Below are 60,948 nucleotides of genomic sequence, written 5' to 3'. Positions count from 1 at the left end.
TAAGCTAGCGGGATCCCAGCCACATGTAACTCCAGCCAGGCTCAGTAAGCTAGCGGGATCCCAGCCACATGTAACTCCAGCCAGGCTCAGTAAGCTAGCGGGATCCCAGCCACATGTATCTCCAGCCAGGCTCAGTAAGCTAGCGGGATCCCAGCCACATGTATTTTCAGGGAGGCTCAGTGGACCCACTGGTGTTGGGACACACTTGGACTCCTTAGGAACAAATTCCTCCTGTTGTTTTACAGTACATACACATAATAAAACATATCATTTAGGAGGTAATCAATATTTTACTGTACATACACATAATTAAACATTTCATTTAGGAGGTATTCAATATTTTAAGTGTCAAGCCTTGAACTCAGACATATAAAGATAAACAAGTCTATAGGGAATAGGGCACTATGTTTTGGACATATAGGGAATAGGGCACTATGTTTTGGACATATAGGGAATAGGGCACTATGTATGGGACATATAGGGAATAGGGCACTATGTTTTGGACATATAGGGAATAGGGCACTATGTTTGGGACATATAGGGAATAGGGCACTATGTTTGGGACATATAGGGAATAGGGCACTATGTTTGGGACATATAGGGAATAGGGCACTATGTTTGGGAAATATAGGGAATAGGGCACTATGTTTGGGACATATAGGGAATAGGGCACTATGTTTGGGACATATAGGGAATCGGGCACTATGTTTGGGACATATAGGGAATCGGGCACTACCCCTTAGAGTAACCAAACTTTAAAACATTCTAGAACAAGTCCAGTCTCTTCTGGATCCCCTTAAACCAGTTTAGATCAGTCTCTCCTGGGTCCTTATCAAACTGGTTTTAACCAGTCTCTCCTGGGTCCCCCCAAACTGATTTATGCCAGCCTCTCCTGGGCCCCCCCCAAACTGGTTTAGAGCAGTCTCTATGGGTTCCTTCTCAAACCGGTTTTGACCAGTCTCTCTTACATTCCCCTGAACTGATTAAGACCAGTCGCTCCAGGGTCCTCCTTAAACCGCTTTACACCAGTCTCTCCTGGGTCATATTCAAACCAGTGTAGACCTGTCTCTCCTGGGTCCTTTTTAAACCAGTTAAGACCAGTCTCTGCTGAGTCCTTTAAAGACCAGTATTTCCAGGGTCCTTTTCAAACAGGCGTAGAGCAGGCCCTCCTGGGTCCTCCTCAAACTGGTTTAAACCAGCCTCTCCTGGGTCCTCCACAAACCTCTACAGACCAGTTTAGACTAGTTGGAGTTGGTTGGTTGTTGTAAACTATACAATGGACCAGGAACATCAGGTGTGTATCATTGAGCAGGTTCTGTATCAAACATATATTCTGTAGAGTTTGACCTATGAGATATATATTAATGTTAATATATATTAATGTGATCATGGTTGGTGTATTGGTGTGTGTAATGTTATGTGATCATGGTTAGTGTATTGGTGTGTGTAATGTTATGTGATCATAGTTGATGTATTGGTGTGTGTAATGTTATGTGATCATGGTTAGTGTATTGGTGTGTGTAATGTTATGTGATCATGGTTAGTGTATTGGTGTGTGTAATGTTATGTGATCATGGTTAGTGTATTGGTGTGTGTAATGTTATGTGATCATGGTTGGTGTATTGGTGTTTATAATGTTATGTGATCATAGTTGGTGTATTGGTGTGTGTAATGTTATGTGATCATGGTTGGTGTATTGGTGTGTGTAATGTTATGTGATCATGGTTGGTGTATTGGTGTGTGTAATGTTATGTGATCATGGTTGGTGTATTGGTGTGTGTAATGTTATGTGATCATGGTTGGTGTATTGGTGTGTGTAAGCCCTAGTTCAAATACTGCTGTATCGCCACAGAAAACCAAATCATTCTCCAGTTTGTCTTTGGTAGATATTGTCGTTGACAGTAGAGCAGGGATAATGTGTCACTGACAGTAGAGCAGGGATAATGTGTCACTGACAGTAGAGCAGGGATGGTGTGTCGTTGACAGTAGAGCAGGGATGGTGTCGTTGACAGTAGAGCAGGGATAATGTGTCACTGACAGTAGAGCAGGGATAATGTGTCACTGACAGTAGAGCAGGGATAATGTGTCGTTGACAGTAGAGCAGGGATGGTGTCGTTGACAGTAGAGCAGGGATGGTGTGTCACTGACAGTAGAGCAGGGATAATGTGTCGTTGACTATAGAGCAGGGATAATGTCATTGACAGTAGAGCAGAGATGGTGTCGTTGACAGTAGAGCAGGGATAATGACGTTGACAGTAGAGCAGGGAGAGTGTCACTGACAGTATGGTAATGTGGTAATAACATATTCATACTTGGTAATAACATGTTAATATATGTTAATTACATGCAAATTAAATGTACATCAGTGCCACAACCACAATGGAAGTCCAGTCCTGGGCAGGTTACAATACAGGAAATGGGAATTATGGTGCTGTCAAAAGCATTTTCCTCTGTTGGAGCAACTAATTTCTGGGGTTTCGGTTGATCAGAGTTGAACAATTTTCAAGTTGTTATGAATGTGGTATTAGTCTAGATGAGAAGTGTGTTTTGACAGTTTAGGCCACTTGCCACAGTTGTCTGAATGGTCCATCAACTGTCCGAATAAGGTAATACAAAAAGACACATTTCAAGACATCCTGATTCCATTAGAAACATCTGAAGAGTCGCTACGCCTTAACACAATAAACCGATCATATTAACTGTTTTAATTTCAAATATTAGTCTATAATTTACACAACCTACAGTTTTTTTTAATAATCTCTTTGTTTATAGATGCAATTAACTTAATGGTTTAACTTTGAACAGAAGTGATAGCTACTTTGAACATAAATGTTTGAACATGAGGCCACCTTCATAATACCTACATTTGACCCAAAACCAACGAGGAAGTCCGCAGTATGTTGAGAACAGGTCATATCAAACCAATGAGTACATCAAGCACACACTTCATCATGCTGGACTACTCATTTAAATTTGCTGTCTGAACTGTACAGATTAATATTTAATGAGGGCTGGTCTGTTTAGTAGGAATAATGTTTTGAAACGTAAACATTATGTAGTGTATGTTATTTACTCTATGCATTGGACATTGTTAGACTTGTAAGACATATTCAGGGTTAATATAGGAGAATCCCTGGAACTCATTCTGGTCCAGGTTCATTATGAACAGTCTGTCCGTGGGAGTGAGTTCCACCGCCATCTTGGTGAACTCCTTATCAAAGTTCCCCGTGTCCTGGCGGTTCTTCTGTCAGAGGAAACAGGAGAGAGGAGGGAGTTGACAAGGAGAAGACATGTTAGTTTAATGTTATTATAACATTGAGCTATGATAACATATGAGCCTTATTCATTGGAGACACGGGTAACGTTGAGCCTCAGGGAAGAAGTAGGAAAGAGACCTGGAGGGAGAGTGACAGAGCAGCGAAGCACAACGGTAGACAGTAAAAGCCAAGTGGCACATTGGTTCTGAGGATGAAATGAAGGAAGAGAGGTGTTGAAACAGAACACACCCCTCGAGGACGTGAGTTAGAACAACCCTGCATCTCAGACATAGAAGACAGACCGCACCAAGTGAAGACATGGGGTCCAGCCCAAGACCACAGCAACAGTAAGATTACATTTGAGACAAAGAGATAGACAAAGGGAGAGAGACACAGAAAGATAGAGAGAGGGAGGTTAGGGGGAGGGGCAGAAGAATTAGAGCGAAAGCCAAAGTAAGTGAGTGTGAATGAGTGAGAGAAAGACAACATGGATACTAACCACCCCACAACAAAGCCAATGGTAACACAGTACTACAAACCACCAAGACCACCAAGACCACACAACAAACAGCCATGGTAATGATTATAGAAAATACAACAAACATCCCTTGATGGGCAGGTCTACATATATACTGTTAGACAGACAGACTACCACTGGTCTACATATACACTGACAGACGGACTACGCCTTGTCTACATACTGACAGACAGACTACCACTAGTATAGACTACAACTGGTCTACATACAGACTACCACTGGTCTACATACAGACTGACAAACTACCACTGGTCTACATACTGACAGACAGACTACCACTGGTCTACATATACACAGACAGACTACTACTGGTCTACATACAGACTGACAGACTACCACTGGTCTAGAATACAACTATTCTACATACATACAGACTGTCAGACTACCACTGGCCAGTATTTACACTGACAGACAGACTACCACTGGTCTAGACTACAACTGGTCTACATACAGACTGACAGACTACCACTGGTCTACATATACACTGACAGACAGACTACCACTGGTCTACATACAGAATAACCTAATGTAACCTATGATCGCAAGATGCAGGCCTTCCAATTGTACCTAGAATTTCTAAACAAATAGCCGGAGGCAGGGCTTGTTCCCAAATAGCTCCACTAATGTGGAGTAACACTCCACACAGCGTTACTGGACCCCACTATCCCTGCCCCAAGGTTTTACACTGCTATGTTACTGTGTCGGGGGAGTGGGGTCAGTTCTCCTTCTCCATTGTAAATCTAAGGAATGCGCTCTTTACATTTTCTTTGTCTCCTGCTCTGTTTAAACTTAGGAGGACATTAGGTCTTTGCCCACACCTCTGCAGTACCAGGTTCTAGAGACTCATCCTGTCCCAAGTCCTCCTGGTTGTGTTGCTGATCAAGACGATACCTGGCGATTCCATCTGACACTCTGCTGACCATCACCCGGCACAGCCAGAAGAGGACTGGTAACCCCACCGAACCTGGTTCCTGACTAGGTTTCTTCCTAAATGTTTACTTGTTTCCTAGCAACTGTGCTTCAACATTGTTGTTGTTTGCTCCTTGGGGGTTCAGCACTTTGTGACAACTGCTGATATCAAACAGGATTTATAAATACATTTGATTGATTGACTACAACTGGTTTACATACAGACTACTACTGGTCTACATATACACTGACAATCAGACTACCACTGGTCTACATATAGACTCACAGACAACCACTGGTGTATAAATGGACAGACAGACATACTACTACTGGTCTACAAACAGACTGACAGACTACAAAGAGCTGCAGAGAAAGGCACACAGTACAGACAAGCCTCAGAAACAGACAAGCCTCAGAAACAGACAAGCCTCAGAAACAGACAAGCCTCAGAAAGATAAAGAAGCGAGAGGGGGATGGAGAAGAAAAGAAGAGGGATAGTTTCCAGGCACATTTATATATTTCCTACCTTCTGCTCTCCATCTCCATCCCTCCTCTGGGTCTCTGAGCCCCAGGGACACCTGCCCACCCAGCAGCCAAATGACTGGACCATTCTGGGCCCAGCCCAAACTCTAGCCCCTGGTCTCCTGGGGCCTAAGTCATTACACCGCTAGGGACCTGAATTAACTGCACACTGAGTGGGCTGCTACATGGTGGATATGATGTGGTTCTCATTTCACAGGGCGTCCAGTGGGACAGCCCCAGCATTTCTGCAGTTAAAGGGATAAAAGCACTTGTTTTGGAGTTTGTACAGTTTTAAGGTGTGCGTGTGTGTTCAGTGCCTGGTCCTTGTGTTTACGCAGTATTTGTGTGTTATGACGCATACAGCAGTAGGCCCCAGTGGGTTACCTTTAGTTATTTTAACCAGAAGACAATGTGAGCTTAGTTATCTAACCAATCAGACGACAAGGTGAGCTTAGTTATGTTATATTAACCAATCAGAAGACAGGTTGAATTTAGTTACATTATATTAACCAATCAGAAGACAGTTTTACAACAAGATCAACAATACATCTCCCTTTTCACAGTGACACAAACTTACTGTGAACATTCCCCCATAGTTACTCATCTCTATAGCTAGGCGTCCATCTTAACTCATTATTGTAGCTAAGCATCTATTTTTACTAATCTGTTTAATAATTTCTGCTAGTAATCTCTGTAGATAGGCATCCATCTTTACTAATCTCTGTAGCTAGGTATCCATCTTTAATCTCTGTAGCTAGGTGTCCATCTTTACTAATCCTTGTAGCTAGGCATCCATCTTTAAACCTTGGTATTTAGATATCCATTTTCGAGCGGCTCCTAGCCTCTTTGCTCCAGGAGATCTGTACCATAGTATCATTATGTATGATGGCTACATCCCCTATCCCTGAAAAATATATTTACTTCAATATTAATTTCAAGAACTAAATACCAGTCAGGAAGGGCTATACAATGTGAATTCCAATGAAAATAAAACACCTTGAATCCCAATTCCCCAATGGCAGTGCCCAGTAAGGAGATATGACAAGCATTCGGTAAAGTAAAAAAAAAGTTGGATGTACATTTGTGTTTACACATTACATTAGTACCCCCCCGCCCCAGAGGACAGAAGTATTTTTGGGGGAATAAAAGCCTTCATCGATGGGAGAATGTCCGGCCGCAAACCTCCCTGGGGAAGTGGCCGGTCGGAGGGGTAAAGCTTTAACAAGAAGACCTGGGTTTGGGGCTCCAGATCAGATAATGCCTGCCGCCGTCAGCTCTCTCACACAAGTACAATGTTCATCCAGTATCGTCATTGTTATATTTCTCAGTCTCTCTAGATACAAGATAAAGCACTTAACATTATTTGACACATTCAACTGCATGTTAACATAATCACATAGTCTCTCTTTTTTCAAACAGTTACAAAAAAAACTAAAGCAAAAAACTAAAATGTCTAAATGCCCTATAGTACTAGAAACCAGCCAACTAAACAGCCAGTATTTCTATAACCCATAGTTAATTAACCAGCAAACAGCTAACAAACCAGCTAGCATAACCAACCCCCTGTTCATACACTCACTACAATATCCCTGTTTGGCAGTGGTCAGACAGTCCTCGTCCAAGTCAAATGGCCCTACTCCCTGTGCAGTTCACTGCCCTCCAGGGTGGACAACCCAGGGAATAGGGTGGTCATTTGGGAAATGTGTGTCCGTAACCTTGATGGAGGTCATAAAGCGATGCGCCACTGGCACCAGTTCTTTACCCTTCTCCCTAAAGTGAGCAGTCATTCGCTAGAGGGAGTCCGTGTGGATCTTTAAGAGGACTGTAAGTGCGCAGACGTCAGGTAAAAGGTGTAGAATGAAGCCATTGAGATGAGCCCTGTCTGAATCCAGTTGCACGGAAGGCTGTGTATCTGAGGTGTAGCTGGTTGGGCTCTGTGGCACAAAATGGCTGCCGCTTGTCTCCATAACGTAGGAGAACCCTGAACTCCGACCCTGCTTTGGCACACAGTTTTATAGTAACATTTTGTGTGTGTGTGGGTGCGCGCGCGTGTGTGTGTGTGTGTGGGTGTGGGTGTGTCTGTGTGTGTCTTATCACCCCACCCCTTTCTTTGCAATAACATCACTGAAACATTCTCCTAACATTTGTTTCATAACATTTCCACAACAGTGATAACTAATGAAATGGTGATCCGTTTGATTGATTCATCAAAGCTAGTCCCAGATCAGTGGGAAGAGATTTGTTTGGTGGAATGTCATTGATTGATTGGTGGGTTATCAATTATTAATCGATTGATTCAGCATCATAGATTGGTACACATGGTTCAGTTCAGTAAATATTGTCCCTAGCCACTCCCCAAAAAGTCAGATCTTAATCTTAACCAGGTTAACACTGGTCCTAAATCTGTGGTTAAGTAAGGTTAGTAACTAATGGTGAATGTTAAAACATGTCTTAGATCTGTGGTTAGGACTGACCCAAGATCTGTGGTTGAGACTGATCCTGGATCTGTGATTAGTGCTGATCCTAGATCTGTGTGGTTAGGACTGATCCTATATCTCTGGTTAGGACTGATCCTAGATCTCTGGTTAGTGCTGATCCTAGATCTCTGGTTAGTGCTGATCCTAGATCTCTGGTTAGGACTGATCCTAGATCTGTGTGGTTAGTGCTGACCCTAGATCTATGGTTAGGAGTGATCCTAGATCTGTTGTTAGGTCAGCATGTAATGGTTCACATTAGTAGTTGGGGTTTTGTAATCTGATCCCAGATCTGTGTTTAAGAACAACTTTACCTCAAGTGGAGGGGTCTGAACAGTAGATATGGCAGAGAAGGGGTTTGTCATGGTCTGGAGGTCAGAAGGCCCAGCAGTGTCCAAACTACCTCTCCTTTCTCCTGAAGTGAGCACTTGTTAAAAGGGCATGTACGATGCTGTTGAATGTGTGGTGATGAGGAGTGAACAAGTGCACACTTCAAGAAGGAGAGACAGTTGGGAAACACCCTGACCCTCAGACAATCTGGATCCTAAACCAATATCTTGAATGACATAAAGGGGCAGGACCAATTCAGCGCTGTGATTGGTCAGTCCATGTTGGGGTACTCTGGGTTAACAAATGAGAAACCCTGGAACTCTTCCTGGTCCAGATTCATGATGACTTCCTGGTCTGGGGGGGTCAGGACAGGGGGGTGGCGTGTAAAGAAACGATCAAAGTTCTCCGCCTCGCGGCCACACTGTGAAGGAGGGGGAGACAAGAGAGAAAGAGGGATGGATGGATGGATGAGAAAAAAAAAGACAACATAAAGGAGAGGACAAACACTAGAAAACTAAAATGAAGTGAATGGAAGATTACCAGAACCCTCCATTTCTATTCATATATAACATATGTATGTATATATATATTAAAATGATAACATTTTGGTCTCCAACCCAGTTCTTGGAGAGCCAGGAGACCAGGATGAGGTAACCATTACAGAGCAAAAAAATATTTGGAAAAGAAAATGAATGGACATTGGTGAGTATGAGGCTATTAACCAATCAGATCTGACGTAGTTCAGATGTTGGATGTCTATTGGGTTGAAATGAAGTTTCAGCATCCCATCACTAGCAAGAACTCCAGTCATGAGACGATTGGTGGATGAGGTTTAGGGTTAGAGGTTGGGGTATGAATAAACCAATGGCTGTTTTTCTTACCTGACTTCACCAGTGAAACACAAGAAACTGATTCTAAATCAGGGTTGTGTTGATGTCGATTCTCCCATCACTAGACCAGTGTGTGTCTAGGAGGTATTACTAAGGGAACCCAGATATAGAGTAGCGACGGTGATAGAGTAGCGACCGTGATAGAGTAGCGACGGTGATAGAGTAGCGACCGTGATAGAGTAGCGACCGTGATAGAGTAGCGACCGTGATTGAGTAGCGACCGTGATTGAGTAGCGACCGTGATTGAGTAGCGACCGTGATTGAGTAGCGACCGTGATAGAGTAGCGACGGAGATAAAGTAGCGACCGTGATAGAGTAGCGACCGTGATAGAGTAGCGACCGTGATAGAGTAGCGACCGTGATAGAGTAGCGACCGTGACAGCATAGCGACGGTGATAGCGTAGCGACCGTGATAGAGTAGCGACCGTGATAGAGTAGCGACCGTGATAGAGTAGCGACGGTGATGGAGTAGCGACCGTGACAGCATAGTGACGGTGATAGCGTAGCGACGGTGATAGAGTAGCGACGGTGATAGAGTAGCGACCGTGATAGAGTAGCGACCGTGATAGAGTAGCGACCGTGACAGCATAGTGACGGTGATAGCGTAGCGACTGTGATAGCGCAGAGATCGTGATAGAGTAGCAACGGTGATAGAGTAGCAACGGTGATAGAGTAGCGACCGTGATAGAGTAGTGACCGTGATAGAGTAGTGACCGTGATAGAGTAGTGACTTGTGATAGAGTAGTGACTTGTGATAGAGTAGTGACTTGTGATAGAGTAGTGACTTGTGATAGAGTAGTGACTTGTGATAGTGTAGAGATAGTGGGACTCACAGCTTTGGGTTTGAATGGCGGCTGGACCTCCTTGTTCTCCAGTTTGTCCCAGTCCATGTAGCGGAAGAAGGCGTGTTCCTTTATGTCCCGCTCCCCCTCAGGACCGCAGCCCAGACGCTTTCCGGGGTGCTTCGTCATCAACTAAACACAGGGGTCAAAGGTCAGGCAGGCCTGAGCATAGGTCAGAGCCCAAAAGGGATGATAGTATAATCATACATGTAGCACGTGTGTGTGTGTGTGTGATGCATGTGCACGCTTATACACACCCCTTTGCAGATGGCGACCGCCTCTTTGGACATTGCTTTGGGGTAGGAGACATGATGCTCCATGATGGCCTGGAACAACTCATCCTCATCTTCACCATCAAAGGGAGGCTGGGAAGGGACACCGAGCACAGCAGCCAATATTAGAACTACAACCATCATCATACAAGAACTACAGAAGACATCATTACTGTAGAACTACAATGACCGTCATTATAACAGCATCTCATACAATAAAACATACACACCTGTCCAGCCAGCATCTCATACAATAAGACATACACACCTGTCCAGCCAGCATCTCATACAATAAAACATACACACCTGTCCAGCCAGCATCTCATACAATAAGACATACACACCTGTCCAGCCAGCATCTCATACAGGAGAACTCCGAAGGCCCACCAGTCGACAGACTTCCCATATGGCTGGTACGCTATGATCTGGAGGAGGAGAGAGGGAAGAAAGAGGAGGAAAGAAAAATAAGAGAAACCGAGACAGTGACATATAGAGAAGGAGCGAGGCAGACAGAGAAGAAGGAGCGAGGCAGACAGAGAAGAAGGAGCGAGGTAGACAGAGAAGAAGGAGCGAGGCAGACAGAGAAGAAGGAGCGAGGCAGATAGAGAAGAAGGAGCGAGGCAGATAGAGAAGAAGGAGCGAGGTAGACAGAGAATAAGGAGCGAGGCAGACAGAGAAGAAGGAGCGAGGCAGACAGAGAAGAAGGAGCGAGGCAGACAGAGAAGAAGGAGCGAGGCAGACAGAGAAGAAGGAGCGAGGCAGACAGAGAAGAAGGAGCGAGGCAGACCGAGAAGCAGAGAAGCAGACCGAGAAGCAGAGAGGCAGACCGAGAAGCAGAGAGGCAGGCCGAGAAGCAGAGAGGCAGACCGAGAAGCAGAGAGGCAGACAGAGGCCCTACCTCCGGGGCGATGTAGTCTGGGGTCCCACAGAACGTCTTTGTTGTGACTCCATCTAGCATGTTCTCTTTACACATCCCGAAGTCAGCTATCTTAATGTGGCCCTCAGCATCCAACATTACATTGTCCAGCTTCAGGTCCCTGTAGAATATAATACAGTCATGCATTCCACCAATCACCACTCACTGTGGGTATCTGATCCAACGCATTCCACCAATCACCACTCACTGTGGGTATCTGACCAGAGGCATTCCACCAATCACCACTCACTGTGGGTATCTGACCCAAAGCATTCTACCAATCACCACTCACTGTGGGTATCTGACCCAAAGCATTCTACCAATCACCACTCACTGTGGGTATCTGACCCAAAGCATTCCACCAATCACCACTCACTGTGGGTATCTGACCCAAAGCATTCCACCAATCACCACTCACTGTGGGTATCTGACCCAAAGCATTCCACCAATCACCACTCACTGTGGGTATCTGACCCAAAGCATTCCACCAATCACCACTCACTGTGGGTATCTGACCCAAAGCATTCCACCAATCACCACTCACCATTGGTAATTGATGCACGACAGACTCACCGGTAAACGATGCCTTTGGAATGTAGGAAAAACAGGCCGATGGAAATCTCAGCAGCATAGAACCTACACACACACACACACACACACACAGTTAGACAAAACACACACATAGTTCGACCAGACACTGGACTGTGTGTGTGTGTGTGGTGTTGGGTGGATTTCTTCAGAAAGCATAATTCCTTGGTGTGTGTCTGTGTTTGTGTGTCTGTGTTTGTGCGTCTGTGTTTGTGCCTGTGTGCCTGTACTTACACTGCATGGGGCTCCTTGAACTTTCCAACCTGTTGGATCTGATACATGAGGTCTCCTCCATTGATATACTCCATCACAAAATACAACCGGTCCTAGAATCAGACATACATATACACAGACAGTGAGACAGAGAGAAGATAGATAGATAGACTTTTTTGGAAAGGAAAGAAAATGTGCAGTGGTCTCTTAATTTTTTCCGGAGCTGTACATTCCCATGATATGTTAAATTATTCCCCTGATATGTTACAGTATTCCCCTGGTATGTTACAGTATTCCCCTGGTATGTTACAGTATTCCCCTGGTATGTTACAGTATTCACCCTCTGGAAAATCCTTCATGAGAGCCGGATGGCTGGCGGCAATGCATCTGCTCTTTAGAATGGGGAGTGACAGACTGTGTGCATGTGAGTGAGCGTGTGCGTCTGTGTGTATGTCTGTGTCTGTGTGTCTGTGTGTACCATGGTCTGGAAGCAGGAGTGTAGCTGCGTGAGGAAGGGGGGTTTCCCAGACAAGGCCAGGACCCTCTTCTCCACCATGGTGCACTCCACATCATCGTCCTGGATCACCACGTCCTTCTTCAGGATCTTGATGGCGTACAGCTCATCTGCTCCCTTACGTTCTGCTAACATCACCTGGACACAACAAGGTGTATTTATCAGGCTGGACACAACAAGGTGTATTTACCAGGCTGGACACAACAAGGTGTATTTACCAGGCTGGACACAACAAGGTGTATTTACCAGGCTGGACACAACAAGGTGTATTTACCAGGCTGGACACAACAAGGTGTATTTATCAGGCTGGACACAACAAGGTGTATTTACCAGGCTGGACACAATAAGGTGTATTTACCTTGTTGTGGTAAATACACCTAGTATCTCCATCTACACACACACACAGTATCTCCATCTATACACGCACACGCATGCACAGTATCCCCATCTACACACACACACACACACACACACAGTATCTGCGTCTACACACACACGCGCACGCACACACAGTATCCCCATCTACACACACACAGTATCTGTATCTACAAACACACACAGTATCCCCATCTACACACACACAGTATCTGTATCTACAAACACACACAGTATCTCCGTCTACACACACACGGTATCTCCGTCTAGACACACATGGTATCGCCGTCTACACACACATGGTATCACCGTCTACACACACACACACACACACGGTATCGCCGTCTACACACACACACACACAGTCAGCCTACCTTTCCAAAGCTTCCTTTGCCCAGCACCATGATGAAGTTGAAGTCTGTTAGTTTGACACGGTCCTGGTTACCGTTACTATCGTACTTAGAGATGGAGTTAGATGATGACCCATCGGTGTTCTTACCAGGACCAATCCGAGCCCTCTGATAGAGAGGACAGGAAGGGACACAGGACAAGAAGAGACACAGGACATCAATGTGGCAGCTGTACAAATGTATCAGATAACTGGGTCATTCACTGTGTGTAGTTAGGGGTCACTGTAGTTAGGGGGAAAGTTTCACCTCAAATTTCTGTCGTATCTCTTCATTTCCCTCTTCTCCATCTGGTTGGACAGGGACATTAAAGTACTCTCCTTCCTCCTGGGATAACAATTTAAACCTGTACAACATTGATTAACATCATCACTTAACACTGTGGATTTACACTATAGATTAACACTATTAACATAATTGATTAAGACTGTGGACTAACACTATAGATTAACACTATTAACATTATCGCTTAGGTCTGTGGACTAACACTATAGATTAACACTATTAACATTATCGCTTAACACTGTGGATTAACACTATAGATTAACAATATTAACATAATTGGTTAACACTGTGGACTAACACTATAGATGAACACTATTAACATCCCTCCACCTCCCTCCCACCATCTCACCATCCATCCACTCCTTGTTTCTGGAGTTCTGAGATGCCGAAGGACAGCGCTCCCATGAAGTCGTTCCGGCTGGTCAAATCCCAGTCCCAGATCTCCACAGACAGACGACGGTCCTTATCAGAGTCCTTCAGAGAACTACAGGAAGAGACAGTCATTACTATCAGGCTCTTTCAGAGAACTACAGGAAGAGACAGTCATTACTATCAGGCTCCTTTAGAGAACTACAGTAAGAGACAGTCATTACTATCAGGCTCTTTCAGAGAACTACAGGAAGAGACAGTCATTACTGTCAGGCTCCTTCAGAGAACTACAGGAAGAGACAGTCATTACTATCAGGCTCTTTCAGAGAACTACAGGAAGAGACAGTCATTACTGTCAGGCTCCTTCAGAGAACTACAGGAAGAGACAGTCATTATTATCAGGCTATTTCAGAGAACTACAGGAAGAGACAGGCATTACTATCAGGCTACTTCAGAGAACTACAGGAAGAGACAGGCATTATTATCAGGCTCTTTCAGAGAACTACAGGAAGAGACCGTCATTACTATCAGGCTCATTCAGAGAACTACAGGAAGAGACAGTCATTACTATCAGGCTCCTTTAGAGAACTACAGGAAGAGACAGTCATTACTATCAGGCTCCTTGAGAGAACTACAGGAAGAGACAGTCATTACTATCAGGCTCCTTGAGAGAACTACAGGAAGAGACAGTCATTACTATCAGGCTCCTTGAGAGAACTACAGGAAGAGACAGTCATTAGTATCAGGCTCTTTTAGAGAACTACAGGAAGAGACAGTCATTACGATCAGGCTCTTTTTTATCAGACTCTTTTCTTTTAAAATGTGGTATGTGGGAAAATAATTACCTAAAGGCACATTACTCAGCTTTTGACTGGTACTGTATATCCCCAAATAAAATTAAAGTGGTGATCTAAATATGCAACAACTAGCATGGTTTGGCAATACGATTTGATGTGTGTCTTTGTTTGAACAGAACATGGGAGGAAACTCTGATGAATGACCTATGAAGTGTTCATATGGATATATTGAACAGTGTTTAACGGTGCTTAACAGGCAATGGTCTTCCTTACTGTTTGATCTGAAATAACCGTGAATTGATTGTCTACAGGACTAAGCCAGTCGACAATGTTTATTATCTTACCTACACAGAATGTGTCAAACATGAATCTCACAACATGAAAGTGTCTATAGCCAAGATATTATAAAGAGTAGAGATATCTCATCACGTGAAGGTCTCTATAGCCAAGTTATTGTAAAGAGTAGAGATATCTCATAACGTGAAGGTCTCTATAGCCAAGTTATTATAAAGAGTAGAGATATCTCATAACGTGAAGGTCTCTATAGCCAAGTTATTATAAAGTGTAGAGATTATCTCACAATGTGAAGGTCTCTATAGTCAAGATACAGCTCTGGATAAAATTGAGACCACTGCACATTTTTCTTTCCTTTCCAAAAAGTTGAAAAGGAAAGTTTTGAGTTAGGAACTGAAGTGTAAAATTTGCAGTGGTCTTTTAATTTTAATCCTTCTGATCCTCACTCAAAATCTTTTTCGGAAAGGAAAGAAAAAGGTGCAGTGGTCTCAATTTTTTCAGGAGCTGTATTATAAAGGGTCGATTTTTTATAACATTAAGGTCTCTATAACCAAGATATTATAAAGAGAAGATATCTAACAACGTGAAGGTTTCTATAACCAAGATATTATAAAGAGAAGATATCTAACAGGGTGAAGGTCTCTATAATCGAGATATTATAAAGAGAAGATATCTAACAAGGTGAAGGTCTCTATAACCAAGATATTATAAAGAGAAGATATCTAACAAGGTGAAGGTCTCTATAACCGAGATATTACAAAGAGAAGATATCTCACAACGTGAAGGTCTCATTCCAGGTAGGGTTCAGGTTGCACTTAATGGTCCTGGTCTTCTGCTTGGTGTCACTTTTGGGGTCGGGGATGAGTTTGAGCTTCACATAGGGGTCAGAGAGACCATTAGGGTCCATGGGCACTAGGTTACAAGCCTCCTGGACTGGAAAGGAGGGGAAGAAGAGGGAAGGAGGACAAGGGAGGAAATGTGGAGGGAAGGGGGAGGGGGAGTAAGGAGATTTAAAAAACATTATCATCCATCATCAAAAATCTCATCCTCAGCTATCAACCTCAGTCATCATATTCAGCCAATATCAAACCTCATACTCAGCCATCATCAGCCATTATCCTGAGCCATTATCAAACTTCATCCTCAGCCATCATTATCCTCACCCTCAGCCATCATTATCCTCACCCTCAGCCATCATTATCCTCACCCTCAACCATCATTATCCTCACCCTCAGCCATCATTATCCTCACCCTCAGCCATCATTATCCTCACCCTCAGCCATCATTATCCTCACCCTCAGCCATCATTATTCTCACCCTCAGCCATCATTATCTTCACCCTCAGCCATCATTATCTTCACCCTCAGCCATCATTATCTTCACCCTCAGCCATCATTATCTTCACCCTCAGCCATCATTATCTTCACCCATCCCCCTGATCACATTCCTGTTCAGACAGGAACCGTCCCTGTACATCTCTGGAGGTATTTAATGAGAACCATTAGGAATGACATTCGGTATTGAACTGGAATTGACCCCGCCCCCTGTATCGGACTCCCTGAACTCTATTCATCCTTGTCGTCCCTTCCCTGTCATCCATTAAGCTTCCACTCATCGCCCGTTTAGTCTGTCAGTCGGGACAATCAATTCTCTTGTGTCTGGGTGAGTATGTTCCAGGGCTGCCAGTCAATCGTTGGCTCATTGATCAAATAATGGACTTTCCAGTTAAACCTCATCATGCACACAAACGCAGACACACACGCCAACCTCTTTCCAGCACATACTGTGCCAAATAAGACACAGACAAAGTCTCAATCGGACAAAGTCCAGTATTCCGGTAGCCTCTGTTGAAAAAACTTTTATTTGCAGTGTGATTGGGGGAGTAACCCCCCCCCCCCCCCCCCGCCCCCGTCACCTGACCTCAATTAGGTGAGTCCACCAAAATAAGTGGTTGTACTAACAGACTAACTGACCACTGTTAGGTGTTTTTTAATAGTTTTTATTGCTCTTTCCCACAGGAAAAGTTATTTCTAAGAAGTTGTTGTCTGTGTTCCCCTCTTTGTAAAATGCACATTCAGCACATTCATAGAAACACTGCGATGATCTGAAGGTCATTAATGAGATATTTTGCCTTTAGACATCTAGAATTCCTTTTAAGATACTTTGACAGGATTAGCTATAAATCCAAAATAATTTCAGCGCCACGTCTCTACTGTTCATTTGAAGGTTTGAAGTCCTTGAATTCTGTTGTGATGTGTGTTTTATACTCACTGTAAAAATTCAGTGTGTTGTCGTTAATGTCTGCTGTGATGTGTGTTTTATACTCACTGTAAACAGTCAGTGTGTTGTCCTTAATGTCTGTTGTGATGTGTGTTTTATACTCACTGTAAACAGTCAGTGTGTTGTCCTTAATGTCTGTTGTGATGTGTGTTTTATACTCACTGTAAACAGTCAGTGTGTTGTCCTTAATGTCTGCTGTGATGTGTGTTTTATACTCACTGTAAACAGTCAGTGTGTTGTCCTTAATGTCTGCTGTGATGTGTGTTTTATACTCACTGTAAACAGTCAGTGTGTTGTCCTTAATGTCTGCTGTGATGTGTGTTTTATACTCACTGTAAACAGTCAGTGTGTTGTCCTTAATGTCTGCTGTGATGTGGATTCGTCCTCGTCTCTCTGTGTGGTCTGTTCCACAAAGACTGGGGACGTTGGCGACACAACGTTTATGGATATTCATCATACAATCTACGGAGAAACACAGACATACATGTTTGTTTTACTATCGTGTGAGGACTTTGGGGACAAACATTTATTCTCAATCCTATTTTCTCTAACCCCCACAACTAACCCACCTTTAAACCTAAACTCAAAACAAATGAATCCCCTAAATCTAAACACTGAACTGCTTCGATCATTGCAGCTGCAGTCCCTGTTTCTGGCCACTAGGTGTCCCTGTGTTACAGGCTATTATCAGAGTAGGTGTTTATTGTGTTTGTTTTATTTGGACAAAGCACAACGGTGCTATTACAGCGAGTGTCCACCAGATGTAGCTGTGCCCCAGGGTGTGAACAGCGATACATACGATCACATTTCATGCCCTGGTGGATGAGGCCATAGAGCAGAGATCCGCAGTGGTCACAGAAGGTCGGGCTGGAGTACGTATGGACCCTGAACTTGTGTTTACTCCTCGGGTCCTGGGGAGGGAGAGGAGAGTCAGAATAAAATGAACAAACGGCAGAGAGAAAGGGGAGCAGCAAAGAGGGAGAGAGAAGGGGTATATAGAGAAAAGGGTGAGGCATAGAGGAAGGGGCATATAGATTTAGGGGACGGGCAGTATAAAAATGTATTAACTCAGACAGAGATGTAAAGTGTGTGTATGTGTTTCATCTCTGTCCGTGTGTGTGTGTGTGTGTGTATGTGTGTTATTATTTAACGTAGCAGTGCAGAGCTGCACATTCCATAATCTCCCATCATACATTATAAGGTCAGACAGGTGAAAGAGGGCAAAGGTCAACATTGCTTCACTGCCATCAGCAGAGTTTGTATTTGTTTGCAGCCTTTTTTCCGTTAGCGCTGTGGTACAACTACAGCAGAACACAGCAGAACAAGACACCCCCACACACTCTGCTGAGGTCGCAGTCTATATTAACATGCAGCTAATTTAATCATTGTTCCCAGGATCAATATTTAACTTAAACACACAGACACAAACACAGACAGATCCAGGCGCCAGTCTTATCCCATTGACTTGTCCTTGTATTCCATGTTGGAGAAAGGACGGAATTCTGTGGGAATGCTGTTAGGAATATTATCAGGCTTTCCTGCCAGGAATGATTAGAGATTGAAACAGAGGAGAGAAGGGAAGAGAGGACATCTGGTGTTGGAGAAGTGATAAGGTCCTGACAGAATGGAGGTGGGGAAGGATGGACAGAGATAGAGAGAGAGAGAGAGGGATGGACAGAGAGAGAGAGAGGAAAATACTTTGTCCTGTTTTAATGTCATATTTCGTATTACACTAATTAGACTAATTGTTTTACAGAAAAACCACCACCACACCCTAAAACCACCACCAACTTCCGCACATTACACTATATACAACCACACACAGAAACACTTGTACCAACAACACCTCCTCTACATGCCAACACCACCTTCCAGAACCCCCAAATCAACAACCCCTCCTCTACATGCCGACATCACCTTCCAGAACCCCCAAACCAACAACCCCTCCTCTACATCCAGACACCACCTTCCAGAACCCCCAAACCAACAACCCCTCCTCTACATCCAGACACCACCTAACAGAACCCCCAAAACATCCTGTATCAATTCTCCACGTATCAGACACCATCCCTTTAATTAATAACATACACACTGAGACACCATCCCTTTAATTAATAACACACACACTGAGACACCATCCCTTTACGTAATAACACCAAAACAATTTTCCCTACTTGAATACCTCATCCCCACCCTAGAAAAGAGAGAGAGACAATTGTATTATTATTATTATTATTATTATTATATATGTTCCGTCATCATCACAGCCTTATTGCCATTTGTCTGATCAATGTTATTATATTTACACTTTGACAATATAACTAACCTGGCACTCGATGTCAAGGTTTATTGATTAAAGATGAAAGATGGATTGATAGATTATAGCGAAACCGACAGAGACAGAGAGTTACAAGCATAGATGGAGAGACGGATACCGGAGAGACAGACAGAGAGATACAGGCATAGATGGAGAGACAGATACCGGAGAGACAGACAGAGAGATACAGGCATAGATGGAGAGACAGAGATACTGGAGAGACAGACAGAGAGATACACGCATAGATGGAGAGACAGATACTGGAGAGACAGATACTGGAGAGACAGATACTGGAGAGACAGAAAGAGAGATACACGCATAGATGGAGAGACAGACATACTGGAGAGACAGACAGAGAGATACAGGCATAGATGGAGAGACAGAGATACTGGAGAGACAGACAGAGAGATACAGGCATAGATGGAGAGACAGAGATACTGGAGAGACAGACAGAGAGATACAGGCATAGATGGAGAGACAGAGATACTGGAGAGACAGACAGATAAATGGAGATGGACGTAAAGATAGACAGAGAACATTTTAACCCAAACATCCCTATTGTAAATAGTGATTCGTTTTTTTCTACCATATCCCAATCACGAGGGCACAATTATGCAAATTAAAGAAATATTATAATTATAAACCAAAAAACAAATTGCAGAAATTTTAGCCTTGAAATACAAAACAACCAGATGCAGGTGTTTGACACACTTAAATATTAACTGAAACCCACATTTCTGAAAACCCATAGACTTTTGACCGCTGATGAAACCAGTCAAAAGGTTTCAGATAAGCTCCCATTAAAAAGGGCTGCTAGGCTAAAGTATCACAATGCATAAATATTTTTTATTGCCTTTAAATTTACTTTTTTAAGCTTCAAGAGTGGTTGATGATACTAGGCAGATAACATACATTATGATCTATTTTAAATGGGTCTATATATTCTGATCCAATCTAGCGCAAATGATCAATGCTAAAAAAGAACCCACATCTACATAGCCAGCTTCACATTACATCTCCAGAGAGCTAGCCATTCCAGCTTTAGTTAGCCAAGTTTATTGAGACGACGCTGAAATGTGAAACTCTTTGTTAATATAATAAGAAATGTAAATTTAGTAGAGTCAGTGACGCATTTTATTTGGGCCAAATTCAAAATGAAACATACGTTTCCTTGCAAGTTAAGCAGGCTGTGGTGAAAAAAAAGGCAGAGGAAAAAAATTATTGGCCAACCTCTCAATATGTCTCTGGGAAAGAGTTCCATCTGCCTTTTATGGAGGATAATGTGCTTTTGGAGGGCCATTCACAAGCCTCATATTTTCCTTATCCTGTTGATACAATAATGTGCGTGCACTTTTAAATGCATCCTGTCATTACAAAATGCGTAATGTGTTCACTGTAATAACATAAAAATACTTTTGTCATCCTCTAATGAAAGGGGATGATAATGCCACTGTAGTGAGAGGGAAGGGTTTTTCTGACATCAGGGGATTTAAACTGAACCGTTTAACAGAGAGATGGGCTTACAGTGGGAAGGCCCGGAACAGACAGACACACAGAGATAGAGACTGTAAAGCGAGAGAGAGACTGGAGAGAGAGAGAGAGAGAGAGAGAGAGAGAGAGAGAGACCGTAAAGAGAGAGAGACTGGAGAGAGAGAGAATGCTACTGGAAAGAGAGAGAGAGAGAGAGAGACTGGAGAGAGACTGGAGAGACAGAGAGACTGGAAAGAGAGAGAGACTGGAAAGAGAGAGAGACTGGAGAAAGAGAGAGAGACTGGAGAAAGAGAGAGAGACTGGAGAAAGAGAGAGAGACTGGAGAAAGAGAGAGAGACTGGAGAGAGAGAGAGAGACTGGAAAGAGAGCGTATAGAAAGCTTGAAGATGATAAAGAGAAGGGCTGCTGGTAGAGAATAGGCAGGATCTCCAAGGAAGACAGTTTGCCCGCAAAACCAGTTAGAAACTGAACTACACTTCCTGACAAATGTATTGGGAGGATTTCCAGGAAGAGAGAGGAGAACCAGTAGGGAGACACCAGAATAAGAGACCAAGAGAAGAGAGAAAGACCAGACCCTGCAGAGCCCAAGGATGGCGACACTGAGAAAACATGCTAGGTGCACACCGCCACAAAACCAGGTGGAAACCGAGCTGCACTTCTTAACTTTGTGAAAAACGTATCAACACATTCTAGACAAATACAGTTCTCCCTCAGATCACACAAACCCAAAAACAAATAAAATCAATAAAACTAGTGTTAGTTATAATTTGGTGTTTTTTTTCTTCCACTTTCATTTCTTATTGATGTTTCTTATTGATGTTTGATTTTTTATTGTTTTGTCTTTGCAAATGTAAACAAAATGTCCTTTACATTAGGATCAAGAGGAGAGAGATACCAGGAGAAGACAGTGACCAGAAGGGAACAGGAGAAAGTAACCACGAGAGACCTGGAGGAAAGACAGACCAGGAGAGAGACCAGAAGACAGTGACTAGGAGAGAGGGACCAGGAGAGACCAGAAAGAGAAAGACCAGGAGAGATTGATCAGGAGACCAGGAAAGACCAGGGGGAGAGACCAGGGGGAGAGAGACCAGGAGGAGATAGAGAGACCAGGAGGAGAAAGAAACCAGGAGAGACAAGGAGGTGATAGGGAGATGACCAGGAGAGAGTAGGAGATTAGGATTAGTACTTACGTCTGAGGAGTTCTTGTCAGCCCCAGGGCAGGAGAAGGTGACAAACTCATGACAGCGTTTGTGTACGACGAAACAACACACTGTTGAGCAGAGAGAGAGAGAGACACTGTCAGCATACAATTCATATATTTAATCTACCGTAAAATAAAACACTGGGAAAAGGGCGGGCATACACTTCCTTTAATATTACAAAACACGGTACACAATAAATCACTTCCCATAGACTTACATACAAAATGCAACAACGTGTGTGTGTGTGTGTGTGTGTGTGTGTGTGTGTGAGGTCAGACCGGTTGACATGATGAATTATTTAGGTTAATTAACTTGGCAGGAAGCTCATGGCAACTGGGGAGACCTACCCAGGGTTCCTAGCGGCACAGAGAGAAAAAGCAACATGTCCTACAGGGTGTGTGTCTGTCTGGTTATTCTATTGCACTGAAAACTGGTTGACCTTCAGTTTCTCCATGAACTTGAACCTGGTTGATGTCTCTTTCTGGGAGAGAGAAGGAGAGGGAGGGGAGAGAGGGGGAGTGAGGGGGAGTGAGGGGGGAGTGAGGAAGAGAGCTAAACTGGACTGAATGAATTAGCAGGGGAAAGATGCAGGGCATTCTACACCACAGGAGCAGTGGAAGAGTTCAGTTTGTTTTTCAACTGAATTGTTCACATTATAGGTCACATTAAAGGTGGAACAAGTTCTGACATGATTTTTCTTGGTCTCATTCTTTTACATCACAAGAACCTGGGATTTTAACAGTGGTGTGTAGACTTTTACATCCACTGCACATGTAACCTAAAATACCTATTCAAAGTTGGTTAAAATGTAATTAATTAATAATTGAATCAATTGCACTTCATCACAGCAAGGTGTGGGTTGGTCTGCAAAACAAGACTAACACTCCATTGAAACTCTGACTGCAGAGCTCCTGAAGGTTTTCCCACACACCTTGAGGAAAACTAAAACAAATCCATGCAGGGCAGAATTAGGCCAATATCCACTAATAATAAACATTGAAAAAATAACAATGAAATTCTGGAAACATATCAAATATGTGACCGCTCCCATTCATCACCAAGATCCAGGGATGAGTCCCAGATCCAACCTGAGGCGGAGTTCCCAAACCTGTTCAACCGACTCACTGAAGTGCCAGAACCAGGACGGCCAGTTAGAAGGAACCCAATTACAAAACAAACAGAATTAAAGCGGCAGTACGCCATGCAAACGGACTGGGGCTACTGACTGAAACCTCGACAACATATAGACTCAGCGAGCACAGCCTGGACGCCTGAAAAGGGCAGACACAGGAAAGCCTGTCACCTGGTAGAGAAAATACTGCCTGGTCTCTGGAACACAGCGGAACCAGGACAGCGGCATTTCCAAACAAGAACCGTAAAAAGGTGTCATTTCCCACAAAATGTGAAAACATGCGTCTCTGATGAGAACAGGTCTCATCCCTCGGGGGAACCCAGGGCTGGTCACCTGGAGGTCTACATGACCACCAGGTGAAACACACTGTTTGACAGACAAACACACCTGTGCCTGTCACCATGGTGATGTGCAGTCGATAAGACCTGATCATTATTTTATCATATTGCACTGTGTCGTGCCCCATACTGGCCATATATCACACCCTCACACGCTTCATTGGTTAATTAACACAGTGCATATTGTTACATCATGTCAACAAAGCATATTTCATTGAAATGAGCCAGAAACATGCCGACCGCATCTCTTCCTAACTGTGTCTTCTGCTCTGCCTCTCCATGTGTGTTTGCGTGGGCGGGAGGCACAGCTGGGAGGTGAGTGGGTGGAGGAATCGTCTGTTAGTGTTTTCATGTCTTCCACAAAATCACTGCAGACTAACTCAACACACACAGACACCATACAGACGCACACACCATTCAGACACACACAGACACACATACACACCTCAGTAGTGAAAGACAAGCCTAGTGAGTGTGGCCAAGGGGTTCTCTGGCCTGTTGCTTAGCAACCAGCAGAACCGGGCCAACCCCTGAGGGGTTAAAGGGGAGGTACCACTGGAGAGACCTAGCCCCGCCCATGACCCTGATGTACAACTACAAAAGCCAATCACCTTAGAGTCAACGCTCAAACAGGAACTTAAGGAAAGAGAAACTACAGTAGAAAAAGAAAACAGAAAGGAACAGACAGAGAAGGAGAAAGCGAAGGGAGAAAGAACATTTCTTTTATTTCTCACCAAAATGCACTTGGTAAGAAATTTAAATATGTAAATTTACAAACATTGTAAAAAACACCCTCGTCGGGAATTTGAACAACTAGTCGCAGGTGTAATTTGTAGATTTGATAACCTATAATTCGTAGAACCTACATTCAGTTCAGTATTTAAAAAAATTAAATAATCTACAGGTCAACTTTGATCCAACCAAGTCATCCCTCCACTGTTCCTTCTGGATGAGGTAAACTGCAACCACAGGTTAGCCTGCAGAAAGGGTCATGCACTCTGACCTCTATACGGGTTCTAAATTATTCCAGAATAAGGAACTGCACATTGCCAGCAGGTGGCCCTAAAATCTGGTAATTTTGGCCAATGCCGTTTATTTATTTATTTTTCAAATTCCGTGATATCAGTTTAATTTCTTTCGGATTCCATTTTTAATATCATGCTTGCATATAAATCCCTTAGGCAGTAGAGGTGCGTAGGACGGCTGTGTTTTACCAGCACAGGCCAGACACGCCATCCACAGACTGTATGGTTCAAGTTTAATTCTAACGATCGCAACTGAACCATAAACCCGCAAACACATAAAATGCTGCAGTAACATACAGTTCGCTTAGTGCTGTTCAGATCACTTCATTCTGTTTGAGCGTGGGATGGCAGCTGAAATCTGTCTTTGAGAGGCATACTTTGGCCTAGTTCTCATAGGTTGCTGGGGGGGGGGGAGTATGTTTTAGGCCTAGCAATGTCATACAACCCACCCAGCCTTCATCCGAATAAAATTGTTGAGACCGGGGGTTATGGCGAGTCACCAAGCTCACCGCTAGGCAGGTAGAACTGTTGAAACGTGCCCTCGGTTTTTTTGGCAGCGCGTTCCTGTGCCTGCAGAACGTTAGCATTTTCTGGACAAACCGAAAATAAATAATGAATCAAAAAATAAAGTGTGCCATCGATCTGGAGTCCATGTGAAGGATGCATCGACATCTTTCAGAACTGTAACTACCGAGTGACAACAAGGTCCATGTGAAGGATGCATCGACATCTTTCAGAACTGTAACTACCGAGTGACAACAAGGTCCATGTGAAGGATGCATCGACATCTTTCAGAACTGTAACTACCGAGTGACAACAAGGTCCATGTGAAGGATGCATCGACATCTTTCAGAACTGTAACTACCGAGTGACAACAAGGTCCACGTGAAGGATGCATCGACATCTTTCAGAACTGTAACTACCGAGTGACAACAAGGTCCACGTGAAGGATGCATCGACATCTTTCAGAACTGTAACTACCGAGTGACAACAAGGTCCATGTGAAGGATGCATCGACATCTTTCAGAACTGTAACTACCGAGTGACAACAAGGTCCATGTGAAGGATGCATCGACATCTTTCAGAACTGTAACTACCGAGTGACAACAAGGTCCATGTGAAGGATGCATCGACATCTTTCAGAACTGTAACTACCGAGTGACAACAAGGTCCATGTGAAGGATGCATCGACATCTTTCAGAACTGTAACTACCGAGTGACAACAAGGTCCATGTGAAGGATGCATCGACATCTTTCAGAACTGTAACTACCGAGTGACAACAAGGTCCATGTGAAGGATGCATCGACATCTTTCAGAACTGTAACTACCGAGTGACAACAAGGTCCATGTGAACTAGTCCCAACCACTAAGCAAAGGAACGACACAGCCTGCCGTGCCCGTCCTTCCAGATTCACGGCAATTTTGGAGTAGGCAAAACGAGATGGTTATTAATAATATTAAGAGAATATATTCAAATTGTATTTTCATATAAAGATACATTTTTATTTCGTGATTCCGTCCGTGATTTCCGACAAAATGATATGGCCCATAGAAGCCTATATAACCCCTCTCAAACAGTCAAACACTGTTCCAAAACTTGGAGGTCAATACAGGTTCATCATCACACCAACAATCCAGCCACCTGAACTGTCTCTTTCCACGTCCTGTGGCACTTAGCTGGTCTGGTTAGTTAGCTGGTTTAGTTAGTGGTCCAGACTAGTTAGTTAGCTTACTGGCAACTGATCGGTCAGGTCATAGCAATGACTTACATTTACTTGAGAAATCTGAAACAAGAACTGCAGCTCGTCAATGAAAGTGTTGCTCAAAGTGTTGTGCAAAGTCAGTAGAACATTATTAGAAATGATTCACTTGCTGACTGTTCTCAACAGCCAGATCTGCCTTGGTGGCATTTCTCCATAGCAAGGTTATATGCTTACTGTACAATAAAGTTGGGCAATTGCATGTTTTGTATTAGCTTGATTATGTACATTTAAAACATTGATATGCAATTATAAAATTGCCACCTATTTGCCATCAGACATCCAAAGAAGAATGCTTCTTCTGAAATGCTCATCGTACCGATAGCAAACAACTCTACAGTTAGATAAACAATGTCGAGAGGTACATTTTGAAAAACCTGTGCAAAGGCTTAATGCCTGTAGGTCTTTTCTAAGTGAAGGCATTCTACAATTCTATCAGCTCAGCCCTCTGATCCAGGGCAACCTAGAAAGCACATGGCCATCATTATCTCCAGGGAAACAGATGTTATATACACATCTAAAATCCTCTTTAACACGACAGCATGGAAAGAAATGCCTGGGAAAACCAGCAGCCTCCGAAGATAACAGGAAACACAGGCTGTTGTCTACTCCTGTCCCAGTCCACATGAACCCAACTGGGAGACAAAGACGCAGCCAATATTAAGCTACTGTGGTATAACTTTTTGTAAAGCTTTGGGACAACAAGATTATTTGGACTTAAGCTACAGCTATTGTTCATAACTTGTACTTGTTTAAAGGGAGGCCCAAAATGAGGATGTATTATTTGAGTATTTATTGTTCGGATTTGACTTTCACAGGAATAAGCCCAAACTTGATTAAACTGGTTGGCCGTGTTACTCATTTGAGCATTTGTCAACAAGAAGTTTGGATCAGAAGGCAGTGTAGCTTGTTCAGCCTGGCAGAATGAATGACAAATGTAATGGTACAACTGGGATAAAAAATTGTAACAAGATAAAACAAGAAGTGAGGTGTGAACCGGCATTCCATTGTTATGTATATTGCTATATATTTTTTTGCTTTATATATTTCTTAATTCTTACTACGTAGATGTCGTGTGCCGTGTCACAATCATTTAATTGTGAAGGATGTGTTATTTGGTGCATTTGACAAACAAACTACTTGAACTCTGCTGACCAGCTATTCAGTTAAAATCTTCAAACATTGCTTTCAAATGGGGAAACAAAGGGAAGCCAGGCTTTAAAATTATAAGCCAGAGAACTGAGTTAATGCCAACTCAAGGCTGATGTTCATCTACCATTGCAGAGTTTAACCAGTCCTGTGGGTCAGTTGGTGGGAACCAGGCATGTGGGTCAGTTGGTGGGAACCAGGCCTATGGGTCAGTTGGTGGGAACCAGGCCTGTGGGTCAGTTGGTGGGAACCAGGCCTGTGAGTCAGTTGGTGGAAACCTGGCCTGTGGGTCAGTTGGTGGAAACTAGGCCTGTGGGTCAGATGGTGGGAACTAGGCCTGTGGGTCAGTTGGGGGGAACTAGGCCTATGGGTCAGTTGGTGGGAACCAGGCCTGTGGGTCAGTTGGGGGGAACTAGGCCTGTGGGTCAGTTGGGGGGAACTAGGCCTGTGGGTCAGTTAGGGGGAACTAGGCCTGTGGGTCAGTTGGTGGGAACCAGGCCTGTGGGTCAGTTGGGGGGAATTAGGCCTGTGGGTCAGTTGGTGGGAACCAGGCCTGTGGGTCAGTTGGTGGGAACCAGGCCTGTGGGTCAGTTGGGGGGGGAACCAGGCCTGTGGGTCAGTTGGTGGGAACTAGGCCTGTGGGTCAGTTGGTGGAAACTAGGCCTGTGGGTCAGTTGGTGGGAACTAGGCCTGTGGGTCAGTTGGTGGGAACTAGGCCTGTGGGTCAGTTGGTGGGAACTAGGCCTGTGGGTCAGTTGGTGGAGGGCTTGACTGGTACCCGGCTTCCTGTCATGTTCAAACATCCTTGACCTCCCCTGACATCAACATGCTGTCAACACTGACAATGTCAGTAATAATAATAAACTTTTCATCATTTGTGTCAGTCCCAGTGGTTAGGAATATGGCCACTGTGAACAGCTCGTTCGAATGGCACCCCAGTTTTCTTAGTTATTTTGGTAAATTCTTCTGTAGGTGATTTGTGTTGTTTTCCGGGGGCTCTGTGGGGTTTGTTTGTGCTGGTTGGCTCAGAGGAGGATGTTTAAGTTCATCTATCTGAAGATGAGGGCTTTTTTATTGAAGGATGGGGAGTCACTGTCCTTTAGGTATTTATAGAATATAAACGCTCTTTTCTAGATGTTTCTAATCGGTAGGTCCTTCTGTGCTCTCTCTCCCCCCTTTCTCCTCACCTCTCTCCCCCCTCCCTTTCATCCTCTACTGTATATTTCCCCTGCTCTTCTCCTCCTCCCCCTCTTTCTCCTCACCTCTCTCCCCCCTCCCTTTCATCCTCTACTGTATATTTCCCCTGCTCTTCTCCTCCTCCCCCTCTTTCTCCTCACCTCTCTCCCCCCTCCCTTTCTCCCTTCCATCCTTTACTGTATATTTCCCCTGCTCTTCTCCTCCTCCCCCTCTTTCTCCTCACCTCTCTCCCCCCTCCCTTTCTCCCTTCCATCCTCTACTGTATATTTCCCCTGCTCCTCTCCTCCTCCCCCTCATTCCTCTGTATGTTCTCTATCCTCCCCCTCTTTCTCCTCCCCCTCTCTCCTCATCTCTCTCCTCCCCCTCTTTCTCCTAACAGCAAGTGATAACATGGGTCCTTCCTGTACAGAAGACAGACCATCACCACAAACACACACACACACACGCCAACACACTTAGCTACACACACACAGACAATTCCTCCACCCACACACACACTCACCACCCACCACAATGTCCCGCCCCCGTGACAACGGTGGCAAGTCTCTCAAACACACAGTCTGACAATGACATCCCATAATACTTCGTCCAACAGGCACCATGTTGTCATGGAGACAGCCCTCCCACGACTACACTGGCAGAGGAGAGAGAGCCAGAGAAAGAGAAGAGAGAGACAGAGAGACAAAGAGTGAGGGTGAGAGAGCCAGAGAAAGAGAAGAGAGAGACAAAGAGGGTGAGAGAGTAATAGAAAGATAGTGAGTGAGAGACAATGATAGCAATAAAGAGCGTGAGAGAAAGAGAGTGAGAAAGAGAGAGCGAGAAGAAGAAAGACAGGGAAAAACACAGGAAGCGAGACAGAGAGAGACCATGAAACTGATCAAATAATCAGGACTACTGGCAGACAAAACAGAGGATAACCAAACCCACACACAGGACAGAGACGGAAAGAGAAAGAGAGAGAGAGAGAGAAGAAAGAAAGAAACTTCCCCTCAACTCTTCAACCTGAGATTTACCTCTGTGTTGTACCCAAAAGGTTTCTCATCTGGGGTCAAGCAAGGCCACTGGTACCTTTTAGTTATACATTTTGACACAATAGCGGTCTCATTAACATAACCCTATTACAGTAGATCACTAATTAGCATAACCCAATTACAGTGGGGCTCTCATTAAAATAACCCAATTACAGTAGATCTTTCACTAGAATAACCCAAGTAAAGTAAAGCTCTCATTAGCATAACCCAATTAAAGTAGAGCTCTCATTAACATAACACAGTTATAGCACAACTCATTAACATAAACCAATTACAGTAGATCTCTCATTAGCATAACCCAATTACAGTAGAACTCTCATTAGCATAACCCAATTACAGCACAACTCTCATTAACATAACCAGATTACAGCAGAGCTCTCAACATAACCAGCTTACAGTAGAGCTCTTATTAACATAACCAGAGTCATGGGGTTCAACACCTGGACACAACGATGTAGCTGTCCTACGAGTCATGGGGTTCAACACCTGGACACAACGATGTAGCTGTCCTACGAGTCATGGGGTTAAACACCTGGACACAACAACGTAGCTATCCTACGAGTCATGCGGTTCCACACCTGGACACAACGATGTAGCTGTCCTACGAGTCAGAGGGTTCAACACCTTGACACAACGACGTAGCTGTCCTATGAGTCAGAGGGTTCAACACCTTGACACAACGACGTAGCTGTCCTACGAGTCATGGGGTTCAACACCTGGACACAATGACGTAGCTGTCCTACGAGTCATGGGGTTCAACACCTGGACACAACGATGTAGCTGTCCTACGAGTCATGGGGTTCAACACCTGGACACAACGATGTAGCTGTCCTACGAGTCATGGGGTTCAACACCTAAACACAACGAAGTAGCTGTCCTACGAGTCATGGGGTTCAACACCTGGACACAACAATGTAGCTGTCCTACGAGTCATGGGGTTCAACACCTGGACACAACGATGTAGCTGTCCTACGAGTCATGGGGTTCAACACCTAGACACAACGACGTAGCTGTCCTACGAGTCATGGGGTTCAACACCTGGACACAATGACGTAGCTGTCCTACGAGTCATGGGGTTCAACACCTGGACACAACGATGTAGCTGTCCTACGAGTCATGCGGTTCCACACCTGGACACAATGACGTAGCTGTCCTACGAGTCATGGGGTTCAACAACTGGACACAACGACGTAGCTGTCCTACGAGTCAGAGGGTTCAACACAACGATGTAGCTGTCCTACGAGTCATGCAGTTCCACACCTGGACACAACGATGTAGCTGTCCTACGAGTCAGAGGGTTCAACACCTTGACACAACGATGTAGCTGTCCTACGAGTCATGGGGTTCAACACCTGGACACAACGATGTAGCTGTCCTACGATTCATGGGGTTCAACACCTAGACACAACGATGTAGCTGTCCTACGAGTCATGGGGTTCAACACCTGGACACAACGACGTAGCTGTCCTACGAGTCATGGGGTTCAACACCTGGACACAACAATGTAGCTGTCCTACGAGTCATGGGGTTCAACACCTAGACACAACGACGTAGCTGTCCTACGAGTCATGGGGTTCAACACCTAGACACAACAATGTGGCTGTCCTACGAGTCATGGGGTTCAACACCTGGACACAACAATGTAGCTGTCCTACGAGTCAAAGGGTTCAACACCTGGACACAACAATGTAGCTGTCCTACGAGTCATGTGGTTCAACACCTTGACACAACGATGTAGCTGTCCTACGAGTCATGGGGTTCAACACCTGGACACAACGATGTAGCTGTCCTACGAGTCATGGGGTTCAACACCTAAACACAACGAAGTAGCTGTCCTACGAGTCATGGGGTTCAACACCTGGACACAACAATGTAGCTGTCTTACGAGTCATGGGGTTCAACACCTGGACACAACGATGTAGCTGTCCTACGAGTCATGGGGTTCAACACCTAGACACAACGATGTAGCTGTCCTACGAGTCATGGGGTTCAACACCTAGACACAACAATGTAGCTGTCCTACGAGTCATGGGGTTCAACACCTGGACACAACGAAGTAGCTGTCCTACGAGTCATGGGGTTCAACACCTGGACACAACAATGTAGCTGTCCTACGAGTCATGGGGTTCAACACCTGGACACAACGAAGTAGCTGTCCTACGAGTCATGGGGTTCAACACCTGGCCACAACGATGTAGCTGTCCTACGAGTCAGAGGGTTCAACACCTGGCCACAACGATGTAGCTGTCCTACGAGTCATGGGGTTCAACACCTGGACACAACAAAGTAGCTGTCCTACGAGTCATGGGGTTCAACACCTGGTCACAACGATGTAGCTGTCCTAGAGGTAGATCACTTCCACCCCTCTCTTCCCGGTCTCTCTCTCCTGTCTCTCCTGCCTTCACAATATCCTCTACACACGTCCCTGGTAGCTGTAGCTGATTTCATGGATCAACTCTCAGCATAACTCTGGGGACTCATTTAAACCACCACCTGGATGAGTTGGTCCATCTGAAGACACAGTAAAGGTGTTTCTGTTTACCACACTGTTTCAGCAGAAGAGATTAATTAAACATCTCTTCTGTAGTTGCAGACAGACGCATTTTTGTGTTTTAGAAATGTGTTTTTTGCAGACTCGTAGTACTGTAAAAATACTTGGATTTGTCTGGCAAATTTAATTTGAATGGACAATTGAGTTACTTGTCTGTTAGTAAACAAATGAGTATTGACCATATGCACAAGCAGAAACACTAGCGAGGGAAGTCCTGATAAGTCATTCAGGACACAGCTGTAACTATCACACTGATACTGGCCCCAGAGGGGAGCACTATCCTCAGTGATAGCTAGCGAAGTGTGACCTTTCTGATGATTTGTTATGGTGCTGGCTCATATAACAAAAGAGGAACTCAGGCTGCCTACTATTTCCTCATGTCTTGGCAGAAATTTCATAAAAGGTACGACTGTGAACCAGCGACTCGAATGTATCACGTAGAAGGTGCACGCCTTATCTTACGATCAACTCTGAAAGAACACCCTCCCCCGCAAGCCCCCCCTGGAGATTTTGGTTATTGCTCAAACTTCTATTCAGCTCTTCTAAGAGCAGGAGGTGTATGGCCTGGTGATTGAAGCCTGTCTGTAGTTATGATTCGCCCTTCTTGAGAGTGAGAATCAGAGAAAGTCAGAGAGAGGGAAAGAGAAACAGAGGGAGGGAGTTATTTTTTTGGGTTTTCCATATTTGTAGTAATTCCCCTCAAATAGCCTGAGGCTCAGCCCCTCCCTCTATGCGTTGATGTCCTCAGCCCCTCCCTCTCTGTGTTGATGTCTTCAGCCCCTCCCTCTCTGTGTTGATGTCTTCAGCCCCTCCCTCTCTGTGTTGATGTCTTCAGCCCCTCCCTCTCTGTGTTGATGTCCTTGTTGTGTAAGTGTCCCTGGGTTTGCTGTCGACCATTCAGCCAGTGCGCACACACGCACACGCACACACACACACACCCACCACACACCCACCACACACCCACCACACACCCAACACACACCCAACACACACCCAACACACACCCACCACACACCCACCACACACTCTCACACACTCTCACACACTCTCACACACACACACAACACACTTTCATGTGCACCATACACTTTCACGCGCACCACACACTTTCACGCGCACCACACTTTCACGCGCACCACACACTTTCACGCGCACCACACACTTTCACATGCACCACACACTCTTGCCTGCACTCGTGCGCGCACCCACCCACACACACACACACACACACACACACCCTCATTGTCCGAGGAGGAATGCCAAACTTCTTGTCTGGACTTGAATCTTCTAGTCTCTCAGTGTGCTACTGTGCGTGTGTGTGTGTATGGGGGCGGGGGGCTGTGTGTGTGTCAACTCTGCTGTTTCTGCCTTTTTTGACCTGATAAAGAGACACGGCTTCCCTAAATCACTCTCACTTCTCTCTCTCTCCCAGCACCTCTCTCTGAAATTTGCCAGTGAAATTGGACAGTAAAAATAGCCAGTAAACAGACACAAGTTGAAGGAAATGGAGAAAGATTGAGAAAGACAGAGTGACAGACCCAGAGAGAGAGGAACAGAGAGACAGAGCGACTGACACATAGACAGAGAGGAACAGAGAGGAACAGAGAGACAGAGCGACTGACATAGAGACAGACAGGAACAGAGAGACAGAGCGATGACACAGAGACAGACAGGAACAGAGAGACAGAGCGACTGACATAGAGACAGACAGGAACAGAGAGACAGAGCGACTGACACAGAGACAGAAAAGAAAAAAACAGACAGAATAACATTTCTGAGCCCAGAGGTTCGGTTGTGCCAGCTGATAACCAGTCCGTTGTGACGGTAACCAGTCCGTCGTGACGGTAACCAGTCCGTCGTGACGGTAACCAGTCCGTCGTGACGGTAACCAGTCCGTTGTGACGGTAACCAATCCGTTGTGACGGTGACAGAGGGTTACTGTGCTACAGCCCGTTCACATTTCCTGTTTCCACTCCACCAAACACTTGGTTGCTTATATTAGAAACACTCACAGTTACAGTTGATCCGTGATCCTGTCATCTAGACTCCAATAAAGAGTTACACCTCATAAAATTCAAGCAGCCCCTAGAAATTATTCAACAAGCCTGGTTTTGGAGATATCACCCTTCATTCAACAGAGAGTGTAACTCTAAACCCAGGCTAGGTGAATAATCTCTGGCAACTGTCTTCAGTACATAAAGTGAAACTATTGATTGAAATGACACAAACACACAGAGACTGATGACCACATCTCAAAAAAATCCAAAGGACCTACTGGGATCAATCCCAGAGACACACAAGCACTGTTCCCCAGTGACAACAGAACAAAACGTCTGAAACCAGAGGAACGTATATTCCACAGATGGAACCAAGCAGAACACAGAGACACTGGGTCTAACTGTTAACTGTTGACAGAAATAACTACCAGGGGAATATCCCTGTATGTTTGTGTGTGAGTACTATTGCTTACCTTGACACTGGAACCCCTGCTTGCCAAAGCCCCTGTCAAGAGAAACAGGGCAGATAATATTACACACAACACATCTTTTCAACACTGTAGCTGTTAACCCTCAGGCACCTAGAAAAGCCATGCCTGCAACACACACACACACACACACACACACACACACACACACACACACACACACACACAGCACTGTAACATGAAAGTATTCTACATTCCTCTGACCAGTGTAAATGGTCCGTATGTGTGTGTGTCAGTGGTGGTCTGTCACATTCATTACACAACTAAGCCAGTACAGTGTGTCCTGTGTATAAAGGCTAATATAGTTGCATATATATACATTTATAACATTACGTCTGTCTACTATCATTCAGCTGCACGTGCATCACCTGTACGCTACAGCGCGCTCGGGCGCACGCACGCACACGAGCACACACACACGCACACGCACACGCTTACCAGATAAAGTCGGTGCAGTGGCTGCAGAACGTGGGCTGCTTGAAGAAGCGTGCGATGAACTTGTGGTCCTTGACCTCGTGCACGTTCTTCTGCCGCAAGGCTCCTTGGCGGGCGAACCCCCTCGCGGCCCCGCTATCCCGACGCTCCGAACCTGCGGTGTTCAAGCTCTCTCCGTCACTGCTGCTCTGCTCGCGGTCAGCCATCTTAACGCGGAAGTGTGCAGAAAGGGAACGGGAGAGATATAGTGAGTTCGGTGCCTTTTCACGGCGTCGGTATGTGCCTCCCCTCCTCCTCCTCTCCCGATATCAGGTCGGTTTCCCCCGCTGCTGTATCCTGACTCCTGCCTGGGCTTGCGCTGCTGGGTCCCCGACTCCCCGCGCGCTTCGCTTCCCTGTTCGCACGGAACACTCCCTAGCGACGTGCTGTTGCGTCTGAGCTGCTGTGAGCAGCCTGCTTCATGCCGTGTGTTGTGTGTGTGTGTGCAGGAAGTAAAAATATTTGGTGTGTCAGAACCGTGCAGGGGCAATGAAAACGCGCCCCTTGTCGGTACTCAGAATGCCACGACACACAGTGTGGAGAGTAAAGAGGCTGTTATGTCGTAAATACTAGATTGGGTGTAGCCTGAGTCAGAGACAGAGAGAAGACAGGGTGAGGGGTGGGGGGGGAGATAAGGTATGAGGTCTAAATCAGAGATACAGAAACAAGTAAACACTTGTTGTGGATTTCGAGAGAACAGGCAGATAAGTGCAACTAGAATAAGTTAGAATGTACATAGAACTGTAGAAATAACCAGTCGGTTGCATTTATCTGAATATAGAAGCATGGCTTAATCACACTGTTAAAGTGTAATCTTCTGTTCACTTCCATATAATGTTATTGGCTTGTTCTGTATTGTTCCCAAAGCTCAAATTGGAGAAAAACCCACACAACAGGTTCACTCGATACTGGAATAAATTAGTATATAGGCAATATTTTATAGTTCTTTTTGTCTCTCTGTGTGCATGCGCGTTTGTGTGTAGCTGTTGGTCAGAAGCCAGGCTGATGCGGTTTTCCTGCCAGCTGCAGACTGACATTACTCTTATCACCTCTAGGGGGAGACAGACACACACACACAGGAATTGGGAAATTCTTGTGTCGTTCACCTACCAAAATACCACCATATTAAAACAGGCACCATCACCATATTGTCCTTAGACAGATAGACAGACATCACTCTATTCCCCTTAGACAGATAGACAGACATCACTCTATTCCCCTTAGACAGATAGACAGACATCACTCTATTCCCCTTAGACAGAGAAACAGACAAGGAACTAACAAATTAGTGACCTAATTAATCAATCCACGGAACCGGTTTGACAGACAGACAGCCACCATCCTATTCTCTTTAGACAGACAGACAGCCACCATCCTATTCTCTTTAGACAGACAGACAGCCACCATCCTATTCTCTTTAGACAGACAGACAGCCACCATCCTATTCTCTTTAGACAGACAGACAGCCACCATCCTATTCTCTTTAGACAGACAGACAGCCACCATCATATTCTCTTTAGACAGACAGACAGATACCATCCTATTCCCTTTAGACTGACAAACAGACAGACACCATCCTATTCCCGTTAGACAAACAGACAGACATCACCCTATTCCCTTTAGACAGACAGACATCACTCTATTCACATTAAACAGACAGACAGACATCACTCTATTCCCTTTAGACAGACAGACATCACTCTATTCCCTTTAAACAGACAGACAGACAGACATCCCTCTATTCCCGTTAAACAGACAGACAGACATCACTCTATTCCCTTTAGACAGACTGCATCCAATTTCCTTTAGGCAGTCAGTCAGACATAGAGGCAGACAGAGATATTTTACGCTCATACAGTTTATTAGCTCACATAATTTACTCAGCTTTCATTTGGAAAATAGACAAGCTTTTCTCAATATGACCTCTTCCTGATTAAAGAATAATTAAATAAACAAACCGCCACAATACTACAATACAGGATGATACATTAAAATAAATATAACAGAATAAATTAAATAAACAGAATAATGCATTGTTAAATTATAATAAATCTCACAGGTATATTTTAAGCTCACTGTAATATGCTACATTACTAATAATAAATAAAATATAATCTTGAATGTCCTTTGATCCATTAATAATAATGAAATATGATGTCATGAAACAATCTTGTATATGGCCTTTGAATACTATATAAACAGTATTAAAATATACAATTAAAGTATTTCCACATAAAAATGTAAATAATGGAACAGGTCAGACATGCCTGAGGCCGACCAACATGTAAAACATTTCTAGTCCCTTTAAACGTATGAATAATAAAACACGGGTAGACCTTGTTCAGTCAAGTCAAAGCTGCCCTTTAATATCACCAGACACATCCAATGCAACCTACAGTGATACATGCATGTCTTCTCATATATATAAAAAAAGATTTACAGTGGACACTTACAGTCCCTAATCGTTTCTGTTGTAGTTTTTCAAGACATTAATTAACAGTGGTTAATCACAGGGAGACAGGTGAAGGAGATACACTGGTAAATGCCTCGGACGGGACCTGAACCCGGGCATTTTGGCGTTTAGCCAGGAGTGTTTCCATGGTATCCCGGGAATCCAACCCACTACCCCAGACGGACGCTATGCTCTGTCAACCATGCTACAGACTCAGAGGATCACGTGACCGATATTTTAATATCCGTTATATCTTTTGTGTAACGTTGTTTGTTCATTCCTGATATTTAATCTGCTTCAACTATGTAAACAACGGTTGGTCATGCCAATCAAGTGCCGCTTTGACTTGACTCAACAAGGTCTACCCGCTGTCTACTGTTCAGCTGCATGTTACTGACGCCCCCTGCCGTATGTTAACGAGAAGGCACTCTGGCTTCAAACGACACTTTGAATGGACGCTATTTTAACTATCTATAACCACCCAACGACATACCTCATTGGATGGCATTTTGAATACCGATGTGTGATTCGTCAATTATAATTTCCATCAAATTAAACCAAAAAAACGTTTTACCTAGCAAAGAATTGCGTAAAAAACGCCGTGGGTCAGTATGATGTTGCTTTAATCTTATTAAGCATATTGTAGCATAACTCTCCAGTGTTTCCATTTATCAAATAATTACATGGTTTGGAATTACCGCTTGTTGTTTGCATGTGGTGTAGTGAACATTACATGAACCTGCAGTTGGTTAACGGATGTTTACCAAATACGCTACATCCATTTCGTTACGCTGGAAGTCATCCATTGTGAATTGAACAGTCCGCCAGCAGTCCGCGTGTGCGTTCAATATTTTGAATATTGAAGCATGATATTGAAACGCAGTTTCCCAATGTAGCCAGAAATATTAAATATTTCAAGTAGCCTAATAACTATAGAAATTGCCAGCAACAATATTTAACTTTTCAGCTAATATTTTTTATTTAACCTAATTGGCCTGTTAGAAACTGCTACACTACTTTCTAGGTATCAATCGGCACACTGGTAGGCAGGATGGACATGGTGGACGGACCTCGTGCAGAATGCATCAAGCTAGATGTGATGCAATGGAAGTCCGTCCTGTTGATAACAGACCAACACACCATTTAACTATAACAGACCAACATACCATTACGCTATAACAGACCAACACACCATTTTACTATAACAGACTAACACACCATTTAACTATAACAGACCAACACACCATTTAACTATAACAGACTAACACACCATTTAACTATAACAGACCAACACACCATTTAACTATAACAGACTAACACACCATTTTACTATAACAGACTAACACACCATTTAACTATAACAGACCAACACACAACATTTAGTCCGACAGTGGATTTGACATTGAGACCTCCTTGGGTGCTTTTGCCTCCAGTGGTGGATCTGGGAATATTGGAGATGGTGAGAGAGGATGGGTTGGGCCTCTGCTTTACCGAGGTGGTAAAGAGGCGTCTGGAGGGTGGGTACCTGGAGAGTGTAGTGGTGTTCACGGATGGTTCAAAGGACCCAGGGATGGGTCGGACGGAGGCAGCTTTTGTAATTAGGGGAACGGGTGTGAGTGTCACTAAAAGGGTTACGGATCACTTAGTGGTTTACACGGCTGAGCTTCTGGCGGTGCAGTTTGCATTGAGGTTGGTGGAGGACACAAAGCCGGATAGGGTGGTTATTTGCTCTGATTCATGTGAGGTGTTGGTTAGGTTGCAGTCTTTCAAGTCCACTAGGAGACGGGACATTTTAAACAGGGTGGTGGAAGCACAGGATAGAGTTAGAAGAGATGGGATGCAGGTCTCATTCATGTGGGTCCCGGCTCATGCTGGGGTGGCGGGAAACAAAGCAGCCAATAAACTAGTGAAACAGGCCCTGATGAGGGGGGTGGTGGTGCCCTTGAGCAGGGCAGAGGCTAAGGTGGTGGTGTGGAATGAGGTGAGGAAGATGTGGCCGGACCAGAGGAATGTGGACACCAAAGGACGGCACTTGTTCCAGATACAGGGTGAGATTGGGAATGGAAGGAGGGCAGTTAGGAGTAGAACGGAGGAAAGGATTTTGACTAGATTGAGGGTGGGGAACTGTGGTTCCCCACCCGCTACACATGATAGGGAAGCACCTGACTGGGTTGTGTGACTGTGGGGGAGTGGAGACGGTGGATCACGTCCTGAGGCAGTGCAGACTCTATGAGAGGGAGAGGGAGAGGTTGCAACAGGGTCTAAGGGCAGAGGGGGTGAACGTGTTGAGTCTAGGATCTGTGTTGGGGTGGGGGTGTTCAGGTGCAGTGGTTAGGTGTCCGTTTGTGTTCCTGAGAGAAACTGGGTTGGCAGGGAGAATTTAGGTCCTCCCTGGACGTGACACACACTCCTTTACAGTAGGTGGCGGTAATGCACCAATAATGGTGGATGCCAACCGCAGTTAAACCCCACAAAGAGTCATTTTGAAACACCTGTCTTACATTGTTCTTGGATGAGCTGATTGTTACAATGACTAAACGGAGTGAATTATACCGTTATGTTTTAATGACTAAACAAAGTTAATTATTCTGTTATGTTTTAATGACTTGTGACGGACAGCTACGTCATTTCCTGCTTTTACCAGTTTCCCATGGTTCATGAACTCACCCTGGACTCCTTCATTGTCTTGTCTCCCATTGTCACTCACACCAGGTCCCAGTTAAGTCATCAGTATGTGTATAAATGTTTCTCCTCTGCTCCACTCATTTGTTGGTCATTGTTCCCTGTCTCCGCATGTTTTCACATTTAGTGGTGAGTGTTTTGTTTCAGACTTTGCTTTTCATTCAGTTTGTTTTTGTGTGCTGTGTTTATTTTCTATTAAATTGCAACATTGACTGCCAAACTGAGAGAATTACTCTATTATGTTTTAATGACTAAACTGAGTGAAATACTCCATGTTTTAAGGTGTCATGTCCTGGCTATGCTCCTAGCCATCTCTGTGCTTGGCTGGGGCCATAGTCAGGACCTGACAGAAGGTGGTGCCTCCCCAATTAGAGGCAGGTGTAGATCGTTGCCCCAATTGGGGAACTTATTCATGTACAATATTTGGCCACACCCAGTGTGGATCCTTTTGGTTTTGTTTGTACTTGCTGCCCAAAGTCACTGGTTGCTGCTTTGTTTCTTTTTATTATAAGTAGGGATTACTAGACTTTTGTCTCTGCGCCTGTGTCCTGCCATCACAACTGTGACATGATGACTAAACAGAGAATTACTGTTTTAATGACTAACCAGTGTATTCAAACATAATGGTTGAATCAATGATTTTGAGGTGAACGATGGTAACAAACCAAATGAAAGCAAAATCAGGTTGCTTTGAATGCAAGTTCTAATGGGTTACAAGTGGGATCAGTTTGGTGTTTTGTTTGGAGTTTTGAAAAACCACAACCTGCTGTTGATACTAAAAGTACCAAAGCAACAAAAATATGTAGTGAAAACCACACAGTGGTATTTTAACTTCTGGTTTGTGGGCTTCTTGTTGCTGGTTTAACACTTGCCTCTGCTTTTTTCATCCAAGTCTTACATATGCTTTCAAATTATATTTCTTTGTGTGTACCTTTTCCCCACAGTTGTCTTTAGACATCAGCGTGTTGCCAGTTTGTTAAACTCATATGTTGCCAAACCAGTGTTTTCTTCGCTGTAACTACATTTGATGTGCTGAAAGTGGGTCAGCGTGTTACTGATTTATTTTCTCTGTAATCCTGTCTCATACAGAGTCACTGGTCTGTTTCCATTCCTAACAGGGAGGAATACTATATTTTGGATTTGTGCATTTCATTAAATGGTGACTGATGACCTCTTCCTTTAACCCCTGTTCTCTCTATAGGGGACTGATGACCTCTTCCTTTAACCCCTGTTCTCTCTATAGGGGACTGATGACCTCTTCCTTTAACCCCTGTTCTCTCTATAGGGGACTGATGACCTCTTCCTTTAACCCCTGTTCTCTCTATAGGGGACTGATGACCTCTTCCTTTAACCCCTGTTCTCTCTATAGGGGACTGATGACCTCTTCCTTTAACCCCTGTTCTCTCTATAGGGGACTGATGACCTCTTCCTTTAACCCCTGTTCTCTCTATAGGGGACTGATGACCTCTTCCTTTAACCCCTGTTCTCTCTATAGGGGACTGATGACCTCTTCCTTTAACCCCTGTTCTCTCTATAGGGGACTGATGACCTCTTCCTTTAACCCCTGTTCTCTCTATAGGGGACTGGTGACCTCTTCCTTTAACCCCTGTTCTCCCTGTCATCCATGACCTCTACACCATCTGTCCATGCAGGTTAATACTGATGAACGCAAGGCCACTGAGGTGTTTCTGTGACCTGGTGAATCTCCGGTAAGATTTGATGATCTTCAGCTACAGTCACTGGAAGAGTAAGACATTCTGAGAGCAGTCCACAAATGTGGATACATCTCTGAGAGGTCCCTTTTGTGTGTGAACATCAGCAGCTCAAGCAGTGTCATGGTCTTTGATGGCAAGTTCTTCAGTTCCTGTGCAAGTTCTCTGCCATCCAAGAAAATCTAATCTGAAGGGCTGTGGTTGCAGCATCAACAAAGCCATTGACAATTGTCCCCTCCAGCTTCTTCGGTGCATCACTCAAAGGCTCAGCAAATGATTTGTATGAAAAGTGCCACTTTCTGGACCTCAGCCTTTATTGTTGTAGAAGGGCCTTTTCATTCATACTGTCACAGATATCCTTGGCTGATGTTTGTGCAGTTTTAAAGCCTGTTGCCCTGTAGTTGCTAAGACATCTGACTTCCTTAGAAGACTGACTGTAACATCCACATGCATACTGGGAGAAGGCATCAGCTTACATGTTGGATCTGGCTCAGGACTGGGCTTAAATCCTTATCACAGGGTCTTTGGTTTGATCCCTCACCTCAATCAGTGCTGGAGCCTGATACCTCAGTGGCTGGACACTTTACTTTAATCTCCCACCTTGTCTCAGTCCACATCTTCAAAGTGATGTCCATGTGTATTTTCAGGATGGCCCATTGTTGCGTGGAGGCTGAGATCAAGGTGTACAGTTTGTGTAGGATGCCAAAGTAACATGTGGCACTGACAGAACTTTCAGCAGCATCAGCCACAACCAGGTTCAATGTGTGAGCCCTGCAGGGCACAAATAGAGCTCTTGGATTCATAGTTTGGACATCTTTGTTTTTTACCCTCATGTTGGCCCCGTTATCATAAGATGGTCCTCTGCTGTCCTTAAAGGGAATTTTTAGCCCCTCTAATCTTTTGAGAATCAGGGATGCCAAATGTTGGCCCTTGGACTCCTCTGCCTCCAAAACCCCCTTAACATGTTCCCTTATGTGGGGCCCCTCCTTCAGTCACACACCTCTAATCAGACCTGACAACTGGTTGACATTTGACCTGCAATCTAGAATGATGGAAAGGAATTTTGCCAACTTGATGTCACTCACCATTGTTGAAATGACCTTGCTGATCAACAAATCAAGTTAATTCTGTATTTGGTGGCCAAGGTAACTGTTGGTGTGACTCAATGTCCCAGTTAAGGAGCTCGTGACTGGTTCAGACTGTGCCATCAGTTCAACCTCTTTGAGAAAAATTTTACTCTCCAAATAGACATTTTCATGCACTAATCAAGTCTCCAGAGTGGAGCCGTGGTCTAAGCACTTACCTCACTGCATCTCTATGGTTGTGGGTTTGAGTCCCGGTCATGCCACTACTGATTGTGGGGGTCTGGTAAAGCGGTGCATATTGGGTTAACTTTACCCCCATTTTTTATAGTGGTGGAACATCCCACATACATACCCAGTGATAATAAAATCATCATTGTTACCTACAATATGGAAACTCAAAACTTAATTCATATTACGCAGGGATTCACACAAACGTGTTCCTACACACACGCGCGCACACACACAAACACACCCCCAAAGAATCCTGCTGGGGAGGAAGCAAATGGGTCTTCATCCTCTAATGAATGAGGAAGGTTTATAATACAAAGCCATGTTTCATTTCAGCAACATACAGCATGAAGATGATTGGCAATTATAATTTGCACATGTAAGCATAAGGATTTATAACACTGATCCAAGCAATCAATATTTTTGTATTATATATACTTTTTCTTTAGTACTACATATTCTTTATAGACACGAGAGTATGAGGGAGAAACTAAGAAGAAGTGTATGTGGAGGGAGACCGACACAGACAGTCAGCCAAACCAGGACTCGAAACTCGAAAAAGGATACTAAATCAAACACTGGCACAACTTGTGCTGTTAAATCAATCACCTCCTTGAACAATGGAGAAGGTACTGTCCTCTATCCTGACAGTTCTGGTGACATCATTAATCAGACTACCTGCAGTTGGATAAGTACAGAAAGGTTGGTTTAGGAACTGGTACATCAGGGATATGTAGATGAGGGACAGTTAGATGAGGGACATCAGCGACCAGTGCCAGCTCTAGCCTTTTGGGGGCCCTATGCAAAATTTCAGTTGGGGGCCCCTCTCCCCTATAGTAGTCAGAGGCCCTAAGCGACCGCTTTTGTTATCCCTGGAGCCGGCCCTGTTAGGGTCAAGTAGATCAGGTAGATCTGGGGACAAGTAGGTCAGGGACTGGTAGATCATGGAGAAGTAGACAAGGTACATCAGGATCAAGTAGGTCAGGGAATAGCTCCACATCAGCGGTGCTGTTGTCCATAATAATGTCCCTGCATTCCTTCCTGATGTGAATTGGGTGGTTTTAGTTTGTAATGTTGAAATTATATTTTGTTGTCTTTTTGTCAAGGCTATCACCTGATATTGAATAAATAAAGCTGAATACAAAAGACTGAATGCAGAACTGTTTTGTATTACCTCATTGACTGCAAATGCCCTCGAGTTACTCTTCAGCCAACTTCTTCAGCTCCTCCAGTTTCTTAACCTTCTCCACGTCTCCTGTCTCGTTCATCCTCACAATAAGGAAAATCAGATGTTTAGCAGAGGACAGTGAGATTTTCTCCAGTTTGATGAGACACCGGTAAGATTCTTTCAAAAGTGAGGCCTTCTTGTTTGTGAGCTCCACCAGTTCCTTCTGAAGTCTGAGCACATTCTCTTTCTCCCCAACACCTTTCTCACTGATGTCATACTTGTGTTTCAACTCTTCTAATGTCCTGGTTACCACCCTGGTCTTGAGAACATACCTTACATTTCCCTTGACATGCTTGGTGTAGTGGCATTTATTAGTACACACAGTACAGTGGTTGTCCTCCATCACACTGCACCAGAATAGATTAATAACCCACCAGCAGTCTGGATAGTGACAGTTCTCCTCACAGACTGGACAGATGGTCGCTCCTTCATTGAAAAGAAACCAATTCCCTGATGTATTTATTGAGTTTTTATCTTTGTAAGTTTCTTTAACTTCATAAGAGAAGTTCTTGTTTTCCTCCATGTCCTCCTTATATTTCTCCAGGGCATTTTGAGTGTCCTCAAGTTCCTTTTGCTTTCCTTCAATCTCTTTGACCCGCTCCTGTAAGTTGACAACTACAGCTTCCAACCGTTTGCGTTCTCTCAGAACTTCTTTAGTCATCTTCACACTCTTTGTTTCAATCGTATTCAAAAAAGTGAAAAACCTTTCCATGGATTTTAATCCTTGATTCCAGGCCTGCTCCTGAAGGTGGTCATAATCTGGACGTTCCTGATATTCCGCATCAAAGGATTCACATTGACAGTTATTAAACACAAAATGTACAGGATGATTCTTCTCATTTTTGGCACAGGGAACCTTTGCTGCAGTAATGGCTTTTAGCGCATTCTTTGGGGGATTCCAGTCACAATGTGTCAGAAGAGCCACAATGTTATTTTCAATATCTTTCCCAAATAAAGATAGAACTGCATCAAAGCTGTATTTCTGTCTTTCACTGAGACGATTTGTAGTTGATTTCACCACTAAACCCACAGCATCAATTTGATGAATTCCTTTTTCAGACCTGAACAACTCAAGCAATTTTTCGGCAACCATGTTGTCTTTTTTTATTCCTCTGGTGTCTCCATATCCTGGAGTGTCGATAATGGTGAGAGAGTAGGGGACTCTCCTGCCTTCATATCCAAATACCTCATATACAGTGACTCCTGTAGTTTGACTTTCAGTCTGCTCTCCATTCTCCTGTTCAACAATCTCAAACCAGACGTTGTCCTTCCACTCCACCCCCATGACATAATTGACCATGGCATTAATCAGAGTGGACTTCCCTGTTTCTCCAACTATCAGAATGGTTTTGTTCACCTTCATGTAATCTCTCTTTCCAAAGGTCCAAATCTTCTGAGTTTAACTTCTTGGTCCAGACTCTCTTTCTTTGTTATTAGTTGGTATCGTGTACGGGGGTGATCTTCCTGTTTCACACTTTCCTTCTCTGTTATTAGTTGACAACGTGCAGGACGTCCTTCAGGGAGAAGTTCACTTAGAATTGTGCCTTTGGTGCCTTTCATTTCTGATGATGGGACCCTAGTCATGGGAAATCAAAGATCACATGTTATTGACCTTTTAGTTTGAATATATCAGAGGAATACAATACAATCCACGATGTATAAATTGGTGTAACTGTTACTTGTTTGTATCAAGTGTGATGTACACATCGTTTACCTCTGCTCTACAATAAAGCATCTTTTAAATAGAAATGTTTTGGTTTCGCATGTAATTTGTGTATGTTTTGAAATGTACATTCTCCACTTTAAATACTGTATACATTCATGTTACATTCATAACTTTTTCATGTATTTGTACACATATCTGTGCTAAATTGCCACCACATTGATTGATGAAGGTAACACAATTTAACAAATCACACATACCAATTTTACTTTGAAATTCAATTTGTTTGTGCAAATAAAATGAACATGAATGCAATTTCCTTATGCGGACATAGTTAGTACCACCATACAGAATGTCTAAAGTTAGAATAAGGTGCACAGAAACAGGTGCAAATGAATAGAAAGTCATTAAAGAGTAAACTGGAAGGATCTAGCCTTCCACATAGATTAGATAATTGGTCGGCTCTTGACCATATGGATATGTGATAACACATCATGACTCAAAGCAGTCACACATATAAGTGTTGATGTGATCACAGTACATGTCTATATAAATATGTAATTTAAAAGACAACTTTCTAGGGGGTATACTTTGTAACATGGTTATATACGCAGGAGAACAACATCATACAACCGACCATACTGACCTTTTAGCATCTTTTATGTCATATAAAATAGTTGTGTTGGGTGAATTTAACTTGGATCTTATGAAAGAGTTCTTTGTTGGTCTAAATTCCACCAAGCTAATTTCTAAGCCAACTCACACTGGTTTAAAAGATGATGCTAAATCTTCAATTATTCACTACATTTTAACAAATGCAGCAGATAGATTTTTATCAAGTGGTGTGTTAACCTTAGATATTAGTGACCACTGCCCTATTGTTTTAGAGATACCAGAGATCTAAACCGCACATTGTCACCAAAAGAAATTTTAGGGAACAAAGCTTTTTGCAAGACCTGGCACTAAATAGGCATAACTAAATTTTTGCAATTCCAAATGCTGAAGAGGCATTAAAGTATTTAATCTGTATTTTTAACAAAATTGTTCCAAGTATTAGGTTCAAAAATAGATCTAACATGTGATTTATTCATTTTATTTCTGAAGCTTTACAGAAACTAAATGTGGCATGACTAAAAGCTAGACAAACCGTGTCTATATATCGGACTGGCAACATTTTACATATGAGAATCCTTTGTATTATGTTCATATGAAAGGCAAAACCATCTCACTGTCCTCTGCTAAACATCTGGACTTCCTGATTGATAGGATGAAGGAGACAGGAGACGTGGAGAAGGTTAAGAAACTGGAGGAGATGAAGAAGTTGGCTGAAGAGTAACACCAGGATGGGTATTTCCAGAGAATGATGAATTACATTGAGACCATTTTAATACAAAATACTTCTGAACTCAGTCTTTTGCATTCAGCTTTATTTATTCAGGGCTGTAACACCTTGATATATTTATTGATTCATCATGGTCTCATTTGCAAGAGTGCCTCGAACACAGTAATGTAAAAATTCAACCAATATCAGGTGATAGTCTTGACAAAAAGAAAACAAAATATAATTTCAACATTACAATTTTAAACCACACAATTCACAACACAACATTGAGGAATGCAGCGACATTAAGATGGACATCATCAACATGGATGTGGAGCTGTTCTCTCTGTCATTTCCTGGATTCTGAGTCTCCTGTTTGACTTTCAACCTACTTGAAGTCATGAGCTTCTGCTCCCTGATCTACTTGTCCCTAACAGGGCCGGCTCCAGACATAAGCGGTTGCTTAGGGCCTCTGACTGCTAGGCGGCCCCCAACAGTTAGGGGAGAGGGGCCCCCAACTGAAATTTTGCATAGGGCCCCCAAAAGGTTAGTCGGCACTGGTCGCTGATGTCCCTCATCTACATGTCCCTCATCTACATATCCCTGATGTACCAGTTCCTAAACCAACCTTTCTGTACTTATCCAACTGCAGGTAGCCTGATTAATGATGTCACCAGAACTGTCAGTATAGAGGACAGTACCTTCTCTATTGTTTAGGAGATGAATGATTGATTTAACAGCACACGCGGTGCCAGTGTTTGATTTAGCATCCTAAGCTCCTGACCCCACATGACCCCTAGTGACAGGGTTCGAATCCCGGCTTGGCTGACTGTCTGTCTCCCTCCACATACAGTTCTAATGAGTTTCTCCCTCCTACTCTCATGTCCTTAAAAATATGTAGTGCTAAAGTAAAAGTATATATAATACAAAAATATACAAAACATGCCCTGAAGTTATAAATCCCATGCTGTATGTTGCTGAAATAAAACATGGCTTTTTATTATATACCTTCCTCACACATTAGAGGATGAAGACCCATTTGCTGAAACAAATGAATAAAGTAAATAAAGAATGAAACATGGCTTTGTATTATATACCTTCATCATACATTAGAGGATTTGCTTCCACTTCTCTCCAGCAGGATTCTTCAAGTGTGTGTGTGTGTGTGGGAACGTGTTTATGTGTGAATCCCTGCGTAATATGAACTAAGTTTTGAGTTTCCATATTGTAGGTAACAAGGATGATTTTATTATTACTGGGTATGTATGTGGGATGTTCCACCACTATAAATAATGTGTGTAAAGTAAACCCATTATGCACCGCTTTACCAGACCCCCACAATCAGTAGTGGCATGACCGGGACTCGAACCCACAACCATAGAGATGCAGTGAGGTAAGTGCTTAGACCACGGCACCACTTTGGAGACTTGATTAGTGCATGAAAACACCAAAACCACATGGAAACATGGAAAGAGCTGGCAATAAGGATCAGAAGTCAGGAAACAATTGATAAGCCTGAGATGGGACTTATGGGGGCTGAGAGGATGAGATCCAGAAAGGTGTCGACACGTCTGACTGCTATTGTGCATCGTCTCTCTGGCAGTTAGAAATCTGCCATTAAGGGACACACAGAAACACTGTACTCTCCATCAAATGGACATTTTCTCAAAGAGGTTGAACTGATGACAATCTGATCCACTCATTAACAAGCTCCTAAACTGTCCAAAAAGGGACATGGAGTCACATCACCAGTTACCTCGGCCACCCAATACAGAATTAACTTGTTGATTTGATGAGCAGGAAGGTCCTTTCAAAAATGGTGAGTGACATCAAGTTGGCAAAATACCTCTTTATCATTCTAGATTGCAGGTCAAATGTCAACCAGTTGTCAGGTCTGATTAGAAGTGTGTGACTGAAGGAGGGGCCACACATAAAGGAACATTTTATGGGGGTTTTGGAGGCAGAGGAGTCCAAGGGCCAACATTTGGCATCCCTGATTCTCAAAAGATTAGAGGGGCTAAAAATTCCTTTTAAGGACTGCAGAGGACCATCTTATGATAACGGGGCCAAAATTAGGCTAAAAAATAAAGTTGTCCAAACTATGAATCCAAGAGTTTTATTCGTGCCCTGCAGAGTTCACACATTGAACCTGGTTGTGGCTGATGCTGCTGAAAGTTCTGTCAGTGCCACATGTTACTTTGGCATCCTACACAAACTGTACACCTTGATCTCAGCCTCCACGCAACAATGGGCCATCCTGAAAAACCACATGGACATCACTTTGAAGATGTGGACTGAAACGAGGTGGGAGAATTGACAGAGTAAAGAGTCTAGCCACTGAGGTATCAGGCAGCAGTGGTGAGAGAAGCACTGATTGAGGTGTGGGATCAAACCAAAGACCCTGTGACAAAGACTGAAGCCCATTCCTTGATTGAGTTGGGGGATCAAACCAAAGACCCTGTGATAAAGACTGAAACCCAGTCCTTGTCAGAGGAGGTTGGATCATACTGCTTCAACATCTGTACAGTGGTCTGACATCTTGAGCCAGATCCAACATGTGACCTGATGAGCAAGCTGATGCATTCTCCCAGTATGCATTTGGATGTTACAGTCAGTCATCTCAGAAAGTCAGAGAGATGTCTAAGCAACTACAGGGAAACAGGCTAGTAGTCGGTGGGTATTTCGGACGGATTTCACTACTTGGACATTTTGGGTCCTAGATTCATTTCTGTAACAGATACAACCTATAATGATGTATCCTGATAATCACAACCCACTTGGCTACAATAAAAACACATAAAAACAGACTTCTGGATCACCATTTAGAAAACTCATCTATTGGAAAGGACAATTATTTTTTTTCGGAAAACATTTCGGGAATTTTTTTAAAGCATCATAAAGTATTGTGTCAATGGTATTCCCTCATATTTTCATGCCTTTACTGTCAAATAACACTGTATTGGGTTGAAACTAATGAAAATAATTAATAATAGAAGGTAAAAAATATAGGCACCCTAAAAAAAATGTGTTCTTCTACCTAGAAATGAAACAATATGAAATAAATAAGATTGAATGTATAACACTTCTTTTTGCCTGTAATGACGCAGAACGGCCACCAGATGGCAGCACTAGATCGCTAGTTACGTTTGTACTTATATAATTTATAAACTCAGAAAAATTACCAACTTCTTCCCAAAATCTCAAGAACACCCCCATACTAATTTGACAAAATATTATTTTTTATATCACATTTATAATACAAAAGATGTATTATGGTTCAAAACATCATGTATAGTGATGTATACCCTTGTAATCCCTATTCTCTTCTACACATTAGCCTTTCTAAGATGCATGGTCAATGTCGTTGCCTGGTGAAAAGTTCTCTTGTGGTTCCCATAGCACAACCCTAACCCTAACCCATAGCAACTCAAACTATACACAGACAACCCAGATTATAAACGGAACGCTTCAAGAAAGTGGCTACAAATAATATACCTTTGGAATCGGACGACTATGGCGATTCTATTTTTATGACTATTTAGGCAAATGAGCACTGTCCGCGGATCCGCGGATGCCGACTTAAGACTTCACTAACGTCAGCCAAGGATATTTGCGACAGTATAAATGAACCGGCCGTTCTACAACAACAAAGGCTGAGGTCCAGAAAGTGGCACTTTTCATACAAATCATTTGCTGAGCCTTTGAGTGATGCCACGCAGAAGCTGGAGGGGACAATTGTCAATGTCGTTGTTGATGCTGCAACCACAGCCCTTCAGATTGGATTTTCCACATTGGAAAATGTGGGAGAGAAGTTTAGAGTGCTGTCAACCTTCCAAAGCCACAAATGAGGAGCTAACAGAACAATGTGAGTCCCTTAGTGTGACTCCACACTATAAAGAACACTCAGACTTGGATGGCGCAGAGTTTGCACAGGAACTGAAGAACTTGCCTGACTTGCCATCGAAGACCATGACGCTGCTTGAGCGGCTGATGTTCATACACAAAAGGGACCTCTCTGAAATGTATCCACATTTGTGGAGTGCTTTCAGAATGTCTCACTCTTTCAGTGACTGTAGCTGAAGCTCATCAAATCCTACCTGAAATTCACCAGGTCACAGGAACGCCTCAGTGGCCTTGCGTTCATCAGTATTAACCTGCATGGACAGATGGTGTAGAGGTCATGGATGACAGGGATTCTCCCTCTGACACTGTCCGGTGTAGAGGTCATGGATGACAGGGAGTCTCCCTCTGACACTGTCCGGTGTAGAGGTCATGGATGACAGGGAGTCTTCCTCTGACACTGTCCGGTGTAGAGGTCATGGATGACAGGGAGTCTTCCTCTGACACTGTCCGGTGTAGAGGTCATGGATGACAGGGAGTCTTCCTCTGACACTGTCCGGTGTAGAGGTCATGGATGACAGGGAGTCTTCCTCTGACACTGTCCGGTGTAGAAGTCATGGATGACAGGGAGGCTTTGTAAATGTAAAGAGTAGCTACAAAAGAAATAATCAAGAGAAAATCAAAATTGAGATTCAATACAATAAAGAAATATTTTCTTCTAGAATTTTGGTAAACCCAGAACTGAAGTCTGGGGAAGTGTAAGAGAGATTTCCACAGCCTCAGAAAACAATAAGAAGTCTCTTCACACACCAAAATGCACAAAATGACCTGACAAAAACACTGTCTCACCAAAACTGTCCTCTAACATATACTGGCTCTGAGACATTTTTGTTTTTGTCTTCCTTCATGAGAGCACAGTCAACAATTTGTGAACAAGAAACAGGTCTGGTATCTCAAAATATCAAGGGAGTTAGATTCTGGAGACAGATTATAATGCCTCATAATGGAAGAGCTCTGCCTGAGCACAGTCGCCTACAGAGAGAACAGGGGTTAAAGGAAGAGGTCATCAGTCCCCTACAGAGAGAACAGGGGTTAAAGGAAGAGGTCATCAGTCCCCTACAGAGAGAACAGGGGTTAAAGGAAGAGGTCATCAGTCCCTTATAGAGAGAACAGGGGTTAAAGGAAGAGGTCATCAGTCCCTTATAGAGAGAACAGGGGTTAAAGGAAGAGGTCATCAGTCCCCTACAGAGAGAACAGGGGTTAAAGGAAGAGGTCATCAGTCCCCTACAGAGAGAACAGGGGTTAAAGGAAGAGGTCATCAGTCCCTTATAGAGAGAACAGGGGTTAAAGGAAGAGGTCATCAGTCCCTTATAGAGAGAACAGGGGTTAAAGGAAGAGGTCATCAGTCCCCTACAGAGAGAACAGGGGTTAAAGGAAGAGGTCATCAGTCCCTTATAGAGAGAACAGGGGTTAAAGGAAGAGGTCATCAGTTCCCTATAGAGAGAACAGGGGTTAAAGGAAGAGGTCATCAGTCCCCTACAGAGAGAACAGGGGTTAAAGGAAGAGGTCATCAGTCCCTTATAGAGAGAACAGGGGTTAAAGGAAGAGGTCATCAGTCCCTTATAGAGAGAACAGGGGTTAAAGGAAGAGGTCATCAGTCCCTTATAGAGAGAACAGGGGTTAAAGGAAGAGGTCATCAGTCCCCTACAGAGAGAACAGGGGTTAAAGGAAGAGGTCATCAGTCCCCTACAGAGAGAACAGGGGTTAAAGGAAGAGGTCATCAGTCCCTTATAGAGAGAACAGGGGTTAAAGGAAGAGGTCATCAGTCCCTTATAGAGAGAACAGGGGTTAAAGGAAGAGGTCATCAGTCCCTTATAGAGAGAACAGGGGTTAAAGGAAGAGGTCATCAGTCCCCTATAGAGAGAACAGGGGTTAAAGGAAGAGGTCATCAGTCCCCTACAGAGAGAACAGGGGTTAAAGGAAGAGGTCATCAGTCACCATTTAATGATATTCATGTTGTATCCCTACCTGTTAGGAATGGAAACAGACCAGTGACTCTGTATGAGACAGGATTACAGAGAAAATAAATCAGTAACACGCTGACCCACTTTCAGCACATCAAATGTAGTTACAGCAAAGAAAACATTGGTTTGGCAACATATGAGTTTAACAAACTGTCAACAAGCTGATGTCTAAAAACAACTGTGGGGAAAAGGTACACACATAGAAATAGAATTTGAAAGCATATGTAAGACTTGGATAAAAAAAACAGAGGCAAGTGTTAAACAGAAACAGGAAGCCCACAAACCAGAAGTTAAAATAACACTATGTGGTTTTCACTACATTATATCTTTTTTTGTTGCTTTGGTACTTTTAGTATCAACAGCAGGTTGTGGTTTTTCAAAACTCCAAACAAAACACCAAACTGATCCCACTTGTAACTCATTAAAACTTGCATTCAAAGCAACCAATTTTGCTTTCATTTGGTTTGTTACCATCGTTCACCACAAAATCATTGATTCAACAATTATGTCTGAATACACTGGTTAGTCATTAAAACATTGAGTAATTCTCTCAGTTTACTCTTTGTAACATGGAGTCATTCACTCAGTTTAGTCATTAGTATTATTTATTAAAAGCATGTGGCTTGGCACATCCTGTGACAACTGCGCCCTCTGCTGCTTCACCTCCCCCTGCAGCAGACGGGCTCCAGCGTTTGACGTCACCGGCCTTCTGACACCATCGTCCATCTCATCATGCATTTCACCTGTTTCCTGTTTAGCGCACCTGTTCCTCATCCTCATCATTCCCCACAGTATATATGTTCCCTCTGCTCCCCCTGTCTTTGTGTGTTGTTGTCTCTGACTGTAAAAAGAGCTGTGCGACGCTTCGTGTCTCGATATATATTCACTCAATAGTATTAAATAATCCTTCTACCACGCCTGCTCCTCCTTGTTCCACCCCCCGAAGCCGTGACACATCCTGTCAATACAAATTCTATTAAATATGGCAGGGGGAAGGGGCTGCTGCAGCTGATGAGGAGATTGTGTCAACATCCCACATACATACCCAGTAATAATAAAATCATCATTGTTACTTACAATATGGAAACTTAAAACTTAGTTCATATTACGCAGGGATTCACACATAAACACGTTCCCACACACACACACACACACACACCTGAAGAATCCTGCTGGGACACATACACACACCTGAAGAATCCTGCTGGGACACTCACAGACACACACACCTGAAGAATCCTGCTGGGACACACACAGACACACGCCTGAAGAATCCTGCTGGGACACACACACACACACACACACCTGAAGAATCCTGCTGGGACACTCACAGACACACACACCTGAAGAATCCTGCTGGGACACACACACACACACACACCTGAAGAATCCTGCTGGGACACTCACAGACACACACACCTGAAGAATCCTGCTGGGACACACACACACAGACACACACCTGAAGAATCCTGCTGGGACACACACAGACACACACCTGAAGAATCCTGCTGGGACACTCACAGACACACACACCTGAAGTATCCTGCTGGGACACACACACACAGACACACACCTGAAGAATCCTGCTGGGACACACACAGACACACACCTGAAGAATCCTGCTGGGGAGAAGTGGAAACCAATGGGTTTCATTGTCTAATGTAAGATGAAGGTATATAATACAAAGCCATGTTTCATTCTTTATTTACTTTATTCATTTGTTTCAGCAAATGGATTTTCATCCTCTAATGTATAAGGAAGGTATATAATATGATGCATAAAGATAATGACATTATAATTTGCACATGTAATTGTAATATTGTTTTCATTACAAACATAAGGATTTATAACACAGACCCAGGCACTTAATATTTTTGTATTATATATATATATATATATATATATATATATATATATATATATACCCTTTTACTTTAGTACTACATATTTTTTTAAAGACACAAGAATATGAGGGAGAAACTAAGAAGAAGTGTATGTGGAGGGAGACAGACACAGACAGTCAGCCAAGCCGGGACTCAAAACCCGTCACTAGGGGCCAGGAGCTGAAGATGCTAAATCAAACACTGGCACAACTTGTTGTTAAATCAATCATTTCCTTGAACAATACAGGAGAAGGTACTGTCCTCTTTCCAAACAATCAGACTACCTGCAGTTGGATAAGTACAGACAGGTTGGTTTAGGAACTGGTAGATCAGGGTAAGGTACATCAGGGGATAAATAGATCAGGGACAGGTAGATCAGGTCCATCAGGGACAGGTAGATCAGGTCCATCAGGGACAGGTAGATCAGGTCCATCAGGGACAGGTAGATCAGGTCCATCAGGGACAGGTAGATCAGGTCCATCAGGGACAGGTAGATCAGGTCCATCAGGGACAGGTAGATCAGGTCCATCAGGGACAGGTAGATCAGGTCCATCAGGGACAAGTAGATCAGGTCCATCAGGGACAAGTAGATCAGGTCCATCAGGGACAGGTAGATCAGGTCCATCAGGGACAAGTAGATCAGGTCCATCAGGGACAGGTAAATCAGGTCCATCAGGGACAGGTAGATCAGGTCCATCAGGGACAGGTAGATCAGGTCCATCAGGGACAAGTAGATCAGGGAACAGCTCCACATCAACGTTGCTGTTGTCCATATTAATGTACCTGCATTCCTCACTGTTGTGTTGTGAATTGTGTGGTTTAAAACTGTAATGTTGAAATTATATTTTGTCTTCTTTTTGTCAAGGCTATCACCTGATATTGGTTGAATTCTTTGCATTACTGTGTTCAGGGCACTCTTGCAAATGAGACCACGATGAATCAATAAATATCTCAATGTGCTACAGCCCTGAATAAATAAAGCTGAATGCAAAAGACTGAATGCAGAAGTATTTTGTATTAATATGGTCTCTTAATGTAATTCATCATTCTCTGGAATTAACCATCCTGTTCTTCCTCTTCAGCCAACTTCTTCAGCTCCTCCAGTTTCTTAATCTTCTCCACGTCTCCTGTCTTGTTCATCCTATCAATCAGGAAGTCCAGATGTTTAGCAGAGGACAGTGAGATGGCCTTCAAGGCAGTTTTCTCCAGTTTGATGAGACACTGGTAGGATTCCTCCACAAGTGAGGCCTTCTTGTTTGTGAGCTCCTCCAGTCCCTTCTGAAGTTTGATGAGCACATTCTCTTTCTCCCCAGCACCTTTCTCACTTATGTCATACTTTTGTTTCAACTGTTCTAATGTCCTGGTAACCGTCCTGGTCTTGAGATTATACCTTGCATTTTCCTTGACATGCTTGGTGTAGTGGCATTTATTAGTACACACTGTACAGTGGTTGTCCTTCATCACAAGGCACCAGGCGGGATTAATAACCCACCAGCAGCCTGGATAGTGACAGTTCTCCTCACAGACTGTACAGATGGTCGCTCCTTGATTGAGAATAAACCAATTCTCTGATGTATCTACTGAGATTTTATCTTTGTAAATTTCTTTAACTTCAAATGAGAAATTCTTGTTTTCCTCCATTTCATTCTTATATTTCTCCAGGGCTTCTTGAGTGATTTTGATTTCCGTTTGCTTTCCTTCAATCTCTTTAACCCTCTCCTGTAAGTTGACAACTACAGCTTCCAACTGTTTGCGCTCTCTCAGAACTCCTTCAGTCATACCCACACTCTTTGTTTCAATCGTATTCAAAAAAGTGAAAAACCTTTCCATGGATTTTAATCCTTGATTCCAGGCCTGCTCCTGAAGGTGGTCATAATCCGAACGTTCCTGATATTCCGCATCAAAGGATTCACATTGACGGTTATTAAAGACAAAATGTACAGGATGATTCTTCTCATTTTTGGCACAGGGAACCTTTGCTGCAGTAATGGCTTTTAGCGCATTCTTTGGGGGATTCCAGTCACAATGTGTCAGAAGAGCCACAATGTTATTTTCAATATCTTTCCCAAATAAAGATACAACTCCATCAAAGATGTACTTCTGTCTTTCAGTGAGACGATTTGTAGTTGATTTCAACACTAAACCCACAGCATCAACTTGATGAATTCCTTTTTCAGACCTGAACAACTCAAGCAATTTTTCGGCGATTATGTTGTCTTCTTGGATTCCTTTGGTGTCTCCATATCCTGGAGTGTCGATAATGGTGAGAGAGTAGGGGACTCTCCTGCCTTCATATCCAAATACCTCATATACAGTGACTCCTGTAGTTTGACTTTCAGTCTGCTCTCCATTCTCCTGTTCTTGTTCAACAATCTCAAACCAGACGTTCTCCTTCCACTCCACCCCCAGGACATAATTGACCATGGCATTAATCAGAGTGGACTTCCCTGTTCCTGTTTCTCCAACTATCAGAATGGTTTTGTTCGCCTTCATTTGATCTTTCTTTCCAAAGGTACATCTTCTGAGTTTATCTTCTTGGTCCAGACTCTCCTTCTCTGTTATTAGTTGGTATCGTGCACGGGGGTGATCTTCCTGTTCCACACTTTCCTTCTCTGTTATTAGTTGACAACGTGCAGGACGTACTTCAGGGAGAAGTTCACTTAGAATTGTGCCTTTGGTGCCTTTCATTTCTGATGATGGGACCCTAGTCATGGGAAATCAAAGATCACATGTTATTTACCTTTTAGTTTGAATATATCAGAGGAATACAATACAATCCACGATGTATAAATTGGTGTAACTGTTACTTGTTTGTATCAAGTGTGATGTACACATCGTTTACCTCTGCTCTACAATAAAGCATCTTTTAAATAGAAATGTTTTGGTTTCACATGTAATTTGTGTATGTATTGAAATGTAGATTCTCCACTTTAAATTCTGTATACATTCATGTTACATTCATAACTGTTTTACATATTTGTACACATAATATCTGTGCTAAATTGCCACCACATTGATTGATGAAGGTAACACAATTTAACAAATCACACATACCAATTTTACTTTGAAATTCAATTTGTTTGTGCAAATAAAATGAACATGAATGCAATTTCCTTATGCAGACATAGTTAGTACCACCATACAGAATGTCTAAAGTTAGAATAAGGTGCACAGAAACAGGTGCAAATGAATAGAAAGTCATTAAAGAGTAAACTGGAAGGATCTAGCCTTCCACATAGATTAGATAATTGGTCGGCTCTTGACCATATGGATATGTGATAACACATCATGACTCAAAGCAGTCATACATACAAGTGTTGATGTGATCACAGTACATGTCTATATAAATATGTTAAATAAAAGACAACTTTAGAGTTGGTTTCTTTTATAGAAACAAATCATGTCTGTCTTACCTGCATACACTGGATATTGTTAAAGCTACTTTTATGTCAGTATTTGACAAAAGCGATCTCCTACATAGACATGCATCTGTATTGGTGTTGTAACCTCTGGATGTAGTTCATCATGCTGTCTTGTGCATTATTAAAGTTTAGCACACATCATTGTTTCCTGCTCTCTCTAGTCGACTGGGACTCCTTGAGCTCCAGGAGGTCCAGACACTATAATGTGTAAACTGTCCAGTTATCTTGCATCTAAATTAATTTGGAGGTCTGGCGGTTATCAAACACAAACCCAAGAGTGGTTAGTGTAGGAGATTCCTCCTTTGAATTCCATGCCCCTCACTCTCGGAGTGAACTACAGAAATGTATTAGACTGGAATTTCTGATTTTTTGCAGAACATTTTGATGCAATGATAAATGGTCAAGCATTCTGTTGAATGTAATTGTTATTCATAATAGTTTTTAATCTGACTTAGTCTGACTCTTCTGTATGAATAAAGATGAATACAATAGAACAAGCTTTATCAACCAGTAAATTGTATATCTTAATATGTTATATTGCAATGTCCTTGGGTGTTCCATCGGTCCAGACTAATGCCTCTGATAGAGCACAGGGTAGAAACAGGTGAACTGATCATTCAGTAAAGACTCCCCTCTGTCTTTCCTAACTGTTTGTCTAATTAAGCCTAAAACGTAGATTTCACAGAATGTAAATACTTTTATTGGAGATTCTCCGTTAAGTACTCTTTTAGTCCAGAAAGAGACTTAATCTGTTTTAGATAAAACAGCCTGGAGATTTAAACATTTGCATATTTAATAACATTTGACATAACAGAGAACTATTTGAATACTCACTTGGACGCCATTATGGTAATTTCGTTGTGTGGTCCACCCAAGATACTGTTGACAAGAGTTGGCAGGATTCAGTTCTATGAATGGAGAAAATGTAACCTAGTTTCAATCAAAAACACTTGACATTAAAAAAAGTAAAGACACCACATTACAAAAACACACACATGAAAAACATTTTTTTCCCCTAAATATGTACTTTTCAATGGATTTCAGAATGATTGTACACACAACTGTTTAATTCACACCAGCAGGAAACCATCATTGATAAATACCACTTGTATATCAGAGCTCAACCAAGGCTATTTGCAATTTGACACACCCCTAATTAACCATATATGGTCCAATCAATGGCTTTGTTGATGTAGTTGAACTCATTTTGTGATTGTGCTTTTATGGCAATGTGTGTGTCGTCTATAGCCCAGATTGTATGAGGGAAAACATTAAAGGCAAAGAAACCTCTTTTTACTTCCACTTGTTATGCCATGGTATATGGAAATTTAATGTAGCTGTTAGTTTGCTTGGTGATTCCATCCAAAATAGCGGGCATCCATCTACTTTTGGAGGGTTGAGAGATGCCAGACGGATCTGCAAGCTCGTGCCAGTTCTTCCAACGGAGCAAGATGAAACATCTCTAATTGTATGTTCTATTATCTCAGTGTCGTACAAAGGTAGGTCCACAATATTACAAACATATAACAAACAAAGCAAATTTAACAAATAAATGACATACACTTGATGTTGTTAAGCTACTTTTATGTCAGTCTTCGACAAAAGCAATCTCCTACATTTACATGCATCTGTATTGGTGTTGTAACCTCTGGATGTAGTTCATCATGCTGTCTTGTGCTTTATTAATGGTGCCAAGGTTAGCACACATCATTGTTTCCTGCTGTCTCTAGTCGACTGGGACTCCTTGAGCTCCAGGAGGTCCAGACACTATAATGTGAAAACTGTCCAGTTATCTTGCAACTAAATTAATTTAGAGGTCTGGCGGTTATCAAACACAATCCAAGAGTGGTTAGTGTAGGAGATTGCATGTTGTATTCCATAGCCAATGTTAACTTTATAAAACATGAACATCTATGACATGGGACAGTTAAGACAAGCTGTAAGAAAGATTGTAAGAAACAGTCTGTCACAGAAACAGTCTGTCACAGACTCAGGATCTTGCCTCCAGGGTGATGACCATGAACAGGCCTCTCATTTCATTAACTTTGATTAGCTGGTTTCATAAATTAATGTTAAAATAGATTATCATTATTTGGATACATTACAACCAGCAATTAATAAGGCAATGTGTGATAAATCAATGGTCAAATGGTAGGCTGAATAAAGCAACATAAATCAGGTAG

At 43.2% G+C, this 60,948-nt stretch overlaps 2 protein-coding genes and 1 pseudogene across 6 annotated transcripts in view; all 3 read right to left on the bottom strand.

Annotated features, from left to right (window-relative positions):
- Positions 1-882: 882 nt before the first annotated feature.
- LOC105009402 (protein kinase C beta type) lies at positions 883-35,705 on the bottom strand. Of its 4 annotated transcripts, none has more exons than XM_034294119.1 (18): positions 35,190-35,705; positions 34,737-34,768; positions 22,071-22,150; positions 19,255-19,266; positions 17,872-17,983; positions 17,406-17,534; positions 15,569-15,725; positions 13,682-13,816; positions 13,297-13,393; positions 13,015-13,158; positions 12,230-12,403; positions 11,773-11,864; positions 11,524-11,586; positions 10,933-11,071; positions 10,379-10,459; positions 10,020-10,127; positions 9,754-9,894; positions 883-3,244 (listed from the first exon to the last, which is right to left on the bottom strand). In XM_034294119.1, exons 1-18 carry the CDS (start codon positions 35,390-35,392, stop codon positions 3,092-3,094), a joined length of 2,052 nt encoding a protein of 683 aa, XP_034150010.1. In that variant the 5' UTR covers positions 35,393-35,705; the 3' UTR covers positions 883-3,091. The 4 variants fall into 4 exon arrangements, with proteins under 4 accessions (XP_034150010.1, XP_034150012.1, XP_034150011.1 ...); XM_034294120.1 differs by lacking the exon at positions 883-3,244 and adding an exon at positions 5,673-8,451 and having other exon boundaries at positions 35,190-35,702; XM_034294121.1 differs by lacking the exon at positions 19,255-19,266 and having other exon boundaries at positions 35,190-35,704.
- An 8,878-nt stretch (positions 35,706-44,583) lies between these two features.
- LOC106024114 lies at positions 44,584-46,172 on the bottom strand (annotated as a pseudogene).
- A 10,165-nt stretch (positions 46,173-56,337) lies between these two features.
- Positions 56,338-60,948, bottom strand: part of LOC105009879 — a 7,792-nt gene continuing 3,181 nt past the window's right edge. Inside the window, exons 2-3 of one of the 2 annotated variants that reach the window (XM_034293986.1) lie at positions 59,600-59,673; positions 56,338-58,047 (exon numbers count right to left, since the gene is read on the bottom strand). In XM_034293986.1, coding sequence (XP_034149877.1) covers positions 56,400-58,047; positions 59,600-59,610 — 1,659 coding nt within the window. In that variant the 5' untranslated portion in view covers positions 59,611-59,673 and the 3' untranslated portion in view covers positions 56,338-56,399. Of the gene's footprint in view, positions 58,048-59,599; positions 59,693-60,948 lie in introns of those variants that run through there. The other variant, XM_034293988.1, reaches the window with a different exon arrangement.

The sequence above is a fragment of the Esox lucius genome, chromosome 9 (genome assembly GCF_011004845.1).
Source record: "Esox lucius isolate fEsoLuc1 chromosome 9, fEsoLuc1.pri, whole genome shotgun sequence".
Lineage (NCBI taxonomy): Eukaryota > Metazoa > Chordata > Actinopteri > Esociformes > Esocidae > Esox > Esox lucius.
The sequence above is the reverse complement of the archived record's forward strand: the minus strand, read 5'-3'. Positions and strand labels throughout refer to the sequence as shown.

Excerpts from the sequence above, each read along its gene's own strand:
- LOC105009402 (XM_034294119.1), bottom strand. The coding sequence starts at position 35,392 with ATGGCTGACCGCGAGCAGAGCAGCAGTGACGGAGAGAGCTTGAACACC. Across the intron at positions 13,394-13,681 it reads AAACAAGGAGTGGATGGATG|GTTTAAATTGTTATCCCAGG; the intron begins GTGAGATGGTGG and ends AATGTTGTACAG. Across the intron at positions 9,895-10,019 it reads CGGTCGCCATCTGCAAAGGG|TTGATGACGAAGCACCCCGG; the intron begins GTGTGTATAAGC and ends CCCTGTGTTTAG.